We start from the raw sequence: 63,732 nt of genomic DNA on the forward strand, positions 1-63,732 counted from the left end.
GAAATGGGAAAACGTTCTATGTTCATGGGTTGGAAGAAAAATTTGTCAAAATGTCTATGCTACATGGAGCAATCTATACATTCAATGCAAACCCTATCAGAATACCATCAACTCTTTTCACAGAAGTGGAATAAATAATCCTAAAATTTGTATGGAACCAGAAAAGACCCTGAATAGTCAGAGGAAAGTTGAAAAAGAAAACCAAAGCTGGGGGACATCACAATGCCTGACTTCAGCTATATTACAAAGCTGTAATCATCAAGACAGTATGGTACTGGCACAAAAACAGACACACTGATAAATGGAACAGAATAGAGAACCCAGAAATGGACCCTCAACTCTATGGTCGACTAATCTTCGACAAAGCAGGAAAGAACATCCAATGGAAAAAAGACAGTTTCTTCAACAAATGCTATTGGGAAAATTAGACAGCCACATGTAGAAGAATGAAACTGGGGCAGGGGGGTGGGTGGCTCAGTCAGTTAAGCATCTGCCTTCAGCTCAGGTCATGATCTCAGGGTCCTGGGATCGAGCCCCGTGCTCTCTCTCAAAACTGGACCATTTTCTTACACCATACACAAAAATAAACTCAAAATGGATGGAAGACTTAATGTGAGACAGGAACCCAACAAAATCATAGGGAAGAACACAGGCAGCAACCACTTTGACCTTGGCCACAGCAGCTTCTTACAAGATGCGTCTCCAAAGGCAAGGGAAACAAAAGCAAAAACGGAACTATTAGGACTTCATCAAGATAAAAAGCTTTTGCACAGCAAAGGAAATAGTCAACAAAACCAAAAGACAGCCTACAGAATGGGAGAAGATATTTGCAAATGTCTTATCAGATAAAGGGCTAGTATCCAAGATCTATAAAGAACTTCTCAAACTCAACACCCAAAAAACAAATAATCCAGTCAAGAAATGGGCAGAAGACATGAACATGGCCAACAGACACATGAAAAAATTCTCAACATCACTCAGCATCAGGGAAATACAGATCAAAACCACAATGAGATACCAACTCAAACCCGTCAGAATGGCTAAAATTGGGATGCCTGGGTGGCTCAGTTGGTTAAGCGTCTGCCTTCGGCTCGGGTCATGATCCCAGGGTCCTGGGATCGAGCCCCGCATCGGGCTCCCTGTTCAGCGGGGAGCCTGCTTCTCCCTCTCCCACTCTCCCTGCTTGTGTTCCCTCTCTCACTGCCTCTCTCTCTCTCAAATAAATGAATAAAATCTTTTAAAACAAAAGTTGGAATGGCTACCCTAATATCAGACAAAATAGACTTTTTTAAAAGATTTATTTATTAGAGAGAGAGAGTAGGGGGAGGAGCAGAGGGAGAGAATTTTCAAGCAGACTTCCCCACTGAGCATGGAGCCCAACATGGGGCTCAATCACAGGACCCTGAGATCATGACTTGAGCCGCTCAATCACAGGACCCTGAGATCATGACTTGAGCCAAAACCAAGAGTTGGAGGCTCAACCAACTGTGCCACCCAGGTGCCCCCAAAATAGACTTTAATATAAAAAAAAGGTACTACAGATAAAGAGGGACATTTTATAATTAAAAGGTCAACCCATCAGGAAGATGTAGCAATTATAAGCATATGCCTACCTAACAAAGAAATATATGAAGCAAAAGCAGGCAAAATTAAGGGGGGAAATATAAATTCAGCAATAATGATTAAAGATGCCAATACTGTACTTTTGCTAATGAATAGAATAACTAGGCAGTAGTGAAACAATGAAGACCCAAACAACACCAAACACAAAACAGACCTAACAGGCGTCTATAGAATAGCAGCATGTACATATCTTCTCAAGGGCACGTGGAACATTCTCCGGGATAGACCATATGCTAGGCCATAGAACAAGCCTCCATAAATTTAAAAGGATTGAAGTCATACAAAATATGTTCTTTGATCACAACAAAATGGGAAATTAATAACAAAAAGAAATTTGTGGGGGCATCTGCCTCACTCTAGTCGGTAGAGTAGGCAACTCTTGATCTCAGGGTGGTGAGTTTGAGCCTGTTAGGCACAGAGATTCCTTTAAAAAAAAAAATAGAAGCCCAATCTCTTAGAAACTCTGCTATTGTATATCTTTTTAAAAAAAGAAATTTGGGGGGTGCCTGGGTGGCTCAGTCGTTGAGCGTCTGCCTTCGGCTCGGGTCATGATCTCAGGGTCCTGGGATCGAGCCCTGCATCAGGCTCCCTGCTCCATGGGAGGCCTGCTTCTCCCTCTCCCACTCCCCCTGCTTGTGTTCCCTATCTCGCTGTGTCTCTCTCTGTCAAATAAATAAATAAAATCTTTTTAAAAAAAAGAAATTCGGGAAATTCACAAATTTGTGGGAATCAAACAACACTCTATTTAAATTATCAATGAGTCAAAAAAGAAATCACAAGGGAAATTAGAAAATACTTGGAACAAAAAAAATATTTTGAGATGAATGAAAATGAAGATACAACATATAAAAACTTATGGTGTGCATCTGAGCGTGCTTAAAGGGAAACAGCTATACATTTGAGCCTACATAAGAAATGCCCATGTTAGAAAAGAGGAAAGATCTCCAAACAACAACCTAATTATCCACCCTAAGACACTGGAAAAAGAAGCACAAGCTAAACCCAAAGCAAGCAGAAAGAAAGAAGCAATAATTAGACTGATGGAACAGAATTGAAAGTCCAAAGATAAACCCATGTATCTATGGTGAGTTGGTTTTCAACAAGGTGCCAAGACATTTCAATGGGGAAAGAATAGTCTTTTCAACAAATGGCGCTGGGACAACTGGACGTCCACATGCAGAAGAATGAGGTTGGACCCCCACTTCACACAATATACAAAATATCTAAAAGTGGATCAAAGACCTAAATATAAGAACTAAACCCATAAAACTCTTAGAAGAAAACACAGACATAAATCTTCATGACTTGGAGTAAGCAAGTTTCTTAGATACGAAACCTAAGCACAAGGAATAGAAGAAAAAATAATAAATTGGACTTCATCAAAATTAAAACACTTTGTACTTTTTTTTTAAAGATTTTATTTATTTATTTGACAGAGAGAGAGAGAGACAGCGAGAGAAGGAACACAAGCAGGGGGAGTGGGAGAGGGAGAAGCAGGCTTCCCGCTGAGCAGAGAGCCCGATGCGGGGCTCGATCCCAGGACCCTGGGACCATGACCTGAGCCGAAGGCAGATACCCAACAACTGAGCCACCCAGGCGCCCCACAAAAACACTTTGTACTTTAAGTAAATGAAAAAGGCAATCTACTAAATGGGAGAAAATATTTGAAAATCATATACCTGATAGAAACTACTACCAGAACATATAAAGAACTTTAGCAATTCTAACAACAAGAAGACTGACTTCCCAATTTTTTTTTTAAGATTCCATTTATTTATTTGAGAAAAAGAGAGCACAAGCAGGGGGAGGAGCAGAGGGAGAGGGACAGCAGACTCCCCGCTGAGCAGGGAGCCCGCCACGGGGCTCGATCCCAGGACCCTGAGATCACAACCGGAGCCAAAGACAGACAGATGCTTAACCGACTAAGCCACCCAGGTGCCCTAACATCCCAATTTTAAAATGGGCAAAGGACTTGAAGAAACATTTCTCCAAACAAGACATATAAATGGCCAATGAGCACATAGCCAGTAGGAAAATGCAAATAAAAACCACAAACCACCACTTCACACCTATTAGGATGGGTATAATAAAAAAGACAATAAGAGGTGAGAAGAGAAACTGAAGCCCTCAAACACTGCTGGTGATAATATAAAAGGGTACAGTCCCCACGGAAAACACTTTGGCAGTTCCTCAAAAAGGTAAACATAGGGGCGCCTGGGTAGCTCAGTGTTTGGGTGTCTGCCTTCGGCTCAGGGACCAGGGAGCCCGATGCAGGGCTCGATCCCAGGACCCTGGGATCATGACCTGAGCCGAAGGCAGACGCTTAACGACTGAGCCACCCAGGCGCCCCTAATATCTTAATTTTAAAAATGATAAAAATTTGATAACAACTCAGGGAGGCATCTCTACTGATAAGAGACATGTAATATCGGTATACCCTCTGCCATTTGGAGGCCTGCCTATTCAAATATGTCCAAAACATGACTATACCCACCAACTTGGTGAAGTCGACAGCATCAGTTTATCATCCCAAATTGGCATTTGATAAAACTAAAGTTTCGGAAAGTTGTGCCACTCACCCAGGTTCATACATAAAAGCATTTAAATCTCAGCATTCCTGGGTGCCTGGGTGGCTCAGTTGGTTAAGTGACTCCCTTCGGCTCAGGTCATGATCCCGGAGTCCCGGGATCGAGTCCCGCATCGGGCTCCCTGCTCAGTGGGGAGTCTGCTTCTCCCTCTGACCCTCTTCCCTCTCGTGGTCTCTATCTCTCATTCTCTCTCTCTCAAATAAATAATCTTTAAAAAAATAAATAAAAAATAAATCTCAGCATTCTTATGAAAAAAAAAAAGTACTAGGTCCTCTTTTCCAGGTGACAAAAACTGAGGATGAAATTAAACAGGTAAGTGGTGACAGGATTCAAACTTGGGCAGTCGGATTCCAGAACGTGTGTTTTTGTTTGCTCTGGTTTTCAAATTAAAGGAATGCAACACGCCAGGCACTCTTCATTTGCGGGAAGAATACGGCCTTGGACCACTTGTTTGCAGCCTCCAGTCTGGAGCTAAAGAGACATGGGGTTTGAGTCCCCTGCCTGACACTCATCCCATGTATGGTGTGGAGCAAAAGGCCAACACCTACCTCACAAGGCTAGTGTGAAAATCAAATATGATCATGTACCTCCCAAACAAAACTAGCCCTTGGGAGGCACTTGGTTCCCCCTCCAATTTAGCCATCGCCCCCCCACCTCCCCAGCACAAAGGAACTCAGTAAATGCGTGTTGAAATCATATAATCCAAGCTTCTGCAGATAATAGGAGTATGCCTCATCTCTCCACAGTTCTGGGAAGTAAATTCACAGAAGCAGAAAGAGAAGGGACCCTTATAGCCCCCACCCGGCCCATCACTGCACTCCATCCCCTCACAAATGAATCTGCAATGACAAATTGCGGTAAGTTCCACGTGAGAAAAGAACACTGCGAGGGAGGCCTATGAAGAGCTGATATTTCAGACTGGGGGTTCAGGGAAAGGCTCTGTGTGGAAGAAAATAAAATATTGGCCCAATACAAGGGAGGCAATACTCCCACTGCACTCCCACTGGTGAGGCTACATATAGAAAACGGCGTTCTATTTTGGATGCCGCATTTTAACAGGAACACAGTCAACCCTGAGCTCATCTAGAAAAGCGCTATCCCAGCTGATGAAGGCTATGGACACCATTCAGGTCCCTCATTTCAACAAATATCGATTGAGAGCAAAACACTACTTGACACTGGAGAGGATTTAAAAGTAAAGACGCCAGCTGCATGGGCTTCAGGACGCTTTACGACTTAGTAGGGAGGGCAGGCGAGGACATAAATAAATATAATACAAATCTGACATTTGCTCAAAGACATAAGAAGTATAGGTGTTACACACGCAGGTGGAGGACACCAGGAAACACCTCATAAGAGTGTAGTATTTGAGCTAATTCTGGAATGAGAAAGAATTCCTTTTACTGAAAAAACCCATGTCAAGGAAGGAGCATCCATAAGAGCAGAGAGTGAGCAGAGGTGCCGAAGCAGGAATGTGTACGGTACGCAGGCCAGGTCCAAGTCCTGTTTGCCTAGAGCAAAAGGCTCATCTAGAAAATGAGTCCAGAAAGATAGATTGGGATCAAATTGAGTAGAGCCTTGGAAGTTGGTCAAGGAATTTGGACTTTATTTGGTAGTTAATGGGAGGAATTAAGAATTTCTAATCGGGGCGCCTGGGTGGCTCAGTCATTAAGCGTCTGCCTTTGGCTCAGGTCATGATCGCGGCGTCCTGGGATCGAGCCCCAAATCGGGCTCCCTGCTGGGTGGGAAACCTGCTTCTCCCTCTCCCACTCCCCCTGCTTGTGTTCCCTCTCTCGCTGTGCCTCTCTGTCAAATAAATAAAATGTTTAAAAAAATTTTTCTAATCAATTAGCCAAGGTATACTACATTGAATTTAAATTTAAAATAAATAAATACATAAATGAATGAATGAATGAAAGAATTTCTAATCAGAAACATTGTAATGGACACTGCTGTCTTGCCTGGTCAGTGCTTTTTGGGGCTAGCACCCCAATTTTCCGTGGGAAACCATCCCTTTCCCTGCCTAGTTCACGTCACACAGGTAGAGATGACTAAACCCCCAATTCCACATTGATTGGTTTAGGGATTCGTAGAGGCTCCAAACAAAACCATCAACCAATGGGAGTCAAATCTGGGGTTTTAGTGACAAGGAGACAAGAGACAGACAGAGGTAAGCTTTTCCCCCTCCTGGAGTTACTGGGGGGAAAAATCAGACATAAATCTGGAACTGCTGGTACTCTTGATACCATGAGAGGTACCAGCTGAAAATGGAACCAGTTCAGAAGAAGGCAGGGCTTAGGGCTGGGACCAAAATCCTAATGCTATTGAGTCCCTGGAGCCAACTGTACCTTAATATCTACCTCTAAACTTTTCAGTAAGCCAATGAATTTCCCCTCTTGTTTAAGTCGGCTTGAGCTGGGTCTTTGACCTCTTGCTACTGAAAGATTCCTGCTTAATGCAAACCTCATAAGGGCTGAAGAAAGGAGACTCGTCAGTACAACGATATATGGGACAACACAGTGGTGAAGGCAAAGTGAAATAAGGAATCACAAGGAAACATAAGACAAACCCAAACTGAGGGACATTCTATAAAATAACTGGCTTGTAGTCTTCCAAAGTGTCAAGGTCATGAAAGACCAAAAAAAAAAAAAAAAAAAAAAAAGACTAAGGAAATTTTCCAGATTAAAGGAAATGAAGGAATCATAACAACTGAACACAACATGTGATCCTGAATTGGATCCTGAACCAGAAAACAGAGATTCGTGGGACAACTGGCAAAATTTGAAGAAAAAAAAAATCTATAGGTGAACTCTACTGATGCTAATGTCTTGATTTTAATAATTGCACTGTTTATTTAAAGTGTTAACATTTAGGGAATGTTGATGAAGGGGTATACAGAAATTCTTTGAAATATTTTTGCAACTTTTTGGTAACATTATCAATTATGAAATTATCTAAAAAAGTTAAAAAGGAAAAACATAAAAATATGCAATTAGGGTTTGAGCCATGGTAGCGATGATGGCCTCAGGAACTATGATGACAATAAAATGGCAAGGAGTTGGCTAGACAGACGAGACATGACAGGGTCCGACGCTGTGACGGAGTGTAGCAAGCAGAGTCTGGAAGGCAAACAGGTTTGAAGTAAAAAGGACAAATTTCACTGGATGTGAAAGCATCCGCGCGCCAGGTGAAGTTGTCCAGAAAACACTGAAACTTTGCAACTGGAACCAAGGAGAAAGGCAGTAACTAAGGGCAGAGATTTACATAAAGGAAACAGTTGATACCACTGGAGTATGACATAACCAAGGGTGACGCCGTAGAGAAAGGAGCCCAGCGGGATAGGCAGCGCTGACCACACCCGGGTGGCTCAGTCTGTTGAGTGTCCAACTCTTGGTTTTGACTCAGGTCATGATCTCAGGGTCATGATCTCAGGGTTGTGAGATCGAGCCTTCTCCCCCACCCCCTTGAGCACAGGTTCTCTCTCTCAAATAAATAAAATAAAGTAAAATAAAATGAAATGAAATGAAATAAGGGCGCCTGGGTGGCTCAGTCGGTTAAGCGTCTCCCTTCGGCTGAGGTCATGATCCCAAGGTCCTGTGACCGAGCCCTGCATCGGGCTCCTTGCTCTGCAGGGAGCCCACCTCTCCCTCTCCTCCCCACTTGTACTCTCTCACTGTCTCTCCTTCTCTCTCTCTCAAATAAATAAATAAAATCTTTAAAATAATAAATATTTCAGAGAAGGGGTCATCTGCAGAATGGTTATGCCAGAGGAGAGATGTTTGAGTAGAGCTCATCTCTAAGATAGGAAGAAGTGATGAAAACAAAGCAAAACAAAAACTGTATCAGGGCGCCTGGGTGGCTCAGTTGTTAAGCGGCTGCCTTCAGCTCAGGTCATGATCCCAGGGTCCTGGGATCGAGTCCCACAACGAGTCCCACATCAGGCTCCCTGTTCGGCGGAAAGCCTGCTTCTCCCTCTTTCACTCCCCCTGCTTGTGTTCCTGCTCTTGCTGTCTCTGTCTCTGTCAAATAAATAAATAAAAATCTTTAAAAAAAAAACAAAAAAACCAAAAACTGTATCAGAGGTTTTTGGGGTTTAAAAAAATGGTCAGTTCTTAAATCTTCATACATTATTTTTTAAAAGATTTTATTTTTAAGAGAGAGAGAGAGTACAAGCAGGGGGAGGGGCAGAGGGAGAAGCAGACTCCCCACTAAGTAGGGAGCCCAATGCAGGACTTGATCCCAGAACCCCGGGATCATGGCCTGACCAGAAGGCAGACGCTTAACATACCGAGCCACCCAGGCACCCCATAAATTATTAAATGCGTTCTGACCCTTGTTCCTGCCCATTTGCTGCCTTCTCGGGTTGTACTGACAGGTTGAGGTGGTTGAAATGGGAATGCTGACTTATGCTCTTCAGATGTTACTCACTCGTTACCCTGGGCAAACTACCCACTGGCCTCTCTTGTGACCTTGACATCAAAGATAAGAACTGGGTTAAGCCTTAGTCTGGGTAGATCCAGAGGCTGGAACTAAGCCAATGGCAGCCGTTAGAAAAACTCTTAACAGTGCAGTGAGCTGTGAGGAAATGAACCGTTTGATGGAGAAAATGATTCCGACAGCCCCTACCAACTCAGTAGTTCAGTAAGCTTCTGGGTTTTTTTTTTCTGTTAAACGTTCATAGTATTTACTCCATATGGCTGCTCTGATGGCTGCTCTGAGGATGACGGAAGACAAAATACATAAAAGTACCTGGTGCAGAATAACTGTTCAGCTTTTATTAGTTGAGCATCAGTCTCTGAAATAGACCAAGAAATCCCAAGGAAGTACCAGCCTCAGCCACTAGAGGGGGGTCTGAGTCACACTCCTCTGAAACAGACAGCAGCAGCTTGATGGGGCAGCCGCGGCTCTCGATGCACCCGCCTTTCCTTTGCCGGGGAACCCAGTCCGCTCAGGAAACCCGGCTCCATGCTGAACTCCATGGTGCTTTCTCTGAGTCATTATATTCTCCCACAGTTGCAAAATGATCTGGCGAAAGTCCCTCAAAGGCTTTTACTGCTTACTGAGTAACATGCAGCTTCCCTGCTTGAATCGAGGCCCCAAGCTGCCTCTCCAGCCTGAACTCCCTTTAATCCTTTATACTGGACAAATCAGGCTCTGCCTCCATGCCGGGGCCTCACGCTGCTCCTCCTTCTTGAGGCCTTCCCTCTATGCCGACCTTCCCAAACCCCACTTCTTTTTCCATCATGCAAATGCTATCTCCTCCTTAACTCCCTCCTCGCTTCTCTAAAAAAAGAGTGATCTCACCAACCCTGAGCTCACACACCCCATATGACATCCATCTATCTTGTATTACATTGATTTATGTATGTGCACCTTTTCTCTTCAATAGATTAGAAACTCCATGGGTAGAGAGACCAGAGGATAATCTGTCCAGGGTAACAGAGCGAGTAAGTGGTAAAGATGGGATTCTAGCCCAGGAAATCCAGAGAGCTCTTGCTCTTAACCACTAATTCACAACCATATAGTAGTCTTTCATCAGCCACAGTGCCTAGCTCAGAGCTTTGCACACAGTGCTACTTAATAGCTTATCAAATGAATAACTAAAAACAAAATGAAAACAAAACAAAAAAAAACCCGAAACACTTATCTAATTAGCATCTTTTTAAACCTTCACTGACTTGTAGGCTATTGGGAACCAGCAACTTGGTCTCATTAATCTAAATTAGAGTGCCTGACTGTAGATCTAATTATGAGCAATTTCAGAATCATAATTACTGTTCCATTTGGTCTCCTGGTCTGTAATGCATATAAGGATCTACTCCCAGCTTCTAAGGGATTTAAAAAACAAAACAAACAAACAAAAAAAGCCAACAATGTGATTACTTACTGAAGCCTAGGAGATGTGTTTTGTGAAGCTTCCAGCTCACATCTTCTCTGTGAAGTGAGGGGGATGGACTGGATGGCCTCTGAGGGCCCTTTCCTTGGTGTTAACAGTCTATGATTCTGGGAGACTGAATGGAATTAAAAAGAGCCTCTGCCTCTGTGTCAGAAGATACCCTTTTGAGTCTCAGCTCCCCAACTCGGATTCCCCGTCTGTAAAATTTGATTCATCCAGTCAAAAAATCTTTGAATGTCTGAGTGCCAGGCCCTGGGGGAATGGGGGCCGGGGGAGATACAGTAAGACAGATGTGGCCCCTGTTCATCCTGCTATGAAAATCAGATGACACCTATAAAGTGGGGTTGTCCTACGGAAGAAACTCAGCTGGTCCAAGTATGGTGTAAACTACAAAGTCTAGTACCCAACCAAAAGATGATGATCTTGCCAGGATTCCAGTTTTGCCAAGTCCACGACAACAAAAACGTTACCTATGGGGCACCTGGGTGGCTCAGTCGTTAAGGGTCTGCCTTCGGCTCAGGTCATGATCCCAGGGTCCTGGGATAGAGCCCCGCATCGGGCTCCTTGCTCAGCTGGGAGCCTGCTTCTCCCTCTTCCACTCCCCCTGCTTGTGTTCCCTCTCTAGCTGTCCCTCTCTCTCTCTGTCAAATAAATGAAATCTTAAGAAAATAAGTTACCTATTTTGCTGTTTTTGAGAAAAGCCTGATAGTGTATTTTAGCCAAACCTAGTCAACACTACAGGCAGCTTCCCTGCCTTTCTGCTGCAGAAAGTGGGCTGAGGTTATCTGTCCTCACTTCGGGCACTGTCGGGTTGCTGGCAGAGGCCAAGTCACTAGCCCAGTCTTGCAGGTGTCTCTCAGAAAGCCATTAGGCTGGGAGTCTGCACCTGTGGGTTCTCCAGCTCTAAGTCACCAGCCCCGGCTCAGGCTTCATTCAGTGGCCTCATCTGTGAAAGGCAGACCACATCTGTGAAGAAGCCGTCTCCCACGCTACTGGGAAATACGGATGGGACCGCTTTATCATCGGGCCGGGCCTGGCTCAGGGAGGCCACACTCCAGAGGGCTGGTGAGAGTTCCCTTGGGGTTCCATCTCGAGCCCCGGGCCACAACTCGAGCTGTAGCAGAGCTGGGGCGGGGGGCGGCAGGCGACTCTGTCCCGGTCCCAGCTCCCGCACACACTGCTATGCATTCGACGGGAGGGTGTGGACCGTCTCCCGATCGCCCCGGGAGCCCCTAGGCTGCCTGGAGCAAACGGAGCGGGCAGGGACCGGGGACCACGGCGGCAGCAGCGGAGCGTGAACCGGGAGCGCGCGGGCGCAGGTCACGTGGCGGGCGCGGGGGCGCGCGGGGGCGCGCGGGGGCGGGGCCTGGCGCGCACCGCTCCGCTGGTGGCGGGGCGGGCGGGAAGGGGCGGGGCCTCGGGCGGGGCCGCCGGGGGGAGGCGGGCGGGCCGGAGGGGAGGAGTGGAGATGGCGGCGGCGGCGGCTCAGGGGGGCGGGGGCGGGGAGCCCCGGGGAGCTGATGGGGTCGGCCCGGGGGTCTCGGGGGAGGTGGAGGTAGTGAAGGGGCAGCCGTTCGACGTGGGCCCCCGCTACACGGAGCTGCATTACATCGGCGAGGGCGCGTACGGCATGGTCAGGTGAGGGGGCGTTCCGGGGGAGGGGGCTGATGGGGGTGGGGGGGCCGGGAGGGACGAGGAGTGCCTTCTGGGCCGGGGAGACTCCCAGTGTCCTGAGGAGGCGGGGGCTTCACGAGGCAGGGGGGCGTCCCACGGAGAGGGCCTTGGGGTGCTTTCTCGGGGAGCGGCGCCTCCTCGTACGTTCTAAGGGGAGGGGGCTTGGAGGCCCTAGAAGCGACCATTCTGTAATGAGGCGACGGACATCCGAGCGTATGCGGGGGAGCTGTGGGGCCCTTGGGGGCCCTAGGGACACGGGATGAGGCGGAGATACTAAGTATTCTTAGGGAGGTGATATCCTTAGTGAGGACCGAGTGAAGGACCCTACTCTGGGGAGAGGATGCCTTGGATTCTCCCAGTGAGGCCTGCCAAGGAGTTTGAGAGAGAAGAGCAGAGCTCAGGGCTGGGCAGGGTGGGGCAGGGCTTTGGGCCTGGGGCCAGGGGCCCAGTGAGCCACGAGGGGTCCAGGAGTGTGTCCTTACAACTTTGAGGAGGGGTCTGTGAGCTCTCTCATCCCCACCGTGTGCTCTGGGCCTTTGTTCATCTGGGAACAGCTCTCCTGCCCAGGTGCCTCGCCCTAACACTGGTGCCCTCCTCATCCCTTCTTTCTCGTCCCTCCTGACTCCCTCCTCAATGTATCTGCCTCACTGCCGCGGGGCCTCGGCTCACCACCCACTCCTTGGACCTGTCTTGGGTTGAGGGAAACCATCCTGGAGAGGGGAGGATGAGAGGTCAGGGCAACTAGAATGGACAGGGTTGAGGAGAGGGAAGTCAGTGAGCGGTCAGTCTCTTCCTCTATTTGTGAAGTCACTGAAGGGCTGCCTGGCCGGTCCCCAGCTTTCTCCCTGGAGATCCCAGGCCTTCACAGCAGGAAGGAACCAGCATTGTTTATGACTTGGCCAGAGTCCTCTCCTGCTCCCTCCCCTCCCTTCTCAGGCCTGGGTGGGGCCACCAGGCCTGGACTCCCCCTCTGTAAGGCCACACCAACAAATACCTCTCTGGCCCTCTCAGCTCAGCTTACGACCACGTGCGCAAGATTCGCGTGGCCATCAAGAAAATCAGCCCCTTCGAGCATCAGACCTACTGCCAGCGCACACTGCGCGAGATTCAGATCTTGCTGCGCTTCCGCCATGAGAACGTCATTGGCATTCGGGACATTCTGCGGGCGCCCACCCTGGAAGCCATGAGGGATGTGTATCCTTCACCTTGGCCAGATGGCTGGCCAGGCCCGGCCTCAGAGCTGGGCTGGGAGAACGCTGGCTTTCTTTCTGTTTCCTTCTTCCCTGCCACACTCCAAAACAAACCCAGTAAATGAAACTTTCCAGCAGAAAAGAGACCACAGGGTGTAAGAGGGCTGGGAGGCCTGAGGTGAATCCTGCCTGCTGCAGCCAGGCTGTGTGGCCTTGGGCAAGTCTGTTCTCCGTGCTGTGCCTCATTGATGGGGGGGGCGGGGGCAGGGGGGGAGAGGGCTGGGCTCTATGGGAGCTTTGTCTTTTGACATCTGCAGTTCTGTGACATGACCCAGCTTCTGCCCACAGTCAGTTCTCGTTTAACAGATGATGATTCTTTCCTCTCTGGGTCCCCAGACTGGAAGGAAGGCAGAGAGGAAGAAAACTGCCCGTTTTTGAGGGCCTACTATGAGTGAGGTGCAGTGCATGCCAAGTGCTTTGGCATTTCCTTTTTTTTTTTTTTTTAAGATTTTATTTCTTTATTTGACAGAGAGAGACACAGCAAGAGAGGAAACTCAAGCCCGGGGATCGGGAGAGGGAGAAGCAGGCTTCCTGCCCAGCAGGGAGCCTGATGCGGGGCGCTTTGGCCTTTCTTATTCTCCCTCCCAGCTGCTGTAGGAGATGGGTCTCCCCAGCTCCATTTCAAAGATGAGGAGACTGAGGCTCAGAAAGCCTAAAATCAGGCGCGGCTCTTGCTACCTCCTCCTACCCTCCCCCAGATGAGAACTGTCTTTTCTCTGGCACTTCCTGCTCAGAGCCTCACCCCAGTCACCTGTGGACTTGCACTTTGCCCAGGGAGGGACAGCCTTGCCTTTGTTGTCCTCTTCCCCCTACCCCGGCACCCCACATTGCTTCCCGGGCTTGCCGTCCACTTCCTGCCAGGCCCTGTCGGTAGTGGCTTATAGCACCCATCACCTCTCCCCACCCCACCCTCCCCCCGGCAGTCCCAGCTCTCCACCCAGACATGGGGCTTTGTGCTGCACTGTCTGCAGCCCCCACCACAAGCTGTGGGCAGGAAATCTCCACACTCGCCCCCAGCTCGCCGTGTGACCTTAAGCAAGTCACTGCATCTTGCTGGGTGGGCCTCCTCACCTCTAAAACAGCAGGATTGGTCCAGATGTCTTCAGAAGGCCCTTTCGAGGCTGATTCCAAAAGACAGTCCTGACTTATTCTTTCAGAGACCCACCAAATGGCATTTATTTATTTATTTACTTACTTACTTAACGTATGTTTAATCTTTGTTTTTTCTGAAAATACGAAAGGACATTTACTCCTCTATCTTCTGATATATGGCCAAGCACTCTTTGAGGAGTAGCGTGCTGTTGGGAGCGTCTCCTCATTTGTCTTGCCCAAACCATTCCCATAAGGCAGGCATTTATTTTTAAGCAAACATTTATTGCACGCCAGATGGTGTTCACACTATCTCATTTAACCCTCTCAGCAGCCATGTGGCTGAGGCATTTATAATAGCAACAGTATTCATGTTTGCTGAGCACTTACAATGTGCCAAGCTCTGGGCTGGGTTGGCTCATTTACGCGGGTCATCTCACTGAATCTTCGTAACTACTCTCTACAGAACCACTCTTTCCCCTACTTTGCACAGGAGGAAATGGAGGTGCAGACGGGTTGAGGTCATAAGGCTAATAAGCAGTGGAGTGGGGGTGCAGGATTCAGACACCAGCAGACTAAACCCCAGAGTTGCTGCTCTTCACTGTGAAGCTCTCTTGCCTCCTGCAGTTTATTATCCCTGCTTTCCCAGTAGGGAAACTGAGGCCACAGAATTGAAGTACTTCTGTTCAGGGCCGCCCGCTGAGATGCAGCAGAGGCCCTGAGCCCACCTGCTGAGTCTGGGCCTTGTGCAGCCTATGAGATGGGTTGGCAGATGTTCTGAGTCTTAAGGGCACTGGCTGGAAGGGGACGTGAAGCCTAGCCACCAGAGCCTGTTCTTCTTAACCAAGTGCCCCCTGCCGCCCCCGCCCGGGGGGTCTCCGGTACCATCCTCAGCTACATCGTGCAGGACCTGATGGAGACAGACCTCTACAAGTTGCTGAAAAGCCAGCAGCTGAGCAACGACCATGTTTGCTACTTCCTCTACCAGATCCTTCGAGGCCTCAAGTATATCCACTCAGCCAATGTGCTCCACCGGGATTTAAAGCCCTCTAACCTGCTCATCAACACCACCTGCGACCTTAAGGTCAGAGGATTGGGTGCCTATCCCCTCCTCCCACGGGTCTGGGGCTTCTAGGTGACCAGTAGCCCCCTTGAGTAGAACCTCACAAGCAAAGGGAACAGCGTGGGTGATATGACTGCTCGGGCCTTGGGCCTTGAGCAGCGAGCTTAGCAGCCTGGGTTGGCTTCCAGATCTGCGATTTTGGCCTGGCCCGGATTGCCGATCCCGAGCATGACCACACTGGCTTCCTGACAGAATATGTGGCCACACGCTGGTACCGGGCTCCAGAAATCATGCTTAACTCTAAGGTAGGGGGGCCACCCACCCCTGAAGGGAAGGGGCCAAGTCCCAGAAAGCCCTGGAGCCACCCCTGAGCCAGGCATGACCCCCATGATCCAGGACATCTGCCTCCAGGCCTTGTCACATGACTCCGGTTTTTAGGCCTTGGGAGGAAGCTGAGCATTAGGTCCTCCAGGCCTCTGCCCTCTTCCTCCCTGCTGGTATTGAGTCTAGATTGGAGTCGTGGTTTGGCCCAGACAGCAGGGCCCTGTTGAGGCTGGCCCAGGAGCCCACTGCTTTCTCCTCCTCCCCAGGGCTACACCAAGTCCATCGACATCTGGTCTGTGGGCTGCATTCTGGCTGAGATGCTCTCCAACCGGCCCATCTTCCCTGGCAAGCACTACCTGGACCAGCTCAACCACATTCTGGGTGAGGGGGCCTGGCCAGCTAAGTGGGAGGGAGACTAGTGGGAGGTGAGTTTTCTTTATAGCCAGGGTACCACCATATGTGGAGTCCCTGCAGCATCTCACGGTATTTCAATGAGATAATAGACACAGTCCCCACTCGAGAGATGGGAGAAGCCAAGGCTACACCCCACACTTGGGAAGTGCTCACATCAGGATTTGAACCTGTGGCTGCCCACACCCAGAACCCTTGCCCTTCATCACCATAGTATTGGCTGGTAGATAACTGTCAGGGCTTGGAGCTCATTGGTGGGGACTCTTGTTTTGGTTTCCTTCTGTTCCCAGAAGGGAGAGGAGAACTCTGACCAAGGCACCTGCCTTACCCACAGGTATCCTGGGCTCCCCATCCCAGGAGGACTTGAATTGTATCATCAATATGAAGGCCCGAAACTACCTGCAGTCTCTGCCCTCCAAGACCAAGGTGGCCTGGGCCAAGCTTTTTCCCAAGTCAGACTCCAAAGGTGAGAGAGAGACAATGGGGGCCAATACCGGATAAAAACTCGGTGCAGAGGAGGGTACATGAGCCATGCAGCTGCCTGAATAGACAGGACCCTGGGCACGAGAAGCAAAGCGATGCTTCTGGGAGCTCCTCCAGCCTTCTCTTTGACCCCTGACTCCTGCCCTTACCTAGCCCTTGACCTGCTAGACCGGATGTTGACCTTTAACCCCAACAAACGGATCACAGTGGAAGAAGCGCTGGCTCACCCCTACTTGGAGCAGTACTACGACCCAACAGATGAGGTGGGCCAGCCACCAGCAGCGGGGCTGGCGGGTAGGTGACGGGTAGGCATCCCTTGTACCCGGCCTGAGCCTGATTTCTTTGCCACCCCAGCCAGTGGCTGAGGAGCCTTTCACCTTCGACATGGAGCTGGATGATCTACCCAAGGAACGGCTGAAGGAGCTCATCTTCCAAGAGACAGCCCGCTTCCAGCCTGGGGCACTGGAGGCCCCCTAATCTGGACAGACACCTATGTTCCTTGGGGCCTGGTGAGTGCTCCCCACTGCCCACACACAGATTCACCCTGATACTAGTGTGCCCAGCACACCTCCATACAGTCACAGGCTTGTTCACGCCCACAGGGCAGGTGCATGGTGGCAACAGAAAGGCTGGAGCCTGCCCAGGCCACAGACCTGTGGGCCACCAGTCCTTCACATCCGCTTCCTCTCCCCCAGCCCCGAAGGTCTCCCACCTGGCAACACCCTGCACCCCTGCACCCCTGCACCCTCCGGGCCTCATGGCCAGAGGGCCCTGAGGGCCCCTCTCCCTGGTCTGAGGACCAGAGCCAGGTTTTGGCTCCCCGATGTGGGCAGAGAGGCAGGTGGGGCAGTAATTGCTTTGGGAGGAGCCAGCAGTCCCCAGCCTGACCCAGATGCCAAGTCCCCTCCCACCTGGTGTCCGGGTCAGTGGTTTGCACACCCGCCCACACAGCTCTCCTTCCTCGAGTCTCTTTGCCGTCCTCCCGGCCAGCTGCAGCCTGACGGAAGGAAGGCAGACACACCTGCGCTCCAACTCCAGTCCTCACACTTAGTAAGAGCCATGTGACATTGTGCAAGACCCCTCAGCTCTCTCTGCCTCAGTTTCCCGGGGAGAGCCCTGAGGACGAGAGCAAACACAGAGCCCTAAGCGCTCTTCTCAGGGCTTCACATGCATTAACTTATTCCACCCTCCAGCTGGACCCTGAGATAGGCACTGGGGCTCCCCCCACGTCCAGTTAAGGAAGACAAAGCCCATCCCCGGCAGCCGTGAGGATGAGATGAGGGAGGTGGAGGTCAGGGCTCTGGCAGGTCCTCTGGTGGGTGCTAACAGTGCCTTTCCGCCTGCCCTTTTGTTTAGGCCCTGCCTCCTGCCTGCCCCTCCCCTGCCGGACTGTTAGGAAATGGACACTGCGCCCCGCCCAGAACCCCCCCCCCCCCCCGGTGGCCCCCGGCAGGGCAGAGGGCGTGCCTGGCCACCCTCCCCGGCTTCACTCTGGCCTCCTGATCCAGCAGGCCAAGGCTCCCTCCGCCCTGCCTCCCCTCCCAGGGCCCGAGGGGCTTGGGTGGCCCCAAAGCAAATTGCCCTCTGCTGCTTGCCTTTGTCTACCCCAGCTATCCCAGTCTCTGGTAGTTCTGGAATGGAAGGGCTCTGGCTGCCCTGGGACCTACTGAAGGGCAGTGGGGGGATGCGGGATCCTGAGTAGGGACTCGGGGCAAGCCCTGACCCATTAAAACCCTACCCCATTTTCCCTGAAAGGAATTTTCCTAAGGCGCAAGGGCTAGTACCCCTGAGGCGCAGGGCCCAGGCCTAAGCCCCCTCCCCCAAAGCTGCCACGTCTAACACCCCTGCTGCCTCTGTATGTGGGTGAACAGAAGTGGAGTGGGGGGCACGAGGAGAGCCTGGTGCCCCCGCCCACCCTGTGCCTGTATCTAATATATAAATATAGAGATGTGTATATGATGGCCCTGGCTCTGTCTGTGTCCGCCGATGCCCCCATGCTAACCGTCGCTTTGGGGACCGACGCACCTGCCCAGCCACTTCCCAGCTGTGTGGCTTTACCCAACCCTGGTGATCTCTGGTCCCCAGCCAGCCTGGGCTGACGATGGGATAGTCAGGAGCGCCAGACTCCTGGACAGAGTGGGGTCAGTTTTCCCCTTAGTCACTGTCCTCTCCCCTCCCTAATGGCTTCCCGTCGAACTGGCTGGGGGTGATTCGGGGGTGACTCAGGGGCATCCTCCACACCCCTGGATTCTCTGGAAATGGCTCGGGGTGGCGTGTTGCATACCCCAGCCACAAGCACCCATGGGAGGAGGGAAAGGTTGTAGCCGACCCGGGGGTGGTGGGAGGCTTGTTTCCCGCAGTGTGGCCAAGGGGAGCAGGGGTGCTGGGGTCCGGGAAGGGTGTAGGGGTGGGAGAGCCAGAGCTGCCGGAAGCCTCTCCTCCTGCCTCTCCCCCATCCCCAGCTGAGCCCTGCAGCCTGGCCCCAGGCCAGGAGCAGGCTCAGCAGGTCCCAGGGGTGTGGTGGCAACCAGTGGCAGAGCCAGCCTACACCAGCCAGGCTGTCGGCGGAGGCCGCACAGTCCCTCAGGAACGTCAGGGCTCACGCAGCGGGAGCCCCGGAGAGGCAGTGTGGCCATGAGCCCTGTGCTGTACTATGCCCTGCCCGCCCTGGGCAGCTATGTCATGCTCTCCGTCTTCTTCCTGCGCCGGCCTCGCCTGCTGCACACGCCCTGGGCACGAGCCTTCCTGCCGCGCCTGGGAGCCCACCGGGCAGGTGAGCTGGGCACCCGAAAGGGAGGATGGTGATGGCGGCTACGGAGGGTGGAGTCGGGGTGCAAAGTACCAGGGTGGACGGCAGCAGGAGAGGTCCAGGCAGCAGGCTGTTAGAGGGCAGAGCCCGAGAGAGGAGGAGAGCAGGGTGGCAGGGCAGGATGTGGAAGGGGGAAGACGGGGCAGGGGGTGAGGAGCGAAGGGGGAGGCCAGGCCCCTGGGACCCACCCAGCTGCCCTGCACAGGGTCCGGGGAGCGGCTGGAGCACACCATGGAGGCCATGGAGAAGTGAGTGCATGCACCTGCCATCCCAAGCTGCCCGCTTGATGTCATCCCAGTCATGCACTGTGTGACACCAGGGGGTGCCACTCCCTTCCTAGTTTGAGTGCCTGGGGCCCCCTGGAGGTGTGCAGTGCAGAGCCTGCACATCCTACCGTGAATTCTGCCCCACGCCCCCTTCAACCTCCCCACCGCCCTGGGGTCTGGCCTGCCCCTTTCCCTGGGCCCCCCCACTCCCTGCACTGACCTTCACTCCCATAGCTCCGTGGCCCAGCGATCCGACTTTCTGGAGCTTGACTGCCGGCTGACCCGGGATGGTGTGGTGGTGGTGTCACACGACGAGAACCTGTTTCGCCTGTCAGGCGTGAACAGGGACGTGAGCAGCCTGGACTTTGAGGTGGGCCTCGCCTTGCCCCCCCCCGTCACCATACCGAGAGCCACCGTGCCTCCACGCGTGCCTCCTGGTGACGTACCCCCTTTCTCTCCAGGAGCTGCCCCTCTGCAAAGAGGAGCTGGAGGTTTACTTCTCACCAGGTGAGAGTGTGACCTCACCGAGTGGGGTCGTGGCCTCAGCCTCCTGCCCTCTCTTCTCCTCTGGGACTCTGTTTCCCTCCTCTCCTCCCCCCGCTGGGTTCCCACCCCACCCCATCCATACCCCTCTGATCCCTCTTGAACAACCCACCCAGGCCACTTTGCACACGGGACAGACCGGCGCATGGTGAGCCTGGAGGACGTGTTCCGGAGGTTCCCTCGGATGCCCATGAGTGTGGAGGTCAAATCAGTAAACGAAGAGCTCATTAACAAGGTGGGACTACGGGCAAGGGTGGCCAGGGGCCTGGGGCTGGAGAGAGGCCTGACCCTCCTCTTCATCTCCTCCCCCTCCTCCTCCTCCAGGTAGCGGGCCTGGTGAGGCACTTTGACCGCAATGAAATCACCATCTGGGCCTCAGAAAAGAGCTCAATCATGAAGAAGTGCAGGGCTGCCGTGAGTCCGGGTGCCTTCCCTGTTCCAGCGGCCCCTCCTCCCAGGAGCTGGAGGCTCTACGGGCCGAGGCTGGACAGGTCTGGGGGGTTGTGGAGGACCTGGCCCCAAGCAGGGTCTCAAAGGGGAGGATTTGGAGAGGAGAGGTGCTGGGGAAAGTGTGAGCAAAGGCGTGCTGGTGGAAACCGGGGACAGTGTGAGCAAAGGCGTGCTGGTGGGAACCGGGGACAGTGTGAGCAAAGGCGTGCTGGTGGGAACTGGGCAGGGGGGGGGGGGTGCAGTTAGGCCTAAACACTGGGCCAAGATCACAGCTTTGATCCTGCAGGTGGTGGCGTTTCCTCTATGTCCTGCACTATTCCCCCTGCAACCTGAGGCTCCTCTCTGCTTTTCCAGAAGCAGACTGACCCCCTTCTCACTTCCCCTTGCCTCCCAGAACCCCGAGATGCCGTTCGCCTTCACGATAAGCCGAGGATTGTGGTTGGTGCTGCTCTTTTACCTGGGGTTGCTGCCCTTCGTCCACATCCCCGAGAGGTTTTTCATCTGCTTCCTGCCCACCACCATCAATAGGTACTCACAGCGTCCCTGTTTCCCTTCTGCATCCTCCCCCAGTCCCCCACATGCTTCTGTCCTCAGATAAAGACCCCCCCACCTCAAAACCCCATGATGCAGGGTCCCCAGCTCCCTGGCCATCCTCAGGGATAACCCCCAGGGTCCTCTGAAGACACTGGTTCTCAGCGAGCATTCATGAATACCATGGGGGGCGGCCACAAACCCCTTGAAACTCTATGCAAATGTGTGTTGATGTGGGTGGAGTTTTAGGACAAAGTATTCATTTATTCATCCATTCATCCAACAAATATTTATTGAGTGTCTACTCTGTTCCAGGTGCAGTTATACTAGTAAATAAGATGTGGGTGGGGTAAGGCCCCCGTGAGTTCACAGTCTGGGAGACAAATATTAATCAATTATAGTATCATTCTCTGATTCTCAAAAGGCAAAGCAAGCTTTCTCCTGCTGGGAGACCAGGATTAACAAAGTAACAGCTGGGAAAAGTATCCGGAATCTGGATACTTCGCCAGCTCTTAAGCCCGGCCCCTCCCTTTGCTTTCTGAGAACTCTGTGGCAGCTCCAGCGCTTTCTTCTCCCGCCCTGTTGTCCCAAGGGAGGCTCCCAGCCAGTCCCCACAATCCCTTGCTACAAAGATATCATTAGACTACAGAACTTTGTGTACATAACTTTTTTTTTTTTATTAGAGAGTGAGTACAAGCAGGGGGAGAGGCAGGCAGAGGGAGAGCGAGAAGAAGCAGACTCCCAGCAGGGAGCCCGATGTGGGACTCGATCCCAGGACCCCGGGATCATGACCTGAGCCGAAGGCAGACGCCTAACCTTCTGAGCCACCCAGGCGCCCCTGTACATAACTTTTTATACAGAGTTTGCAAAGTGTCTTCACATCCTTTAGTTGATTAGGGCTTTACCTTGCAGCAACCCAGAAGTTACAGGAATCGTGACCCCCATAGTACCCATAGAGAATCTGAGGCTCGGAGAGGCTCTGGAATTTGCCCCAGGCCACACAGCTAGAACTGCAGGGCCCAAGTTTGCCTGGGTCTGACTCCAGAGCCTGCGCTGGGACATTATAAAGGGCCTCCAAAGTCATCCCTGAAGTGGGCCAATCAGGGCAAGCAGCAGACCCGTTGAGCCTTGTCCAGCCACAGGAGGCTGGTCGGGCCCAACCACGGGACCTTCAGATTGTGCGTCCAGTTTGACAATCAAGCTGGGTTCTGGTCTCGGCCCTGGCCCCACCACAGATGTGCTGTGACACCTTGGGCAGGTCACTTCGACTCTCCCAAACTGAGTTTCCTCTTCTGTAAAACGGCCGGGGGGGGCGGGGAGGACGGGCACACTCTCAGAGTATGGATGCATGGATGTGGGAGTAGACTCTCACGGAATGACAGGGGACTTGTTCATCTGGGCAACTGCAGAGATTCTTCTAGAGGAGCCAGGGTGACACTACCACACTACCACCACCCCCCCACCCCTGCGACAGAGTGAGACGCAGGGGACTGACCGTGCCACCACCTCTCTGCAGGACCTACTTCCCATTTTCCTGCTCTGGGCTGAACAAGCTGGCAGCTGTGGTTTCCAAATGGTGAGGGGGCAAGAATGCTGGGTGGCGTGTCCCCATGGAGACCTCCCACTGCCCTTCGTCCCCTCTCATCAGGGCCTCTGCCAACCCCCCCCCCCCCCCCCGCCACCAGGTTAATCATGAGGAAGAGTCTGATCCGACACCTGGAACAGCGAGGAGTGCAGGTGAGGCTTGACCGCCACCTCCTGAGCAGGTGGTGGTTCGCACTTTGGGCCTAGCACAGCGTCCCGGTCACAGCTCTGCCACCAACTAACCGGGTCACCTGGCAGGTCACCTGGGAGTCTCAGTCTCTTGATCTGTGAAGTGGGGGTAATGGTATATTTGACTAGTACTTCCTAACGGCTTGATAAGTGCTAGCCGTTATGATGATGATGTATTGAACCTACTCATGTCCTGATTCCTGAGGAGAGGGTTAATGGGGCTGGGGAAGGACCAGAGAAGGGAAAAACGGGCCCAGTCTACTCCTCGCCCCTCCCCTGGACATTCACTTTGACGAAGTCATTTAATTCGCAGACCTGTGTTGAGAACACACTGCGTTGCAGGCACCGCGGTACCAGGGAGCTTACCATCAAATCAGGGGCAGAGGCAGGAAGTGAGGTAGACAATCACAGGGCACCCAGTGGACAGAAAGGAAACAGCGCCGTGATCTGCAGGGTCAGAGGAGGCTTTCTGGAAGAAGTGAGGAGAGGAAAGGGAGAGCGTCTCCGGCAGGAGGCTCAGCATGTGGGAGGGCCGGGAGGAGCCAGAGGCCAGGGCAGGCACTGAGTGGAGGCACTGAGCGGGTTCCGGCAGGCTGCAGTGTAGAGGAAGTGGCCGGGCGGGGCGGGGCGGGTGGTGGTGGTGGTGGCTGGAGAAGGCAGCAGAGGCTGAGGCAGGCAGCCTGTGAGTGTCAGCAAGGAGCCCGGACTTCAGCCTAGAGGAAGGGAAGCTTTCGAGGGTCTGAAGCAGGGGAGAGGCCTGATCCAGTTGGGTGACCCCATTAAGGGTCACTCTGGCCACCATGTGCTGTCACTGCCAGGTGTCGGGCATAGAGGGCAAGCAGGGTTATGGGTGGAGGAGTTAGCGGGCAGGCTGGGACTCCACGGCCTGGACGCGGGGGTGAGTGAGGCGTGCGGATGACACACCTCCTTCAGATTAGCCCCCCGACTCCGAGGGTCTTCACCACAACTCAGCTTTGGACCATCATTCCCATTTGCCACGTTAAGAAACCGAGAGGCCCGGCGACTTGCCCAGGGTACCAGTACCATCCCTCCCTACCACCATGCCCACAAGAGAAGCTCCAGCAAAGGGAAGACACGGAGAAGCAGCAGACTCGGGCAGGCTGGGGGATGTTCCTCAGCCAGCTTTGCAGAGAAGAGGAAAAGGAGCTTGTGTTCGAGCAATAGATGATTTCCCTGGTGTATGTACTCTCACCTTGTCTGATTTCAGGCAGCCAACACGAAGTCATTGAGCACAGAGTTTGGGTAGTATTTCCACCTGCCACATTCAACAGATGTGACTAACCTCCCGAGCAGGGATAATAGTAACATGTAGTAAAATAATTAGGAACAGAAGAGTTTTGAGTATTTATTACCTTCGTTTTTAAGATCGTTTACTGAATTACAAGTTTATATAATTTAGTATTTCATGATGGTTGTGTTTAATAACCAGTCTTACAAAATTCCTGACGATCCAACAATCCACCCCAGCATCCCACTGCTGGGAGGTCTCCACAGGGGAGGAGAGCTCCCACCATCTAGATGCAAGGGGAAGTTCTAGGTAAATTGTGTTCAACTGTGAGCCCCTCCGTCCCCACTCAGGTGATCTTTTGGTGCCTCAACGAAGAGTCGGATTTTGAAGCAGCCTACGGCCTGGGGGCCACCGGCGTCATAACTGATTACCCTACAGCACTGAGGCGCTACCTGGACACCCGCGGAGGAGCTGCCCAGGTCTCCTAAAAGCCCGGAGGCCCTCACCCTCTCCTCTATGTCTCTTCCCCAATAAATATCTTCTTTTGAGTCACATCTTGGTGTTTGGGGGACACGGGTGGGAGGAGATCCTAGCCTACTGCAAAGATGGCAACTGAGGGCAGAAGAGGCCAGCCTGGGGCCAGAGTTTGGGGCCCTAAGCAGCCTGACCCACTGGTTCCACCGCATTCCAGACCCAGAGTAGTGCCACACCCCGTGCCATCCTGGCCTCCACTCTCCTCAGGAACGTCCCTTGCAGGAAGGAGCAAGGCCTCCTGCCCCTTCAGAGCCACGGGTTCTATTCTCCTGAGGCCATGAAGAGCGCCAGGCACACAGCAAGGGACTTCATCTGGCCCCATGGGCTGCAGAGGCTGAGTCCTCGGTGCTCATCTGCTGCCCCAGATCTAAGCCAGAAGCTCCCCCAAACTCCTCAGCCCTCTCCAGACCTAGTACCTTATTCACTGACCAAATCTCATTTCACCAACATTTGCTGACTACTCTAGGCCAGGCTGCATCCTGTGGCCACCGCAGGCAGTAAGACAAGCCTAGTAGGGTAGAAGCCTGTGTAAACTAACCGTGCCTGCAGAGGCAAGGGCATCAAAGGAGGCTGCCTGGAAGAGGTGATGCTCAACAGTAGGAACTGGCTTTGTTCCGAGGCTTTGGCTCCCAGAGGCTTAAAGCGGATGGGCACCGTTAGCTCTTCTGTGCCAAGAGCCTTTCCCTGGTGCCTTTTGCTAGGGCGAAGACCGTGGAATCCGACCAAAGTGAATCCCGACTTTGCCTCTTCCCAGCTGGATAACCTCGGGAGAGCTGCTGGACCTCTTTGACCTCTGCTCCCCCGTTAAACGGGAACAATAGCAAAAGCCGCCTCATAGGATTGCTGCGGGGATTAAGAGTGGGGCACGGGCGGTGGCTGAACGCGATAATCATGACTCTTATTTCCCCGGGGACGTGCGTCCAGACACCATCCCCCTCCTAACCCCGCGCCAGGTCTGGCACCAAAGAGCCGGGCCCCTTCGGGGACGGCGGGAGGCCAGACACGCGACGCGCCCCGGGCCCGCGGGGCCGGCGGGCTGGGTTGCGGCCGCAGCCGCATTTCCGGGCCGGCCGGAGCGGGGAGCAGGGGGAAGGGCAGCCCGGGCCTGCGCTGGCCGCTGTGTGACGCGCCCCCTCATTTGCATGCGGCGCGCCGATTGGCCACGGCGACCGCCGGGACCGGAGGCCGGCCCCCTCCCCCTCCCGCCGCAGCGGCGGCAGCAGCTGGTCTCGGTGTAAACAAGTCGCGGCGGCTGCGAACCTGGGCCGGGGGGGACGGCGCCCACCAGGAGCGCCCCCCACTCCCAGGCCAGACCCCGGCGGACCGGGCCCCCGCGCGCCCAGGCGAGGTGAGGCCCGCATCGTCAGGGCTGCGCGTCGCCCCGGGCCCCCGCCCCGCCAGCGAGGACTGCCCCCTTCCCCCGGCGCCCGCCCCCCACCCCTGCGCCCCAGGTGAGCCCCGGGGTCTCAGGTAAGGCTCCGCGATGCAGGTAAGAGCCCCTCGGCACAGACAAGGCCTCGGCGCCCCCCCAGGTAAGAGCCCGTCCCCTCCTAGGTGACCCTCCACCTTCAGTGAGGGCCTCTGCCTTCTCCAGGTGAGGAACCCTCTCCCCAGGTGAACTCCCTGTACCTCAAGTGGAGCCGCGTTCCCCCCACTCCCCACCCACCCCACCCCACCCCACCCCCGCCCTTGGCAGTTCAGGTGAGGTCCTAAGGACCTAAGGACCATCCAGTTCCTAATCCCTCCATACTTCCCCCTAAACCAGAACTGACAGCTCATCCACTCTAAAACCCCTTCCTCCAGCTTCAGTAGCCAGGTCAGCAGGGGTGAGGCCGGAAGTGGATGGGTGACTCACCTCAGGCTCCTCCAAGCCTCAGTTTCCCCATGATGCAACTTGAGGCCTCCTCAGTGAGTCGAAACTGAGCCAGCTCTGGCCCCTGGAGAGAAGCTGCTGGCTCTGGGGAGAAGAGACAGCAGCCAAGTGTGACAGAGTCCCCATGGCCCTGGGTGTGCCTGAATGTATGTGGCCCCGGGGCCTGACAGCCCACTCACTCCCTCCCCGGCAGGCACTGGGCTCCCTCTGCTCCCCGTGGGCTGCTCCCCGCGTGGGGCCACTGCCCCCGGCCCCCGCCATGGTGCGGATTTCAAAGCCCAAGACGTTTCAGGCCTACTTGGATGATTGTCACCGGAGGTATAGCTGTGCCCACTGCCGCGCTCACCTGGCCAACCACGACGACCTCATCTCCAAGGTAACCAGGTCACGGTTGGGGCTGGAATGAGAGGCTAGAAGGGCTACCTGGCAACTCTCCACCAATAGCCCTGACTCCCTTCCTTTCTCCCTTCCACTCTTAGTCCTTCCAGGGCAGTCAGGGGCGTGCCTACCTCTTCAACTCTGTGTGAGTATTCGGTCCCCCTTCTTTCTTTCCCTGACCTCTCTTGTGACCTGTGACCCCTGGCATCATGCCGAGACTCCCAGAGTCCCCTGATTCAGGTTGGAAGATGTGATGGCCCTTCTCTTGGATGCTAAGGACAGACACAGTTGGATACAAGCTAGAGGGGGGCTTTGTGATGGCGGGACCCTCCCTGGGACTGCCCCCATGTCCCCACAGGGTGAACGTGGGCTGCGGGCCAGCCGAGGAGCGGGTGCTGCTGACAGGCCTCCATGCTGTCGCTGACATCCACTGCGAGAACTGCAAGACAACTTTGGGCTGGAAATATGTGAGTCTGTGACCTCTGACCCCAGGCTACCCGTTAACCCAACCTCACATCACCTCCTCCTCCTCACAAGGAGTCATGTGGTCCTCTTTCAGAGCGCACAGGCCCAGCTCCCACAAGTCAGACTGTCTTTTCATCCCCTGGCCATGCTGTCTTCTGTCACATCCTGCAAGGGCTTCCAGAACTTTTCTCTCCACCCATCGCTCTCCTCACCCCATCTTAGAGATGAGGCCACCATCAGAATGACCATTTATTGAGGGCTTATGGGCCATGCACTGTTGTGTGTGCTTGGCACACATTATCTCATTCCGTCGTTACAACAATCCTGTGGGTAGAATCTATTATTAACTCCACTTCACAGAAGAAAAGAAGGCCCAGAGATGTTAGGTAACTTTCCCAAGATCACACAACTGTAAGGAACAGCATATGGACCAGAATCCTGGCTGTGTGTTTTGTTTGTTTTTAACTCCACATCCTTGACGGCCAGCTTCCACTGCCATTCAGAGGTTCAGAGAAGTTGCCCAAGACCCCACAGCAACATGGAGCTTGGGTCCATGAGCCTCCTTTTCACTGCCCTCATTGCTACAGCTGCTGTCCAGGGTCTGATTTCACTACCCTGAGTCTCATTTCCTTATCAGGCAATGGAGGAGAAAGCCACCACCTGACACCCAAAATTGTTACGGGGATCAGATTAGATGCGGCAAGAGAAGATGCTCTTGGGAAATGGCAAGGGCCAGGGCTCCTCGGGCATCACTTGGAGCTGTGGTACCTTTGTGGGGTGGATGCCCCAGGCAGGCTGCCCTAACCTGAGTTCACCCTTGGCCTTGCCACACGTTTGCTCTGTGTCCCCAGATGGGTGGCTCAACCTCTCTGGACCTCTGTCATATAAAGAGATGGCCTGATCCAGAGGTCAAAAACTCAAGTGCTTGCAGGGCCAAGATACTGTGGGTCTGCAAAAGGGGCAACATAGCTCTGGGGAGGGAAGGGGCAGTCTCTGGCAAACTGGAGTGAGCCTGGCCTCACCTATATTTTGGTACTTTAAAGTTATTTTTACTAAACTCTCTGCTGGCCAAACAAAACACATTGCATAGATCAAAACAGGCCTTTAGCTAAAAGTCTGTAATCCCTGGATCTTTTAGAAACTTCCATACCCTCTCTGTTGGCGCCAACATTAGTACTTAAAAAGTACCGGTAATTCAGAGAGTTTGGTCTGTCCCATTAGTGAGAAACCTGGCTCTGTCATTTACCAGCTCTGTGTCTTGTGGCCGGGTGGTCGGGCTTCTCTGCAGTTTTGTTATATGTAAAATGGGGCCAGTCATACCTGCTCCCCAACCCCGATCCCTTTTGGTAAAGCCTTTGCTCCAGGGATGATGTCTTCTCCCCTCTTTTCAGGAACAGGCCTTCGAGAGCAGCCAGAAGTACAAAGAGGGGAAGTACATCATTGAACTCAACCACATGATCAAAGACAACGGCTGGGACTGACCCCTGCTCCTGCCGCATGTGGCTCGAGCCCGGCCTGGCCGCCAGCGGGCGCCACTGGCTTCCCTCCACGAGAAGGGGGCTCTGGACCCTCAGGGCCCCTGCAGAGGAAGGATCCAGCTCCTGTACATATATTTTATTGCATGCACTGTGACCTTGGGGGGAGATCAGAAGGTGGACGACACCCCCACACCTCCCTGCGATCTGGCTGGCTTGGATCTCGTTTTTAACCCCTTCCTGCCCCGCCTGCCCTATAGATATGGCCCGTGTGCTGCTCCCCCGGCCCCGGTGCACCGTCTGCCCTGTGAACTCCTCCCACCGGGCCCCTCTTACCCCACGCGTGTCTGCTCCCCTCGTTCTGTAGCGTTTGTACATAATAAAACAATGGAGTGGAGACAGCCCCAGGCTCACGTGGAATCCGGGAAAGGGGGACTCAAATGCAGATTCCTGCCTCTGGAGACCTGTTCTTTTCTGGGCCCCACATGGCATGGGGTAGGCACTGCGGTCAAAGCCAGGAGTCTGCGCGCCGGGGGCTCAGCCCTGAGACCCAGGACCGATCTCACTGCCCATGGAGCTTCCCGACCCCACTCTGCCCGCCTAGGCCTTGACCTCGGCTGATCTGCGCCGTCTCTGCTCTAGCGTTTTGCCGCCGCCTAGAGGCAAGCGCTCTGCGCCGCCGGTTTCACCGCCCCTCTCGTCGCGACTACAATTTCCAGCGGCCCCAGCGGCATCTGTCCGTCTCCTTCACACCGAGTCTCGGCGCTGGGCCTGCTGGGAAATGTAGTTCCGAGGATTCCCCAGCGCGGGACCTTCTGGGAAACTCCGGCGCCGGCCGTCAGAGACTGTCTGAACTGTGCGTGCTTCTGCACTTTGGAGACTCTGCGGAGGGTGGAGGTTTTGCAGAATGGGAAGCAGGAAGGAAGGCCTCCAGGGTTCGGGCCTCGGCTGCGGACTCCTCAAGGTCCCCAGTGCCCCGCGTAACAATAAGCTCAGGCCAAGTCCCTCCAGCCCTGCTCTTTCCCTCCAGTCATGCTTCATCCCTCCAAGCCCTGGCCTCCAAGTGAAGGGGGTTGGGGGTACCTGCTAGAAAAGTCTGGGGCGCCAAGGTCTGCCCCAGGACTCTAGGCTCCATCCCAGGGTCCAGGCCCCGCCCCTGAGTAGCTTATCCCTAGCCGGGGCTCCCCCCGTGGGAACGGGGACCAGCTGGCCGGAAGCGCCAAACTGCGTCCCTGTCGAGCCCCCGGGGATCAATCAGGCCGAGGAGTTAATTATGTAATGAGGGGGCAGGGGGTCGGAGCTAATGAAGCCTGGGGTGGGGGGGAGAGAAGGGGAGGGTACCCAGGTATCCGGCCCCCTCTTGGACCCCTTCCAGGCCCCAGGGGTCTCCACCCCAGCCCAACTCCAGGGCCCCAAATAGGGGAGGGGCTGTGATCCTGGGTCTGGAAGGGGCTGAGCTGTGAGCTATAAAGGGGGCATCTCTCAGCACCGGGGGACTGACTCTAGGCAGCGTGACCTGAGGCCAGACAGGACTACTCCATCCATGTACCATCCACGAGAGTTGTACTCCTCCCTGGGGACAGGCTACCGCCTTGGGCCCCCCCAGCCGGGGACAGATTCCAGCTTCCCGCCTGCCCTGGCAGAGGGCTACCGCTACCCTGGTGAGCATGGGGATCAGCTCCTGTGTAGGGACCGTGGGGGGCTGTGGCCCTCTACTGGCTCCTCATTCTGCCCCCATCTCCAGATCTGGACACTCCCAAGTTGGATTGCTTCCTCTCCGGGATTGAGGCTGCTCCCTGCACCCTGGCCGCTCCCCCACCCTTGCCCCCGCTGCCCCCAGCCCTGGGCACTGAGCCGGCCCCCCCAGCCCCAGAAGCCCTTCACTCGCTCCCTGGAGTCAGCCTGAGCCTGGAGAACCGAGAGCTGTGGAAAGAGTTCAATTCTGTGGGAACAGAGATGATCATCACCAAAGCTGGGAGGTGAGGGGCTGGGCCAGGGTCAAAGGGCCCAGTGTGTTCCTGGTGGGGGTCTTTTGGGAAAGGCAGAGTTCCTGGTGATGGGGCTAGGTTTGGGGGTTGCTAGAGGGTCTAGAGCTCTGCCTAAGTTCAGGGTGCAAGTGTGGCCTGGGTCAAGGGTTACTCTAAGGCTGGATTAGGGGTCATTCGGTGGCAAGGGCCAAGGGTCAGTCTGTGGAATCTGTAGCTGATTTAAGGAACAACCTATCGCAAGGGTCCTATGTCATTCTGGGTCTGGGTCAGAAAGTCTGGCTGGGTTATAGGTTCATTTGTGGCCCAGACCGGGGGTCAGCCTGCGGCTGGAGCCAGCGTTCAGACTATGACTAGGGTCAAGGGCCAGCCAGTGACCAGCATTCAGGGAAATCTGGCCGGGATCAGGGTCAGTATATGACTAGGTCTGGGGTCACCCTGGAGGCAGGGATGTGGTCAGTGTGTGGCCCGTGTCTTTCTAGGCCGGGAGCTCGGGCCCGAGCATGCTAAGTCCTCTGCCTCGATGCAGGCAGGACATTTTTTTTTCCTGAAGCAGGTTTGGCCAGCGGTGTAGACTCTGGTGCTGGAGATTAGGTGAGGAGACCAGAGTAGGGAGCAGCAGACCCCTGGCAAGATTTTAGGGACAGAAGTGTGTCGCCACCGCTTCTGCAGTGGAGTTGGAGGGGCTAAGGAGTCAGGGGTCCGGGCTCTGCTCCTAATCTGCTGTGTGACCCTGGTCAGATCTCCTGTCTGTCCTGTTTCCCGTGTGTAAAATGGGATGAGACAAGCCTCCAGCTCGAAGACCCTGCCCTCTGAATTCTAATTCCACCTCCCTGGATGTTTCTCTGACAAAGCTGGGTGAGCCCGCGGTGGCCGTGGCCCCTGCCGGCGCTGTGCCCACTCCTGGCCAGTGGGTAGTGCCAGGCCTCTCCCATCCCCTCCCCTGTCCAGGCGCATGTTCCCTGCTTGTCGAGTATCAGTCACTGGCCTGGACCCCGAGGCCCGCTACCTGTTTCTTCTGGATGTGGTTCCAGTGGATGGGGCTCGCTACCGTTGGCAGGGCCGGCGCTGGGAGCCCAGCGGCAAGGCGGAGCCCCGCCTGCCTGACCGCGTCTACATTCACCCTGACTCTCCTGCCACGGGCGCCCACTGGATGCGGCAGCCTGTGTCTTTCCACCGTGTCAAGCTCACCAACAGCACCCTGGACCCCCACGGCCATGTGAGGCCCCGGCCGGCAGGGAGGACAGGCTGAGGGGTGGGGGTGGGGCCCCAGGCAGGGAGTCAGCTCGGTCCTTTTCTCCCAGCTGATCTTGCACTCCATGCACAAGTACCAGCCCCGCATACACCTGGTGCGGGCAGCCCAGCTCTGCAGCCAGCACTGGGGCGGCGTCGCCTCCTTCCGCTTCCCTGAGACCACATTCATCTCTGTGACAGCCTACCAGAACCCGCGGGTAAGTGACCCCGCTTGAGGGCGGCAGTGGGCCCTGCCCCCGGGGCCATGGGAGCTTTGACCCCTGGATGTGTGTGTCCCCAGATCACACAGTTGAAGATCGCAGCCAATCCCTTTGCCAAGGGCTTCCGGGAGAATGGCAGAAACTGTAAGAGGTAGGCATTGTTCATTCATTCCCTCGTTCATTCAGCAAATGTTTGTGAGCTGACCACGGTGTGCCAGGAACACAGTGGTAAGTAAAGACATTTATTCACTCATTGCTTCCTATTTGGCACCTGCTGTGTGCCAGGCACAGTTCTAGGTGCTGGAGATCCATCAGTGAACAAAACCAAAGCCCCTGCCCTAACGGGACTGATACTCGAGGGGACAGAGTAGGCAAGTAGACAGAGAGAAATACGTAAAATATAGTATGTTAGGGATAAGTTTTGAAGAGAAAAGAAATGAAGGAAGGAAGGAAGACAGGAAGGATCGGAGTGAGGTATGTATTAGATTAGAGGCCTGGACAAGTCCTGAAGGACGTATAGTGGGTATCTGAGAAAAGCGGGACAAAGAAGCGGGAACAGCCTATGCGACGGCCCTGAGGGAGGATGGCACCTGGGGTGTGCCTGGAGTGGAAGCGGCAAGTCAGAGGCGAAGGGAAGCCACGTTACGTTGGACAGTAAAGGTTTATTGGGGACTCTGGCTCTCTCAAGGCATGTACAGTCAGGCAGCCATTAATCAAAGGGTCACCCGAACAAATGTAAACTGTGGACAGATGTCATGAGGGAGGTTGTGTCGTGCTGTGGGAGGTCGGGAGGACTTCCTTGAGGAAGTGAGACAAGAACGGGAACTGAGACAAGGATGAGCTAAACAGGGGAGCAGGGGCAGACAGAAGAGGATTCCCGAGTCCGGCGGCAAGATAGCTAATGATGGCTTGGCAAGCCAGGCGGGATGAGCTGGGTTCAGACCATGCCCTGGCCTTCTAGCTTGAGAAGCAGTTTCCCGAATGCAATACATGCAATAGGAAAGCATTGGAAAGTTTTAAGGGAGAAATTGAGCCCAGCTCCGCCGCTTTCTAGTCACTTAATTCTCTGGCCTTCAGTTCCTTCATCTGTAAAATGGGTATAATAATGGCACCTACCCGACAGGGTCCCTGGGAGGGTGAAATGCCTGGCACCTGGCAAGTGCTGTTATTACCATCATCATCACCATCATCATCACCGTCACCATCATCATCATTGTCACTGTTCTCCAGGGAGCGAGATGCCCGTGTGAAGAGGAAACTGCGGGGCCCAGAGCCGGTAGCCGCAGAGGCCTATGGGAGTGGAGGTGAGCGTAGTCTCAGTAGTGACGGGGGCCAGTGCTCAGGTTGCCAGTCCTCCTTAGCCCAGCCTGTCCCCTCCGTCTCCCCAGATGCACCAGGCGGTCCCTGCGATTCCACGCTTGGTGGGGATGTCCGCGAGCCGGATGCAGAGCAGGCCCAGGCCCCCCGCGAAGCTGCCCCAGCCCCAGCTCCTCCGTGTGGTGGCTCCAGCGCCCAAGCCTACCTTCTGCACCCGGCGGCTTTTCATGGGGCCCCCAGTCACCTTCCAACCAGGCGAGTGGGACAAAGGCGCAGAGCTGGGCTGTTCAAGGTTGGGGGGGTCCCTCTCCCCTGTTCTGACACCTCTCTCTCCTTCAGGAACCCCAGCTTCCCTGAGGCTCCAGACTCAGGGCGTCCGGCCCCCTACTCAGCTACGTTCCTGGAGCTGCAGCCTGGTCCGGGGGGCTCAGGATACCCAGGGGCTGCACCCCCGGCACCCTTCGCCTCGCACTTCCTCCAGGGGGGCCCCTTCCCCCTTGCCTACCCCGGCCCTGGGGCTTACCTGGATGTGGGCTCCAAACCAATGTACTGAGCTCTCACTGGGCCCCTCTGCCTCCCTCCCTGTCTTCCATCACAGGCCTCCGCTGCCCTTCCCCCAGGCCTGCTGGCCCCATCCCCCACACCAAATGGCTGCCTGGGGCCTCCCCCACCACCCCACTTCACACTTTGATTTCACTCCCACCCACCCCGGCTTCAAAGCCCTGGCTAAGCTGCTGGGAGTCCTGCTGGGGCCAGTTTCCCCTTCCAGGCTCTCACCTCCGTGTGAATGCAGGGAGGCTCTGCCTGGCCAAATGGGGCCACTGCCCAGCACTCCCACCTCCTGGGCCTCACCCTCGGGCTCCGCAAGTTCTACCCCCTTGCCCCAGTGCAGGCCACACCAGTCTGTTCTCAGGACCAGAGTATTTTTGTTAATAAAACTTAAAAAGATCTCAGTGCTTTAGAAACGTCGGCTAATGCTGCTTAGCCCTGGGCAGGGCCGGGCCAGTGAAGGTTTTGTGGGGAGACCTGGGCCCCGATTTCAACTTGCCACTTTCCAGCTGCTTGACCTCGTGCAGGTAAATCAACGGCTCTGGGGCTACTTCCTTTTCAGGGAAATGGGGAAATCTGAATGTCCTGACACTCACTAGTTTTGAGAATTAAATAAGGCTGCTTCTGAGAACCCAGCCCTCTACCTAGCCCGTGGCAAGCCTTCTGGGAACAGTCACTGTCACTGGATATAGACCAGGAGGCTCCGGGGCAGTCAAGGTGCTCTGCGCAACTCCCAGGTCCCAGGCCGGCGGCGCTGCTCATTACCAATCAAGTCTGACACAAACCCAAAGACCATTTTTCTCCTTTTATTAGAATTTTTCTTTTTTTTCTCTCAAAATTTTTTATCTAAAAACAAACAAAAAAAAAAAAAAGGAAAAAAGAAAACCAAAAAATTATTGGAAACTCCATGGTTCAAGTGGGGAGAAAGGAGAGGAACATGGAGCTGAGGCTCCGAGCCTCTCCAGAGAAAGTCCTCACCCTCACAGTGCCCTCTTTGGGGGGAGAGCAGAGCCCAGACGGCCCCCCACCCCCGGATGCCCAGCCTCCGTAGGGAGACGGGAGCAGAGTCACAGTGGTCCGAGGGCCAGAGAGGCTGGGAGGGGCAGGGGCTGGAGGGATCACAGGAAGTAATCGGCCACGGGCTTCTTGGAAGGGATGCCCCGGGTCTCCTGGGGAGCAGCCTCGAAGATGATGAAATCTTTCTGGAGATGCTCATCCAGCTCCAAGATGGCTGCCACGTTCCCACAGCTGCGAGCAGGAGGACGGCAGCGTCAGAGGAGTGGGTCAGCAGGGCTCCCCGCCCCCACCTCGACCTCCTGGCCCAGGCAGCTCACCGGTAGCAATAGTTGGGTGCCGACCACACAGTGAGCACAGTCTCATTGAAGTGCCACTTGTAACCTTCCATCACCAGTTGGTGGGCACGGCAGATCATGTCAATGTCGTTGGCCGCATTGAACTGGGCCACCACGTCACTGCCAAACAGGTAGCCAGCCCCGCGGGGGCTCACGCCCCAGCCTGTTGTGTCTGAGGCAAAGGAAGGTAGGGATCGGGGGGGGGGGGGTGTCCTCAAGGCTTCTCTGGTGCCCACTGCCCTTCGAAAGAGAACACCCTATTTCTTTCTCCCAGTCAGGCCCATGGGGCAAGAGCCCGGGGCCCGAGTGTGTTCTGGGGAATCCTGGAGACAGGACAGCAAATGCTGGAGCAGAGAAGCTCCAAGGGAGGGAGCATTTTCTGAGAGCTGGAGCTGCCCCGTCCTCAGTGACCATGTGATTTACTGGCCAAACAGGTGTACCCGAAAGCGAAAGGAGGCGCTGATCATGACCCTGTGGGTCCAGCACGTGTGAAGAGGGCTGTCCCGGCCACCCTGGGAGGGGCAGCCAGGCAGCTGGGCAGGGCAGTGACTGAGCAGAGGTTGTGTTATCACAGAAGGAGCTCTGGACGGGTATTTGGGAGACTCGGCTTTCAATCCTGGCTCTGCTCCAGACGAGCCGGGGAACCCCACAAAAGGAGGGATCCTCATGGGGCCAGCATTCTGGGAGTCTACCCTCTGCAGAAGGTCCTTCACACTGAGGGCACAGATGGTTTTGTCCCAAACAAGCCTCTGAGCGATGATACACATGCCCAACCCCTCTCCAAGCTCAACGCACCTCCTCACCGAGGGTGCCGGTGGAGACCAGCCCCGCTCTGCTCTTCCCCACCGCCTGGCCCAACTGTCCCTTCCACACTTCAACCTTTAACTGTCCCTTTTACCACAGGAGCCCCTCAGTCTCCTGCCAAATGAAGGGGAGAGCCCGCCTGCTCCTACCCGCCCACCCGCCCTCACCTTCGGGGTCAGACCAGAGCAGGTCACACATGGGCCCATCGTGGGGCACCTCTTGCTTTCGGTCAATCGTTCGGATCTGGTCCAGGGTCTGGATAGAGGGGGAGAGGCCCCCGTGCACGCAGAAGATCTACAGGGAGACAAGAAAGGAGCAAAGGCAAGCTGGGCGCCGCGTCTCTCCCACCCATCCCATCCCTGCAGGGCCCAGTGGCCGGCCTACCTTGCCATCGATGATGGCCGACAGGCTGAGGTAGTCAAAGATCTCAGTGCAGTAGCGCCACACGGTCACCGAGCCGTATTTGCGCAGACACTCATCGTAGAAGCCATAGACCTGGGTGATCTGGCGGCTCTCATGGTTGCCCCGGATCAGGGTGATGCGGTCAGGATAGCGAACCTGCGGGCAGCCACGCACACGGGGCTGGGGTCTGGGCTCTGTCTCTCCCTTGTCACCTCACCCACCCCTCCCAGACCTCCTCACAGGTGTCAGCCCCACCCCCACGCCAAATCCTGTCATCTCATGCCTGAATCCTGCTGCATCCAGCGCGTGGGCCCCAGCCCCTCCTCCGGGGGATTTGAGGCTGACCCCTCTCCATCAACCACACACTTACTCATTCACCACCAAGTCCTTCCCCAGACCCCCAGGCGCCCTGTCATCTCGCCCACCAATGGATACTGGACCTAGGCGAACTCAATGCCCTGCCACTTTCTGAACATGGCGGCGGCGGGAGTGGGGGGGCCTCTCTTCCCTCCCCTCCAACGTGCACCTCCGACTCCTCCTCCAGGGGCCCCATCAGACGCCCCTGAGCCGAGGAGAGCGGCTCTGCCCACCCCCTAGCAAGCTGCACCCCAGCAGCACAGCTCAGAGCGGGAGGCGGATGAGGCAGGAGAGCGGGCGGAAAGGACACAGACAGCTCAGGTCTGAGGGCCCAGCTGCGGGCACCCGGAGCCCGGGTTCCCACCTTAAGTGCCAGCAGCAGGAGGAACGTTTCGACGCTGTAGAAACCGCGATCCACAAAATCCCCCATGAAGAGGTAGTTGGTCTCAGGGACGTCGCCACCCACCTGCGGGGGGGGAAGATGATTCTGCTTGGTCCCAAAATGTCCCCTACCATGGTAGCCCATTTGCCAGTCAAGTGGCAGCCCATCTTTCGGAGGGCCCACCTAACTAGAGGCCTCTCACCCACACTCCACGCACCAAGTTCAAAGCTTCCATTCTCAATGAGAGGGGCCTTCCAGTCAGCCCCCAGGTCCCCTGTCCCCGAGTCTCCGCACACTTACTCTGAACAGCTCCTTGAGGTCATAGAACTGTCCATGGATGTCGCCGCACACCTGGGAAGTGAGGAGAGGCGGGTCGGAACTCAGGCAGTCTGAGAGCTCTGCTCCCAGGGACCAGCCTTCACAACACCCACTGCTTCAAGAGCGCCTTACCACTCCTGGCGAAGTCTCTACTCCTCAGGGCCAAAAATCTACTCTCCTACCCCAGCTTCGCCTGGTCTGGAATCACACCCCATCCCACACAGAGTGCCAACTATTCTGGGTGGAAGAGCTAGAGCCAGGTCTTTCCAGCTAGACCTGTAGCTTCTGGAGGACCTGGCCCCTCCTCTCCCTGTTCCCCTCAAAGAACCCAGAAGAAAGCTACTAATAACAGAATACACAGGAACGTGTGGAGTAGAATCACTCACCATATTAAGAGGCCTTCTGCTCTGGCCAAGAGCATCCCCCCAACAAATCAAAAGAGCCTTCCCATAACATCCATTTGGTACAGCAAGGCTCCCTTGAAGCTAGGAAAGGGAGCAGATACACGGGGCTTTCTGGGCTCTCAGGGAAGAGGGGGAGACCTTGGCAGTCCCCAAGATTAAGGGGAATGCCCATGTGCCTAAAAGCCCAAGCTAGGCTCTGAAAGGACAGACGGTACTCACTGTGACCGGCGAGTCCACCCTCTGTACGTTGCTCTCCTCTACCAAGATCTCTCTGGAGACAGGAGAAAACCAGGGTCACCACAGCCAGGCCAGCCCAGCCCAATTCCACATCTTTTTGAGGGGAGGATATGAGGTACCCCTTGAATCTCTAGGGGGCAGGAGTGAGGTGTGCAAGATCCCCAGGATGGGCTGACGGGGCTTCCCCAAGGCCAACAGGCCAGAGCCCCAGCTCTTAACTGCATTCAAAGCCCTTCCAAGGAGGCAGTGGCCTTCCGAGCCTTGACCCTCCCTGCTGCCCTCTGTCACACATCCAGGGCTTATTCCAGAAAACAGACCTCCTCTCCGCACAGAGCCCTCGGCTCACGCTGCTCCCTCGGCCTGGAGCGCTCTGAGACCGTGTCCCCCGTTGAGCTTACAGTCCCTCTGCCCATCACGGAGGCCTCGCCCAGACCATCCAAAGGCACCCAGTCATCAGACACACCGTCAAAGTGATGCGCTGTGCTTTTTCCTTATTTAGAGGGAGTGACAACTTTGTTCTTTCATTTCTCCCTGCAGTGGAGTCTATTGCTATTTGAGGGTACGTGACATAAAACCACTTGGTCGATTACAGTCAATGGAAGAGGTGCCACGCTTCGAGATTTCAACCTTGATGACAGCAGCAGTGACCACTCCAGGTCACGCTGTGCCCCAGGACCGTAGTAAGAGCCTTGCATCAATGACACAACCGAAGAGCCAACCCCAAAGGCAGGTACTGTGAGGCCGCCCACCGCTCAGATGAATAAACTGGCCGCAGTCCTACGGGGGGACTTGAACCAAGAGGCCTGGCTCTGGGGTCTGACGCCTTTATCAAGCTGCTCTGGTGTGGGAGGGCCCTGGGCACTCGCCTACCTTTTTCTGCCAGCCTCCTGCTTGGAGACTAGGAGCTCCCTGAGCTCAGAGAACTCGTGGTTTTACCTATGTCCCTGAGAGCACTCTCTCTGACAAAGGCTGGAGGGAAGTGTGCTTGCTTGGCTTTGTGAGAATGGAAAGAGGCCCTGGCAGGGGTCTGAGGGCCCATCGGCAACCAGGCCCTCCCACTGGGACTGCACCTTGCGTCCAACAACCTTCCACATCAACTGCTTGTGATGACCTTCCCAGCTGACCCAGGAGGTTCTTTGCATCCTCATCTGACAGAGAAACCGAAGCTTAGAGAAAAAAAGGGCAGGATCAAGGTCACAAAGCTGGAGAGTGAAAGAAGTGGAACTCAGGAGCCCAATCCCCTAAGAATTTGTGCCGGCTTCACCCACAGATTCCGGGTCTAACGCCCCCACCCAGTGCTGGCAGGGCCCAGCAGGGTCTGGGAACAAGGGCCAGCCTCCGACCCCAGCTCTGTCACTCCCAGCACATCATCCGCACTCTCAGGGCTCACACCTGCCCACCCTTACTTCCGCCAACAAATGCCACCTTTAGGAAGTGCCTGCCGAAGTCGAAGTCCCAGTCCCTGTCCCTACATATGCAGAATCCCATTTGAGCTCCATAATGACATCAAAGTCTTCGAGAGGTAGAGTGACTTGACCAGGGTTACACTGTTTATAGGTGACAAAGCTGGAATTCATACTGAAGACCACCTGATTCAAACCCCCCTGCTCTGGGGCGTCTGGGTGGCTCAGTTGGTTAAGCGTCTGCCTTCAGCTCAAGTTATGATCTCAGGGTCCTGGGATCGAGCCCCGCAATCGGGCTCCCTGCTCAGCGGGGAGCACTTCTCCCTCTCCCCCTGCTTGTGTTCTCTCTGTTTCACTCTCTCAAATAAATAAATAAAATCTTAAAAAAAAAAAAAAAAACAACAAAAAACAAACCCTCTGCTCTCTTACTATGCTGATATATAGAGAGAGAGCAGAGGCTAGATCTCTAGAAGCAAGAACTAGCTACCATCACCACCAAATCAATTCAGGCCCTTGGGGCAGGATGAGTCTTACAGGGAAAAAAAAAAAATGGTGCCAAGCAACAATTGGTTTAAGTTTCTAAAAATGCCACTCAAAACCGAGAGAACAGGGATGACTAAAAACACCTTGGGACTAGTCCAGTCAGGGAAATTTTCTTTAGCTGGCAAAACACAGAGGCACAGACATGCATTTAAAACGAGGCCTTGCTTGTTTGTCAAACAGGCCTGGTCTGGCCGCTGTGGGTCTGTCTGAGGTAGAGCCAAGCAAGAGGCTGAAAGCCACAAGTTCAGAACCCAGCTCTGCCACTTTCTCTCTGGGTGACCTCAGTCAAGTCAAGAGGCCTCTAGGAGTCATGTCAAAAGTAGCAAATAGTTCCAACCTCACAAGACTGCTGTGGAGAAGACAAAAACTGCTTGTCAGTACAAGGCCTATTGTATAATAGTGGGCCTGTTGTTCAGCAAATAAATGTATGGTCATTCTGCTGGCTCTTTCCTCATAATCTCCAGCGTGGTGCAAGCCACAAACTGTACCTCGGGGGTCTATGACCATACCACCCTGAACGCGCTCGATCTCGTCTGATCTCGGAAGCTAAGCAGGGTCGGGCCTGGTTAGTACTTGGATGAGAAACTGTACCTCGGGGGAGGCAGGTAAGTGGTCTCACTGGTGCCCACACATCTCAGAGCCTCTACTCCTGCTCTCATCCTACTGGAAATGTCCTTCCTCCCTGGCCCTGCTCCCATCAGCTCTCCAAATTAGTTCCATCTTTCAAGGCCACTTTCTCTTAGAGGCCTTCCCTGGTGACGTCAGTCCTTACCGGCAATGCCCTCTTCCTACCCAGTCCTAACAGTAACACCTAAAGACTGCTGAGCACTTACATTGTACCAAGGCACTATGCTAAGCTCATCCCAAGCACCACTTTACTGGTTCTTCACACCATCTTCTTAAATACTATTATTCCCACTATACAAATGAAGACACTGTGCAGAAACCTCGAGATCACCAACACAGCCAGTTAAGTGGCAGGGTTCACATTCCAACCTAGAATCATCACATTCCAAAGCCAGAGCTCTTAACCACCACATTATCCTACTTCCCACGGGCCTCCCTTCAGTCAGATTTAATTCTACTCTGGCTTATTTGCTACCATTTCACACTGAACACGAGGTGATCCAACTCCACCATCTTGCATTAAGGCCTGAAAAGAGACAGGACATGGAGCTCTGGCTTCAGACTCCATCCCTTACTTGCTGGTTGACTCTGAACATAAGAGTCCTCACCTGCAAAATGGGGACAATACCACCCGCCTTTAGGGGTTGTTCTTAGAATTAAAAAGAATTTCATAAACTACAGAGTCTTTAGCTTTCCTGCCTTGAATTTCTGTGGACACCCCCTTTTATCATCTTATTCTTCAAGGCCTATCCCCAAAGTTCAGTTCCTCCAAGAAACCTCTGCTCCCCCGACAAGTAGGGTGGTCTCCCTGAGCTTCCTAAGTACTTTTCATAACTCTCTAACGCCACTGAAAACACATCACCTAATACTTTTAAGTATCTTTCTCCAGGTCTGTCTTCTCCCAACAGGCTGGTTGCTCCTCGAGGGAAGTGGCCCTAGTCTGCGTCTCTCTGGGAAAGATTCCAGGATAAGCCAGGCCCCAAGTTCTCAGCTGGGTCTGCCCCAGGTCGGAACCCCTGGGCAGCGGGGCCACCCGGCTCACCTGGCCTTAGCGCACAGGGCCTTGACTTCGCTCTCTTTGATGAGCTCGCAGCGCCGCAGTTGCTCGATCTGCCGGTCCAGGTCGCTGATCTCCGCCATGGCCCACCCCCCCGGCGCGGGTCAGAGCCGGGGCCGTCGCCCCCTCCGCACCGCACAGGGGTCTCCTGAGAAAGGCGAAGACGAGCCCGTGGATGAGAATGTCCGTAGGGGGCGCCGGGGGGAGGCAGGGAGGCAACTCCATCCTGAAGCTGGCCCGGCCCCCCCACCCTCGCCTCCCCTCACATCGGCCCCGGGACCCCCAAAGTCCCACGGCCCTGGCCGCTCCCCGCTAACTGCCGTCGAACCCCGCGGTCCCGCGCTCGGGACGGTGGCCTAGAGGGGTCTCAGACTATTACCGCCGCCGCGACTCCGGCTCCCGCTCCTGGGCTCCCTGCCTTCCTCCTTCCCTACGCTTTGGGCCGCCGCCACCGCCGCTTCTACTTCCGGCCCCGCCGCGGAAGCAAAGAGGGACCAGTTCCGCCGCGCGCCGGATGTGGCGTCATACACACCCTCCCCCTCCCGCGCCGCGCCCCTAACCCCACCTCTCGAGCTAAGAATGGAAATGAGCGACGGAACCGGATGTCCGCAGCTTGTGGGCGGGGGTGACCGGGGCCTGCGGGCCGGTGCTGCTCGGGCAGTTGGACACCTCAGTCCGCTCCCTTCGGGTCTCAGTGAGGGAAGCAAGCTGAGCTACGGCTCCGCTTGTAACTTCGTTGCACGTTTTGATTTTATGTGTGCGTCGGCCTCCCCCATTATAGTCCCTGAGGGTCACCCTTGAAGCCCCAGTGCTTAGAACACGGCCGGGCACAGTAGGCATACCTAAATACGTGTTCAGTGGACGGAGGAATCCTGTCCAAATCTCTTTCCACGGCCCCGGGGAACTCTCTGCCATAGAGGACCTCTGAAGTGAGAGGCAGAAAAGGAGGCCACCTTGCTCACACCTAGCTTACATCTCAGTCGTGACCTCCCTGATTCCAGAAGAGTCCCCGACATCCCTCAGTTGCTTCCTCTTGTCCGCCAAGTTGTATTCCTTTTTTTTAAGGAATCCGTTCTAGTTTCTCCACCTATCACTTACACGTTCTGGAATTCACTGTTAAAAAGGTCCAAAGCCCCAAACTGACACTTGAGATGATGCACGCTTTGTGGTATCTGAGCCTTTACACAGGCTGCTCCCTTTTGAAGTCATTTTTGCTATCTTCTGATGACCTTCCATTTTTATTTGCTTTACTTCGTTTCACAGAGAATTGTGAGGCTAGGTACAGAAGTGAGGCCAAAGTTTAGAGGAGCACTAAGAGTGGATTTGGTTTTGTATGTAGGCAACATGCAAATGTGCATTGAAGGAAAGGACCGAGTCCTTAAAACTCCTAGAAGGTCCGAGTCAGTTCTAGGAGCATCACTACAGGGATTCCATTAAGGCCAGAGAGACCACAATAGTTAAGATTATTTTCTCCCTCTAGAGGGAAGCTCAGACAGCAAACTGCCTCGTATCAGGAAATTCAGGAAATGGCAAGACTCACGAGGTCCCCGGTTATGACCAGGATCTAATTTAACAGCTCAGAAGAGCCGATTACTGCTACACCTCAGCCTGGGTGTCCGGGGAAGGGTCCAAGACATGGCTGGCACAGGGGTTAAGTGCAGGGCCTTCCTTCTGGCTACATGGAATACAGCAGCTACATTAGCTCAGGGCTTAAGCCGGAACCTGAGCCCCACAGTTCTGTGTAGCTGAGGCCCCTTTGGAAAGGGATTCCAGGTTTGTCAAGGGCTTCCCCAGCCCAAAGAAGATTAATTAAGAAGCCAGTTCTAATCCCATCCCCTGTTAAGATGGGAAAACAGACCAGCTCAACAGTGTAGATGAAGGACATATGTATTAATAATCTTGTCTTCCTCAAGAAAGGGCAATCTCAGGCAATACGGCCTTAAGCATGAAGCACCTACTTATATATAGATCACTTCTGTCACCTGGGTCACAGCACTCGGGAAATGTTGGCTTTTGTCAGCGACTGTTTTTGTCACAGGGGCACCTCTTCTGCACCTCTAAATTCTGGGTCTAAAAGTGCAGCTGAACCTAACAGTTACACACGTAGTCCCCAACTGTGAGCCTTATCAGGTGCTGCTGGCAAAAGGGGGCGAAGCCCTTGATGGTGGGAAGAAAATTTCACAAGCTCTCTTCTTGAAGCCCTGGGCAAGCGTAAAACAATGTACGAAGGTCCTCTCCCAACCCATTCGATTTTCTCCTGCCTCACAAGGACAAAGAGAAAGGACTCTTCTAGGCTCTGACACCTCCCGTGGCCCTCCCTGGCCTGAACACCAGACATGGACAGCAGACTCCCCCTTAAATAGTTGTTTATTGGCAGTGGGCTGGAAAGAGATGGAGTTAGCATATACAGACAACACCACACACCAATGTCACGTGGGAGGCAAAGTGATGGGAAAGAGCAGCCTGGAGCCCCGGTGAGGCCCCCTCTTCAAGAATGAGTGTGGGAGGGGGCAGGGGCTGGAGTGTTGAGGGGGCAGCCTTAGAACACCTCCGCTTAGTAGGCATGGTTAGAGATGAAGAGGGACTCGCTGGCTGCAGCCCCGGCCTGACCACTGGAGGTGTACTTTCCTTGGCAGGCGAGGCTGTTGGCCTAAGAGGGGAGAGGAGCCAGAGTGAGGTCTCATCAGAATTCCATCCGCCCCGACACCCTGCCCACCTCCATCCAGTCCCATCCTTACCAGGGCTCGCTTGACATACTCCTCCTGGGCAGCCTTCAGGTTCTCCTTCTTTCCACCCCAGGCCTTCAGGGCAGAAGCCTGCAGGGCTCGGCCATAGGAGAAGGTCAGGGCCCACGGCTTCAGCAGGGGGCACTTGTTGATGGCGTTGAGGTTGATGGATGCCTCCTCCTCACTCTGGCCTCCAGATAGGAAAGTGATCCCTGTAGAACAAGGAGTAAAGTGGGGTAAGTGGCTATGGGCAAAGACCTGGGGATTGGTAGCAGCCTCTAGAAAGTGACCTGAAAATCTGACCAAATGGGCTTAAAGATTACGGGTGCAGTTCATCTACCTCCCAGAGATCAAGAGGAGGATGTGGGTCTCACCAGTGACAGCGGGGGGCACTGTGCGGCGCAGGGCTGTGACAGTTGCCATGGCGATTTCCTCGTGAGAATATTTCTGGGTGCAGGCGTGGCCTGGGGTTACCATGTTGGGCTTCAGCAAAGTGCCTTCCAGGTAGATGTGGTGGTCACTCAGAGCCTTGTAGACGGCAGCCAGCACCTACAGCAGAGCAGGGCCAAGGTGGATTGGGGTGGAGTTGGGGGCAGGGTGGGGATGGGTCAGCCCCAAGGCCCCCGGCCCAGCTGCCTAGCCACCACACTGTCCAGGCAGGCAGGTACCTTACCTTCTCGGTTACATACTGACAGCGCTTCAAGTCATGGTCCCCATCAGGGAGGATCTCAGGCTCCACGATGGGCACGATGCCATTCTGTGGGATGAGGGACAGGGTAGCCATGAGGCCTCCTAACCTAGAGCCCACCTACAGCTCTCCACAGCCATCAGCCGAGATCTTCTGTCCACGACGACAGAGACTCATGGCTTCATAGCCCTCAGCGGACTGCAAGAGACAGGCATGTCCTCCAAGCCACCCACATAATCCCTCTTCTGCTCCTCTGTTCAGAGAGCCCTCGAGTATCCTCCATGGGCCCAAGCCGGACGCTTGGTGAGGATCCAGAATAGCTGCTGGGGGGGGGGGGGTCGGGGGGGTCGGGTATGTATCCTGACAGATGGGTGGCAGGCTAGCTGATACTCTGGAACCAAAGGAGGCGGGAGGTGGCCTGCTGGGGACCCATCGGCCCACCTGCTGGCAGATGCTGGCGTAACGGGCCAGAACGTTGGCATTTTCCATGATGGCAAGGGCTGAGGGGGTGTGTTCCCCAATCTTCAGGACGCAGCGCCACTTGGCAAAGTCAGCTCCATCCTTCTTGTATTGGGCACAGCGCTCAGACAGCCCATCCAGCCCTGGATGGGGAGTAGAAGAGTCAGAACATGGCGGAGGAGGGGGCGGGTGGCACCCGGAGGGGTAGGTCTGGAGGGCAGGGAGCAGAGAGCAGTTCTCACCTTGGGTGGTAGTCTCGCCATTTGTTCCTGCCAGGGGTACCACGCCCTTGTCCACCTGTGGGGGGGTGGGGTGGGCAACAACATAAGGTGGGGGAAGGGACCTCTAGTACTCCACTCTGCCCTCAACTTTCCTTAATCCCTCAAATGGTATCTCGCTTTGCAAACGTTTTCACGAAGTTACACTACTTGATCCTAGGAGGGAAAATACATGGGGATGTGACTGGACAGAGCCTGGGCTCCTAGCACTTACTAACTCGCTGAGCCGCACACATCACTGCCTTGAGTTTCTGGTTTTTTTCTCTGTACGATCAAGGGAATACCGTGCTCTGAGAATTACAAGGATTAAAAACGCCAGGCAAGGGCGCCTGGCTGGCTCAGTCGGTGGAGCCTGTGACTCTTGATCTCAGGGTTGGTTGTGAGTTCAAGCCCCAGGTTGGGTGTGGGAATCACTTAAAAATGAAATATTAAAAACAGGCCAAGCGGGTCTCCTACGTTTCTAGCTTTCCTCACATATGCTTTGGAGATGATCTGGGGCAGACCCCACCCAAGTCTCCAGACTCCCAACCCAACATCCATCGCCAGCCTACTACTCTGGCCTTCTCTCCCAGAGTGCTTGCTCACCTCTCACATCCTGAGACCCCGCCCCCTCACCTTGATGCCCACAACACCGCCCTTGGATTTGATAACTTGGGGGAAGGGACGCCCATCATCTGTCTTCTGGTAGAGCGTCTCGTGGAAGAGGATGACGCCCCCGATGCAGGGGTTCACGCGATCGTCGGCAGTCAGCAGCAGCTGTCGGTAGAAGCGCCGGTTCTCCTCTGTGTTCTCAGTGCCGATAGACTGCAGCCGCTTGGCGATGCTCCCTGGGAGAGGGCAGCATACAGAAATAAGGGGGTCAGCCAGTCACCCTTGACCCTAGGCTCTCCTCCTACGGTGTCCTGCCCGTACCAGTGGACTCATCTGCAGCCAGGATGCCCTTGCCCGGAGCCACGATGCGGTGAGCGATGTCGGAAAGCTCCTTCTTCTGCTCCGGGGTCAGCGCTGGGTATTGGTAGGGCATGGTGCCGGTCAGTTCCTGGGCAAAGGGGGCAGATAGGGGAGGACTGATTAGCGGGGGCTCACTGTGGGTCTTCCAACCAGCAGGGCCCCTTGCCTGGAGGTTGGGATAAAGGTTCCCTACCTCCCCTGCTCCATACCGGTGGGTATCTGGCCACTTCCTGTCCCCAGCCCTCCCCTACACCCAACTTCCCTATACTAGGCCTGCCTCCTGTACCTTTCCTAACACTGTCTGTTGCTGGGTGTTTCCCAGCTGTGGGTGGGGTGGCATACTGGCATCTGGGGCAATGCAATAGGCCAGAGCCATGGACAGACGGGTCATGTAGAAGCCGGACCCTTCTGGCTTGCGCTCTGCCATGGGGTCACCTTGCCTAGAAGCAGAACCGAACCGGAGTAATTTAGAATTTAGAGGGGGTATGTAGGCAGAGGGCCCAACCCAAGGACCCGGAGAAGGGAAAGTTCTGTGATTCAGGTCACACAGCACAAGAGCCAGAGCTGAGATTAGAACCCAGATCTTCTGACTGCCAGGGCCTTCCAATCCACCCAAAGTCCCAGGGCTGGCCCAGGCTCCAAAGCCTCAAGGACATCCCAAGGTCAAGCTTCTCCACCAGGGTTGGGGGAGGGCGTTCGGAAAAGGGTGTTGGAAGAAAGGGTAGGAGGGTAATCAGAAGCCCAGGAAAGGGCAGCCGAGGAAGCCCAGGCCGGGGTGGCGGAAATGGGTAAGGTTTGCCGATCTCACTGCTCATACAGGGTGAGAGAATTGTAGAGAGGCAGGCGCCCCACCCCTTCCCCTGAAAATGCTCCTGTCTGCTCGCACGGCTGCAGCTGTTCCAAGCTCACCATCAAGGTCACCCAATAAGGAAAGACACGGAAAGTGTTAACTGGGCATCAGGCGCCTCCAAGGGGTTTCCCCTCCTTGCCGGGGGCGCCCACCTCCCAGGGCAGGGCCCAACCACGCTTTCCGGAACCCTGAGGCAGTTATATGAGCTGGCCCCCATCCCTTTGCTGCCTCTTAGGATCCCCGCAGAGGCAAAGGGGCCGTAATGCTTTGCACCTGGGGTCCCGGCAAGTAAAGGAGAGAGAGAATGGCCCTTCATCTCGTCCTGCTTCCTCCCTCGCCATGACGCAGCGCGCGGAGCCGCTGCGTTGCGCAGCAAACCGAGCTCAAGCTGGAGAGGGTTGCGGAATCCGGGCTGAGAGCATATGTGTGGGTGGTAGTGGGACGCGGGAGATGCTGGGACCGGGGTTGGGGGAGGGGGGGTCCGGCTGCCGACGGCCCCCAGGATCCTTCTCCACGGTCCCTGACCTTCGCACATGGCGAGGGGCGCTCACCTGGCACGGGAGGGGGCGGGTTTGCGGGGTGCGGCGGTGGAGGGCGGCGGGCCGGCGAGCAGACTGAGCGAACGCGGCAGTCGTTACCAGGACCCTGGTTCTGCGACGCGTTCCAGGAGGAACGCAGCCTATTAAGCTCCGGAGGGGGCGGCGCAGGGGGCGGGCAGGAGGGAGGTGGCGCCGGGCTTTATAAAGGCACGGCGCCAGCCTCCGCCGGGTTTCTTCCCTTGAAGGGGGCGGGAGGCGCCCTGGCGTCCAATTGCAGGCGAGGATTAGTGGAGAGGCCGCCCCCGAAAGGCGAAGCCCGGAGGCGGCGCTTGGGCGGGGACAGCGCGGCGAGAACACGATCCCTCCCCCGGCCCCCTAGGACGTGACTCGGGCCACATCCTGCGGGTCGCCGGGGCCCTCCCCTCCCTCTCCCTCCCCCCCCAGTTGGCGCGTTCTGGGGCGCTGTGACTCAGCCGATTTGGGGCACCGGAGGAGATGGGGAGGGGGGAAGTGGGTACAAGAGCCTGAAAAGACGGAGGCTCAGCCTCCCCGCCCAGCCCCCGCCGGGCGGCCCGGGGCAGCCCCAGCTTCCGGCCGGCGCTGATGGCCGCGTGTGTCACGCTGTGGCACACCCGGAGGTCGGGCGTCGGCCGGCCTCGCCCGCAGACTCCCCTTGCGGGCTCAGGGGCGCGGGGCCACCCCTCCCTGGGTCACCAGCCCGCGCGGAAGAGCGGCTGCACTGGGAGGAGCCCGAGAGGGCGGCGGGGCAGCGGTTCCGGGAGGCCCGCCCGCGCGGGTGTCGGCGCCCCGGCCGCGCCCGTCGGGCTCACGGGCTCTGGGTCCGGCGGGCCAGCCTCGCCGCGCGTGCGCAGGCGCTCTCCGCCCCGGGCCGGCGCCGACCGTCCTGCAGCAGCCACCGCTCGTCCCAGCAAGTCTGGGGATGCGGCGCCAGAAGCCCCGCGAAAACGTCTCCCTGGGACCTGACTTCCCCCTCCAAATCAAACCTGTCCCTAGCTGGTCAGCCCCCAGCTGAACCCCCTCATCCTCATCTGGACCCCTTAGCGCGCCGCCCCCCCTCCCCCCCGCGCTGCGTCCCGTGGGCGCCTACCTGCGAGGAGGCAGAAGGAGCGGGCAGAGCCTGGTCAGCAGCGAGTGAGCCTGGCCGCTCCCGGGCTGGGTTATAAGGCAGCTCCCGCCCTCCCCCCAGCCCATGTCCGCAACTCCTCCGGTGACCCTTGCCCTTTCCTTGCCACGGATCCGCTGGCAGGGACCTATATTTAGGGAAACCTGAAGCCCCTGACATTCATGCCAGCGTGGGGCCTACAGTGAGGGAAGGGGGAGGAAGGCCTGGGCTTGCCCTAGTTGGGGGGCAGGGGCGGGCCCTGCCCACTCACCGGTACTTTGGAGGACATTTCCTTGGAAATCCAGTCTGAAGCCCTCAGAGGTTGTCAAGAGAAATCAATCTTCGCACAAGAATCTATGGGGAGGGAGAAGAGGAAAGGAGACTCGGATCTGTGGCCCTCCCTGCCTCCTTCTCTATCCTCCCTCCCCTCTGGGCCCTGATGATGGCTCTTGTGATCCTGGGGAGACCATGCCTTTGGCGGGAGAGCAGATGCAGATGCGATGCTCACCTCAAGATAACCGAGAGTCCATGGACACTGTGTGGCTGTGGTACCCCTATATCCTGATACTCCAGGCCCAAGTTCGTCCCATGAGGTGGTCTGTGGTGAGCAGTGTCTCCCACCCTCACCTTCAATTATAATAGTTTATGTGGCAAGGGGGAGAGGTGGGCAGGGTGACCTGCCAGAGCACTAGCCCCTCTCCCTCCTGGCCCTCCAAAGGGGCTGCAGTCCAAATGGCCAGGGGCTCTCTGAGTCCTGCTCTGCAGGGAGCCAGGCTCTCTGCCGCTGGTTCCCAGGCCGATGAGCTGGGCAGGCCATTTGTGGTTCCAGGGGCCTAGAGGCCCCGTCAGGGAGCGGGGCAGGGAGCGGGGCATGTGGGCCCCGGGGGCTGGCCACTCCCCAAGGGGCAGGGACTCCGGGGCCTCATCGGAGCTTGATCTGGAAGCAGAGACAGTTGAGGCTCTGGCAGTCGGGAGGCTGGCAAGCACAGGCACAGTCACAGAGCGGACAGCAGCGGGGACAGCTAGGGGCCCAACCCTGAGGGAGAGGAGAGAGGGGTGAGGGAGAGGGGCAGGAGGAAGGGCGACCAGTCCCCTAAGCTGTTTCCCTCTCCGGGGAGAAGGGAACAGAGAGGCCTGGGAAGCCACATTTGCCCAGTGGAACAGAGGGTACCATCTACCATTTCTTGGGAACAAATCAATTCCCTGTGCTGTTGAGAAATCAGCAAGGAGGCGGCGTTCCAAACAACTGAGCTCAGGAGCTGGAAGAAATTATTCAGGGGGTTCTTTCCTTCTTCCCATTTTATAGGCAAGGAGACTGAGAGATCAAGTAGCCCTGTTCCATGAAGTCCTGATGTTCAGCTTAAAGTTGGTTCTACTATATCCTTGTGGCCTCCTTCAGTTCCAAGTACGGAGACGAGGGAGAGCACACACACGTTTTCCTTCTATGATAAAAAGAACTTGGTTCCGTTTTCTTCCTTGGCATGAGACCAAACTGCAGGACCTCTTTCATTATTTCTGAGCACCTACTCCCTGCAAGGCTGTATTCATGCATGATTCTGAAAAATCTCCCAGTTGTCTTTGAAAATGGTAATTGGCAGATTTTTTTTTTAATGTTTTCAAGAGTCCTCTCTCTTTTATTTATCAGAACCTTGGGCAGGGGGCCTCTCCACAAAAGAGGAAATGGAGGCTCAGAGAGGGAGAGGCCCCTTGACTCCACTGCCCCCCAGAGCCAGAACTATCAGCTTCTTTCTGGGTCCGCGGGGACAGGGACAGTTCATCTCATGTCACTGGTGAGGTAGCACGAGGACTCATCCTCGGTAGGTATGTGAGATACAAATGAATGTCGAGTGAGTGGATGAATCAAACCATTTTCCCCTCTTTGGGCAAAGAAGAAAGAAGAGGACTCCTTAGCTCCCCGGGGGGAAAGAAGGGTCTGTCCCTTGTGACAAGAAGGGAGAACTGGTCTATTTCAGCCTACTCCTGTCCTGCCTGGTGACAGGGGTGATCTGCTACTTCTTCACGCATGGGCTGGAGTCAGGCCAAGTGGCTGGAGTGGGACACACCCCGGACGTGCCAGGAGATTGGCTCCTTGAGGCCTGAGGCCGAGCTAGCTGACAGTCCCAGTTGCACACCTCAATCAGATGCCAGGCCAAGCCAGGAATAGGGGAATGACCTTTGAAACAGCTGAGGTTTGGGGGTGCGCTATCAGATGACTGGTGAGATCAGATATCACTAGGGGCTCCAGTGAGGGGAGGGGATCTGCTGGCTGCAGGGACAGGGGTCTGACCTGGGCTGGCGCTGCTGTCAGCAGGACTGTCTCTCGAGGAGGAGGCTACAGGCGTCATGGCGGAAGGGGGAGTGAAGCGGTTTCCTTGTATCTGACGAAGGAGTGGTTTGGGGCGTCTCTGGGGAGTCCCAGTTTGGGATGAAGTGGGCTCTGTGAGGTTTTGGAGGACCACACTGTCATTCTGTGCGCAGCACTGGTGGCTGAGAGAGGCTCTGCCACCCTCACCTCGAAGGAGAGGGTATTGAAAGCATTTCTGGGCTCTGTCCACTGTAAGGATTTAGAGCTAGTCATTAATAACTGTCTAATGGATTTCTGGACTCTCACAAGCAGCCATGTGGCTTCTGGAAGGAATCTGCTACTTCGGTACATAAACAAGAATGCCACAAGCCTGTTAACCCTTGTGTCTCTCTAGGCTCTGCAGCTTCGGCTTCGATTCCTTTCCCTGTGATTTTGTGATGGCCCGCCGTCTCTGGTGTCCAGGGCTCAGGCCCAGATTTGAATCAAATTCAGGCCCAGGTTTGGCTCACTCATGTTTTGAACCTCAGTTCGGTCATCTCTGAAACCAACAGAATGCCTGCTTCAGAGGCTCACGGTGGGGCATCAGGGGAAGGAGCTGAGCCTGATGCCTAGTACGTGGTGAGCACTCCAGAAAAGGCAGCGATTCTTGCTACAGCTCTCCGGCCCCTGCCCCGGCCAGACCTACTGGGTGTGGGGCCCGGATGCCTGGCTTTGTGTCTGTCCCATCCGCACTTCTGATCACACACAGGGCTGAGAACCAACCATCGCGCTATGTATCACTTTGTTTCTCATGCTCTAAAGTAACTGCCTACTTCCTCCTCTCTGTCCTTTGCTGCAGTGGAAGCCCCATGTGGGTTGGGACCCAGTCCAGCTTCTTTCGCAGAGCCCCCAGGGCCTGGCACAGTGCCTCAACTGCACAGATCTTTAGTAGGTGAAGGAATGGGTGAATGAGTGAATGAGATCCTTGCCACATGCTTGGTGAAAGCCCAGAGCAGGCAGGTGTCTCCCCCAGAGAGGAAGAGAAATCTGGGTTTGTGTCCCGGCCTGGGCCTCAGGTAAGTCACTCCAGCCTCTGGAAGGCTGTTTCTAACAGCTGTAAAGTAGGCAAGAGCTTTGTCATATTTGTGGTTGTTACTGTTACTACAAAGAAACTGAAGAACAGGCACTTTACTGTACCTTGTGCAAAGACAGCTCAAGGACAGAATGGGATCCTGCCCTGCCCTGTGGCCATTCTAGAATCCTTCCTGGCTCTGGCAGAAGCAGGGTGGATCAGACCCTGAGGTCTGATATATATATATATATAATATATCTCCAGGTCTGGAATTCCCTGCACCTCACCCTGACCGAGGAGGAGAGGCCCAGACTGACAGAAGGGGCAAGGAGCAGCGTACCCCCAACAGGGGACCAGAAATCGCTTCGTAATTGAGCATTTCCTATGAAATAGGGAGTTTTTAGGACCCAGGGCCATCTTCTTTTTCCCCTTTGCCCCCTTAGCCTCAGTCCTGGGCTCCCTTTCCCAGCTACCCCTAGGAAACCAGAAGCAGATTTTTTTGTAAGAGGAGAGCCCCTTGCCCCATAATTTCCTTCAAAACTCAAAACATCTCCCGGGAATTTGACCAACTATGGTCAGCCCAAGTTATGAATTTGCTTGTCTTTCATCCTCCTGCTTTCCTCCTGGGGGGAAGGTCACCACTTCAAGGGCAAGAGCTTCGCTGTCTAAATCCGAGCCTCAAATAGGAAGGTGGTCAATTACATTCACCATCTTTCAACCTGCAAAAGCGAAAATGGCCTGCCCTCCAGGAGCCAGGCTTCTCCCTGAGGATTCTATTTCGACACACAGTGGAGCAATTTACTGTGCACCACTCTACTATGTAACATTGTAGAAGCAACTGAATCTCCCTCAGCCAACTCCTCTCCCTGCAAAAGGACAGAAATACTTCCCCCTTTACATGCACAGGCACGGAGAGGAGGTCAAGGTGTGATGTCAAGTCAAAAAGGGCAGGTAGCAGAAGTGATGAAAGAGTATCTGTGGCATGACCCCACCTTTGCCAAATACTGGTAGATAACACAGCAGTGACAACAGTCTACCAGTATATGAGGGCGCAAACAAAACATAGCAGCCTTGGTTATAGAGCTGGTTTACACGCTGACTGGTGCCTTCTTTGCATTTCTACATGCACGCTTTGTAATCAATGCTTTTCATACTCAGAACTATATATATCTAGGTTTTTAAAAATACCCAGCTCTCGGGGTTGTTGAGTAAATGATAATGTCAATAAAGTGGCACAGAATCTGGGGCGTCGTACTCACTCAGTGAACAGAAGGAGCTCTGTGTCGGGTTGTTTTTTCTTTTAACCACCATTTTCAGAAGCCAGTGTGCCCTCCAGGTTACACAGCTGTCCCCAGCTGCCACCCTGTTTTCTTTCCTCCGAGTAGCTTTCAGCACCAGAAAGTATGCGATGTGCTGTTTATGATGTCTTTCTTTGGCTGTCTCCAACTGACCCAGTCTCCCCAGAGTCAGTGCTCAGCAATCCATGTTGTTGAACAGCACCAACAAAAGAAATGCCCAGAGAGGGCCCAGGTCAGGGCTCAGGGTGTCAGGGCTGGGACGGGAACTCACCGCTTCTGTGGGCTGGGGGCAGCAGGCGTCCAGGCAGTGGGCTGGGCTAGGCAGAGGGAAGTCGCAGGCTTCTGCACAGGTCCAGCAACAGTCCTGGGGCCTGGAGGCACCTTGCTTCCTGCAGGGGGAGCTGCAGTCGGTGCAGCCACCCTGGGCCTAGGAGATGCAAAGGGGCAGGATCCGGGCCAGATGGTGGGGGGAGGAGGTAGGGGGGGACATGGCACGGAGGGATGGATGCGGTGGCTAAATGGCAAAGGAGCCTCAGGGTAAGGGCCTGCCGCTGAGGGCACTGACTGACCGCTTCCTCTTCCCCGGAGCCCACCCTTCGGCCTCCACCAGGCTCCTCACCAGTAGGCAGTGCCTAGTCAGCAGCACTACGCCGAGCAGCAACAAATAGGTGCCCACAGCGATGAACACGATGGCAGGGATGGGGAGCAGCAGGGAAGGACTGCTGACGGGAGCCGGGGTGGTATTCCACGGGCTAGAGGAGGCCTGCACAAGCACAGGAGGAAGGGGTGACAAGAAGGTGGGAGGGGCTGCGGGGAGCACAAAAATACCAGGACGGACACCTGGACGCAGCTGGGATGAGAGGAGGAACAGCCATCAGATGGCGGGGAGAGCGTCATTAGGACTACACTATCCTGTTCCCCAAACGTGACTTCTCCCAATCACCCCCTTTTCAGGACCATCGGTCCCTGCTGGTCATTTGAGAATTTTCCAAGACTGGTTGATCTTCCTCTCAGAATGCCTCTCCACACAGACCTATTGTCTCTGATTCCTCAGCCCCACTTTACCATCCCTCAGGCCCTAAATGTCTTCCAACCTGCAGTTTTGCCCCTTTCCACACCAGTTGTGTTGTGTAACCCTCCCTTCCTTACAATCCATCAGTGTCTCCCACGGACTCAGTCCAAACTTCTTATCTCAGTGACAAAGCCCCAGTCTAGCCCTGCCTACCTCTCCCTCCCTCCTCCTCTATACTCCAGCCAGACTGAAGTCTCCCAGCCCCGAGTCTCTGCCCAAGCTGTTCCCTCAGCCTGGGATGCCTTTAAAGCCTCCTTGATTACTTGGCAAGCTTCTCATCTTGCCAGAAAGAGCGGGAATGTGCTCTCCGTGTGAAGTCTATTCCGGGCACTCTCTCACAGCTCTGGTCCTGAGCTCGAAGGGTCTCTGTTGGGTAAACAGCCCCCTCTCCAGTCTGGGCTCGGGCTCCAAGGCGAGTTTAAGGCCCTGAGGGGGCCGCTCCAGAAAAGGGAAAGGGGCCTAGGACTCACGTCCATGGGTCAGGGCAGCGCCAGTCAGTCCAGGAGCTGCAGAGGAGAGAAAGTCCTGGGTCTCAGAGGCTGAGAGGGGCCATTGGACTGGGATGCCCACTCCCCCCCACCCCCCCCCCCCGCCAACTCCCGGTTGGAGAAACTGAGGCCGAACGATGGCTCCAGGTCCGGACAGTGGGGATCGGGGGTCCGGGGATTCGGGGCGGCGTCCCCCTCGCAGGCCCCAGCCTGACCGGGCCACACCCCTGGCTGTCCCCGCACCCCGGCTCCCTCCAGTGACCGGTCCCCGGCGCCTGCACCCTCGGGGCCGCGGGCAGTTCGCGGATTCCGCGCCGCGCTCGTCCAATCGGCCGCCGCCCAGAAGCTCCCGCTGCGTCTGGCCGTTGCTATGGGGATCCGAGCGCCGCTCCTACGGCGGCCGCCGAGACCCAAATTCCTTCTCCCCGCCGCTCGCCGCTCTTCCCCGGCCGGATCCTCTGCGGCCGCCGGCCCCTCCTAGTCGCGGTCCTCTGGGTTTTCCCGCCGTTACTGAACGGAAAAGGCGAGTTCCCCGCTGCCACCTGCCCGGGTCGGGTCCTCATCCCGTGCTGGGTCCTGCGGCGCCGCAAAGGGAACACCGACCCGCCGGGCTGCACCACCAACGTGCTGGGTGACTTTGGCCAAGTCACTGAGCCACGCGGAATCCATTTCCTCCTCTGTAAAACCTGGAAACTCCTGCCTTACGGGGATGCTGTAAAAATCAAAGCTAACTTCTCAATTGTATAGCATTTTCCTTCCCCCCCCCCCTCAACTTTACCCCACTCATTTTTTATTGACTGTGCTCCAGTTTAAGACTTGGGCGGGTCTCCTCAACCTTTGGTCACTGTCTAAGTGATTTCCTGCCACCCACCTCAGATCTTGTCCCTTTTCTATTTTAAACCTCCGAAGGACAAAGTTCCTCCGAAGGACAAAGTTCAAATGCTTAGCCGACTGTCCACCTCATCCAGTCTGGGCCCGTCCTATCTTCCCTTTGTTCATTAACAGCATATCTCATCTAGGCTCGGCCTCCAGCGGAGAATAAAACAGATTTCCTGTCCTCATGGGGCACACATTCCACTGGGGGAGGAGGAGCAGATAATCTGTAAACAAATAAGTAAGACTATTCCCTGTTCCATCATTCTTCCAGTCTTCCATCTGTTCAAGGTTCCTGAGAAAAGGGTTTCACAGCTCCACACATTTGCAGATACTGTTCCCTCTGCCTAGAACACCCTTCCCCTATTTCCCCCTGAAGAACTCCCTCATCCTCCAAGCCTCTGCTCAGTTTTGCCTCAGGGAGGTCTCCCTGCCAACCTCAGGGGGTGGTAGCTGCTGTGGGCACCTTATATGCATGCCTATTCCAGCACTGATGACAACGTATTTGAATTCTCCCCTTCGGCGCCTGGCTCCCTGGTTAGACAACAAGTGCCTGGGTCTGATTCATCCCCATATCGCAAGCCCTGGCAGTTGGTGTGGTCTTGGGGGCCTCCAGCGAGTACTCACTGATTCTATGAACGAATCAAATCCAATGCCATCCACTAATGAAGGGTAGTTATCGAGATGCCCTGGTCCCATGGCTCACAAGCCACTCAGACCTCCCACCTGCATTCCTCCTGCCCTTTTGGGAGCTACACATACATGACTGCACTCTGTACACTCCTGTAAGCACACCAAAGCCTCAGACTTCATCCAATAACTGCATCTGGGCATGTTCCCCTGAAAGTAGTGATGTAGGAAATAACATTAGGGTTCGAAGCTGATGGCCAAGAAAGAATTCTCGAGACATCTTTGGTGCAAAAATGTGATTTTTATTAAAGCACAGGGACACGACCCAGGAGCAGAAAGAGCTGCACCGGGGTCACGAGGAGTGGCCCATTATTATATATACTTTCAAGTTGGGAGAGTGTTAGGGATAGCATAAGTCTCTAAGGAATTTTGGAAGCAAGGTTTCCAGGACCTTGAAGGGGCTAGCTATCGTTGGGAAAAGGTCATTTATCACCGTCTAATAAAACCTTACTCATGAGACACTTCAGATGTATATCAGTGGGCCATATGCTTGGGGGATGATTGCCAACATGTATCTTGGGGGGCTTAGAGATAAAGGAAGTTACCAAAAGAATTTTTGTATGTTAAAGTAGGCTTACAGGATCCTGGGAGGTGGGGGTGGGGTGGGGGGTGGGCTAGGATTGTCTTTTGCCCTTAGCAAAGTATCAACATCGAGGCAGTTGAGTCCCCAGAGGAATGTCACTCTGCCAGTTTCAAGGACTTGCCGATGAGCTGTAGGAAATTTAATAGTTTGTTTCTGCCTTTGTTTCCCACATCAGCAGTACCACTATACACCTACTTCTGTCCATGTCCTCCCCCCCTCACCATGTACCTTGTCCCTACTGCTGCCCCTGGGGGTTTCTGGCACCCTGAGGCAACCCCAAAAATTGCCGGGGTTTGTGTCCCCTGTTACCAAATCTCCCTTCTCACCTTCAACCACACTGACAGAGTCCCACCCCTCCTCTGCCACCCCCAGCCCTCTCAGAGGGAGCTTCAGACCCAGGAGACAGGAAGCTAGCCATCCCCAATGTCATCATTGCTGACTCTAAGGTAGAGTCAGGTTGCCTTCTTGGGGCTGTTGTCTTGTCTGCCCCATCTTTGCAGAATCCCAAGGCCCAAGATGAGGCCAGTTCCCACCCCAGCCCCAGGAAAGGCCTCAGGTGACAAAGACTCCCTCCCTCTGTTCTGTTCCTGCCAACAGAGAGACGTCAGCCTTGGCAAGACCTCTGGACACGTCCATGGCCTGCAGTGGTCAGACTCACTGCTGATGGTATTCTGTTCCTACCGAGGGTTCATACATTATGCAGGATGGTGGACAGTGCACCGGGCCTGCTCTCTGCAAGACAAACCAATAGGACGGTGATGTATGCACCCACGTTGCCAAGGCCACTTCTGCTCACATCACACCATTTGTTGGAGGCAGGGAGAAACTGACTTCACGATAGCCAAATAACCATAAGGTCTCCCTCTCCCTCAAGTTCAAAGCTGGAGATGTCAGATATGGTTGTGTGGAGTTTTGCACTGACCCCAAGAAGGAAAGAAAAAGGTGATGTACTCTCAGTCCTCGTGGGGTGGGTGGGAGATTTGAGACCCACCAAACACCCAGGAGATGAGAGAAACCCAGCCAGGCCTGCCCTCAGGCGAGGGAACGGAACCCGGCTGCTCCGATTTTGATCTTAGACTTTCGGCCCCTCCTATGGACATCAGATGATACTGCCTCCCAGAGATTAAGAGGAGGTTATCGGCGTCCTTTTAGGAAAATGAAAGGCCTGTGCTCAGGTAGTCATGCCCAGGGAATAAGAAGTGGAGATGACCAGAGCTAGAGTAAGCATCAATCAAACCCTCTTCCCAGACTTTATTTAATCCTAACAGTAGACCTGAGTGGCATGAACAATTACTTCCATCTTATTTTAATTTAATTTTTATTTTTTCTATTTTATTTGTTTATTTGAGAGAGAGAGCAAGGGGGGAGGGGCAGAGGGAGTGGGAGAAGCAGACTCCTTGCTGAGCAGGGAGTCTAACACAGGGCTGGATCCCAGAACCCTGGGATCATGAAAAGAGCCAAAGGCGATGTTTAACTGACAGAGCCCCCATTATTTCCACTTTATAGATAGAAAAGAATCCTGACCTGGTTGAAAAGAATTTTAGGTCAGGCAATGGATTCTAGTTGTGCCACTGTGTATCTGTGTGACCCTGGGCAAATCAGCTGATCTCATGGAGCGTGAGCTGCTCATCCGGAAAGCAGGGATCTCCTAAGATGCAAGAGGGCTCGTGATGATCGGAGGAAAGGTTATGTACAGTCCCCAGCATAGAACAAAGGGCTCATGAAAAAATAGAACCCGAACAACTCGGAATGCATATCAGAGTGAGAATTTACAAGGGGACACATAGGAACACATCTCATTCACTCATCCTAGCAGCCTGAGGCAGAGGTACTGCTCCAGTCCCTATCCTCATTTTAAGAAGCACTAAATCACTTGCCCAAGTCCTCCTGGCTAGTGAGTGACAGAGCTAGGATTTGAGCTCAGGCAACGGAACTTTGTGGGTATACAACTGAGGCTCAGAGAGGTTCTGACACTTGACCAAGGTCACACAGCCAATCTGTGGCAGAAAAAAAGGGCCTGGACAGACTCTTCCTCTTCTCACTCCACTCATCTCCCCCTCAGCTTTTTCTACTGCACAGATAAAGGGTGGGACTGGACTTGCTTAAACAGTGCCTAGCCTGGGCCAGGTACAATAAAAGCATTAAATAATAGATGCTCTGGCCTGCTGGGCAGGACTCTCCCCAGAGCACGGGTAGGGGGAATTGGACCCTTCCCTGGGTATCATGTGGGAAACATGCCACTTCTGGCTGCTTATTGTTTACTTATTCACAGCCTTCGGTGCTAAGACACCTGCACGCCTCCCAGGGCTGAGGCTGCGCAGCACCCAGGCAGAGAGGATGCGCAGGACAGCATTTGGACTCAGGAGCCTGGAGTAGCAGGAAACCGTAAACTCCAGGCCCCGGGTGAATTGTGTGACAGGTGTGTGAGGACCGCGTGGGGGTGAGAGACTCCCCTGGGGAGCCAGGCTGGGGCGGGGAAGCGGCCGGAGTCCCTGGAGCCTGGACGGTCACCTGGGGGAGCGCTACTCACGCCTAACCCCTCTCCGGGGGCGCGTCCCAGGGGCTGCACCCCCCTGCCCCCCCAGAACTGGCGCAGTCTCCCCTCCTCCGAGGAGGAGTTCAGGGCACCCCTAGAACGCCCTGATGAGGGATCACGGTGTGCGGAACGCGACCGGTCTTGGGTTTATTTGACACGCTACACCCATCTGCAAGAAAGTGGGCGCCCGCGTACGAAAGCTATTCTCTTTCCAGTTCCTCTTCAACACTTCTGATTATTACAGGAGCATGTCTCGTTTTGCTGCCAGAAGCCCTTTAACACCTCTCCACCCGTGCTTATCTTGCCATGTCTTGTTTTTAACAAAGGGAGTGCAGGCCTCCAGCTCAGAATGCGGAGCAGGTGAAAGTATCTAGCTTGAAGGTTAGAACACTTTTTTTCATTGTATTTATTTTTTGGTTACCTTCTATTTACAGCAATTGATACTGGCTTTCTATTTTCAGTAGTGATAAAGAGTTTCCTTTTAAAGTGCATGGTTAAGGGGCGCCTGGGTGGCTCAGTCGTTAAGCGTCTGCCTTCGGCTCAGGTCATGATCCCCGGGTCCTGGGATCGAGCCCCGCATCGAGCCCGCATCGAGCCCCGCATCGAGCCCCGCATCGAGCCCCGCATCGAGCCCCGCATCGAGCCCCACATCAAGCTCCCTGCTCAGTGAGAAGCCTGCTTCTCCCTTTCCCACCCCCCCTGCTTGTGTTCCCTCTCTCGCTATGTCTCTGTCAAATAAATAAATAAATAGAATCTTTAAAAATAAAAAATAAAGTGCTTGGTTAAGAGTGGGTACTCTGCCAATCAGACTACCAGGTTCAAATCCTAGCTATGCCCACTTAACTGCCTGTGTGACTTTGAGAAAATCACACAACCTCTCCGAGCCTCTCTGTGCCTCGATTCCCTCCTCTGTAAATGGAAAGTAATAATGGTATCTCCTCCTTAGGTTATTGTGACGACCACATTAGCTAGTGTATGTATAGGGCACAGATTGGTGCCTGATGGCTAGTATGTGCTATATAGATGTTTGCTACTGTTAGGTCAAATAGGGCAAAAACAAACAGACAAACAAAACCCTGAGGTTTAGAGAAAACCTCTTTGGACCAATCCCACCATGTTCCATGTGAGAAAGCACAGTTTTGAAGCAGAGAATTAAGTGGCTGAGCTAGGATCTCTGTAGGACTCTGGATTCCCGATCCATTTAGCGGCCCTTTCAATCCTCGGTAATTAATGTAAGGTCTCTCTGCATGCATCTGTGGAATGGGACTAATCGTGTTTCATTGGCTGTTGAGATGGTGTGAGTAACGGTCGCTCAGAACCTGAGTTGGTATGATGGCTCTAATGGATTTTGACAGGGGTAATATCGCCCCCAAGGGGTCAGAAACAGGTTCTTGGTGGCAAAAAAAAAACCAAAAAGCCAAACCAAACCAAACCAAAAAATCTCTTTTTAGTATATTAAGCACAGATATATAGTATATCTGTGTTATCAAAATTTCTTTTTTTTAAGGATTTTATTTATTTACTTGAGAGAGAGAGAGAGAGCAGGGTCAGAGGGAGAAGCAGACTCCCCGCTGAGCAGGGAGTCCGATGCGGGACTCGATCCGGGGACTCCAGGATCATGACCTGAGCCGAAGGCAGTCGCTTAACCAACTGAGCCACCCAGGCACCCTATCTGTGTTATCAAAATTTCATGATGAGTGGTGATTAGGAAACAAAATGTCTAAAAAAGGCTGCTTAGGGGAGAATAATGAAAAAAAAGTGGAGAAATACTGCTCTAAACCAAATTTTTCCAACTTGAGTTGTTACCCACAGTGGGTTATGCAGCCAGTGCAAGGGGTCCTGATCAGATGGTGAGAAGCTGGTGGGGAGAATGGCCACTAATAAGGCAACTAAAGTCTTCATCTTTAACAATCTTATCTTGGGACACCTGGGTGGCTCAGTCAGTTAAGCATCTGTCTTCAGCTTGGGTCATGATCTCAGGGTCCTGGGATCGAGTCCCACATCGGGCTCCCTGCTCAGCGGGGAGTCTGCTTCTCTCTCTCCCTCTGCCCCTACCCCTTGCTCATGCGTGCGCTCTCTCTCTCTCTCTCTCAAATAAATAAAATATTTTAAAAATGTAGACAAGAAAAGTTGAAGAGAATATTGGAATAAAAACTGTCTATTAGTAAAATTATTTAACTTTGTTTCTAAAATTTGAACCATCTTCATTAAAAAAAAAATCTTATCTTGTGGGGCACCTGGGTGGCTCAGTCAGTTAAGCGTCTACCTTTGGCTCAGGTCATGATCCCAGGGTCCTGGGGTCGGGCTCCCTGCTCAGTGGGGAGTCAACTTCTCCCTCTCCCTCTGCCCCTCCCCCCTACTCATGCTCTCTCTCTCTCTCTCTCTCAAATAATAAATAAAATCTTTTAAAAAAGCAATCTTATCTTGCTCTTGGTTTAACCTTTAATTTGATGTTCAGAGTCAGGACCCACAGAGATAAGCTCTAAATTGTGACTGCTGTTTAAATTGTATTAAAATAATGTTGTTTTGTTGTTGTTGTTGTTTAACCTTGCAGTTCCTTTAGGAAAATGAGTTTATGGGTTTTCTATATCTGCTTAACATTATGGAGACCAATGCAGTCAGAAAATAGGATTTTAAAAATCCTACCTCGTTCACTTCCTGTGTCACCTTGGACAAGGTACCAAACCTCTCTGTGCCTCTGTTTTCCCATCTCTGTAAAATAGACACAATAATAAGCCACAAAGCTGTTCCTCTGTTAATGAGGAAATGAGTTGATATTTTTAAGCACTAAGATCAGTGTCTGGCCCATAGTAAATGTTCTATAAGTAGCATTTAATGACCTGGAATTATTATTAAACCAGCTTCACAGATGAAGAATTGAGGTCCACAGAGACTGGCCCACCATCATTTGGGGAACAGAAGAGCCTAAATTTGTTTAGCATTTTAAAAATTAATTCCAGCTTAATTTAAATAAAGTGCACACATTTTAAGGACACGCCTACCTATGTGTACAGTCGTGATCAGAATAAGGGCATTCCCAACACCAGAAGGCTCGCAGGGGTCTCCCCTCAGTCAACACCTACCCCCCCCCAAGTTGAGTGCTATTCTGATTTTTCACCAAAGATATTCTGCCTGGTTTGAACTTCATCCAAATGGAGCCATGCAGTCCGTTTCTTTTATTATCCGCAGTCTGATTCTGAAGCCCAGATGGTCCCACCCTAGAAACTGCCATCTTAACCATTACCTTATACTGTACTGCCTTTTAAAGCCCGACTCCTTAGGGT

General features: G+C 54.5%; 7 protein-coding genes across 11 annotated transcripts; 4 read left to right on the forward strand and 3 right to left on the reverse strand.

Annotated features, from left to right (window-relative positions):
* The first annotated feature begins 11,562 nt into the window (after positions 1 to 11,562).
* Positions 11,563 to 18,353, forward strand: MAPK3 (mitogen-activated protein kinase 3). The gene is made up of 9 exons (XM_027613193.2): positions 11,563 to 11,745; positions 12,793 to 12,975; positions 15,015 to 15,204; positions 15,372 to 15,488; positions 15,774 to 15,888; positions 16,253 to 16,384; positions 16,555 to 16,664; positions 16,756 to 16,910; positions 17,758 to 18,353. The coding sequence occupies exons 1-8, from the start codon at positions 11,576 to 11,578 to the stop codon at positions 16,876 to 16,878; spliced, it is 1,140 nt and encodes a 379-aa protein (XP_027468994.1). The 5' UTR covers positions 11,563 to 11,575; the 3' UTR covers positions 16,879 to 16,910; positions 17,758 to 18,353.
* Positions 18,354 to 18,519: 166 nt separating this feature from the next.
* GDPD3 (glycerophosphodiester phosphodiesterase domain containing 3) lies at positions 18,520 to 24,856 on the forward strand. 2 transcript variants are annotated; one of them, XR_004819387.1, is made up of 10 exons: positions 18,520 to 19,174; positions 19,416 to 19,458; positions 19,711 to 19,846; positions 19,938 to 19,983; positions 20,136 to 20,254; positions 20,344 to 20,433; positions 20,864 to 20,997; positions 22,410 to 22,576; positions 22,686 to 22,737; positions 24,373 to 24,409. XR_004819387.1 is itself a non-coding variant. In XM_027613192.2 (10 exons), exons 1-10 carry the CDS (start codon positions 19,036 to 19,038, stop codon positions 24,508 to 24,510), a joined length of 957 nt encoding a protein of 318 aa, XP_027468993.2. In that variant the 5' UTR covers positions 18,520 to 19,035; the 3' UTR covers positions 24,511 to 24,856. The 2 variants fall into 2 exon arrangements, 1 of the variants encoding a protein (XP_027468993.2); XM_027613192.2 differs by having other exon boundaries at positions 22,517 to 22,576; positions 24,373 to 24,856.
* Positions 24,857 to 25,952: 1,096 nt separating this feature from the next.
* Positions 25,953 to 29,148, forward strand: YPEL3 (yippee like 3). The gene is made up of 4 exons (XM_027611630.2): positions 25,953 to 26,805; positions 26,909 to 26,952; positions 27,166 to 27,274; positions 28,664 to 29,148. Exons 1-4 carry the CDS (start codon positions 26,554 to 26,556, stop codon positions 28,751 to 28,753), a joined length of 495 nt encoding a protein of 164 aa, XP_027467431.1. The 5' UTR covers positions 25,953 to 26,553; the 3' UTR covers positions 28,754 to 29,148.
* A 1,142-nt stretch (positions 29,149 to 30,290) lies between these two features.
* TBX6 (T-box transcription factor 6) lies at positions 30,291 to 34,056 on the forward strand. Its single transcript, XM_027613597.2, has 8 exons — positions 30,291 to 30,408; positions 30,492 to 30,726; positions 31,684 to 31,951; positions 32,037 to 32,183; positions 32,267 to 32,337; positions 33,417 to 33,490; positions 33,575 to 33,758; positions 33,843 to 34,056. The coding sequence occupies exons 1-8, from the start codon at positions 30,291 to 30,293 to the stop codon at positions 34,054 to 34,056; spliced, it is 1,311 nt and encodes a 436-aa protein (XP_027469398.2).
* Positions 34,057 to 34,843: 787 nt separating this feature from the next.
* Positions 34,844 to 42,429, reverse strand: PPP4C (protein phosphatase 4 catalytic subunit). The gene is made up of 9 exons (XM_027613833.2): positions 42,318 to 42,429; positions 41,924 to 42,086; positions 38,291 to 38,342; positions 37,650 to 37,700; positions 37,332 to 37,433; positions 36,593 to 36,766; positions 36,376 to 36,502; positions 35,387 to 35,576; positions 34,844 to 35,300 (listed from the first exon to the last, which is right to left on the reverse strand). The coding sequence occupies exons 2-9, from the start codon at positions 42,019 to 42,021 to the stop codon at positions 35,171 to 35,173; spliced, it is 924 nt and encodes a 307-aa protein (XP_027469634.1). The 5' UTR covers positions 42,022 to 42,086; positions 42,318 to 42,429; the 3' UTR covers positions 34,844 to 35,170.
* Positions 42,430 to 44,287: 1,858 nt separating this feature from the next.
* Positions 44,288 to 49,695, reverse strand: ALDOA (aldolase, fructose-bisphosphate A). 2 transcript variants are annotated; one of them, XM_027611463.1, is made up of 9 exons: positions 49,538 to 49,695; positions 47,002 to 47,128; positions 46,705 to 46,916; positions 46,054 to 46,108; positions 45,794 to 45,954; positions 45,338 to 45,421; positions 45,039 to 45,213; positions 44,677 to 44,876; positions 44,288 to 44,588 (listed from the first exon to the last, which is right to left on the reverse strand). In XM_027611463.1, exons 2-9 carry the CDS (start codon positions 47,111 to 47,113, stop codon positions 44,493 to 44,495), a joined length of 1,095 nt encoding a protein of 364 aa, XP_027467264.1. In that variant the 5' UTR covers positions 47,114 to 47,128; positions 49,538 to 49,695; the 3' UTR covers positions 44,288 to 44,492. The 2 variants fall into 2 exon arrangements, with proteins under 2 accessions (XP_027467264.1, XP_027467265.1); XM_027611464.1 differs by lacking the exon at positions 49,538 to 49,695 and adding an exon at positions 48,442 to 49,027.
* Positions 47,150 to 56,131, reverse strand: LOC113932397 (keratin-associated protein 10-2). Of its 3 annotated transcripts, none has more exons than XM_027611465.2 (7): positions 56,010 to 56,131; positions 55,749 to 55,784; positions 54,826 to 54,969; positions 54,478 to 54,633; positions 50,061 to 50,588; positions 49,824 to 49,906; positions 47,150 to 47,480 (listed from the first exon to the last, which is right to left on the reverse strand). In XM_027611465.2, the coding sequence occupies exons 2-5, from the start codon at positions 55,752 to 55,754 to the stop codon at positions 50,475 to 50,477; spliced, it is 420 nt and encodes a 139-aa protein (XP_027467266.1). In that variant the 5' UTR covers positions 55,755 to 55,784; positions 56,010 to 56,131; the 3' UTR covers positions 47,150 to 47,480; positions 49,824 to 49,906; positions 50,061 to 50,474. The 3 variants fall into 3 exon arrangements, with proteins under 3 accessions (XP_027467266.1, XP_027467267.1, XP_035578178.1); XM_027611466.2 differs by having other exon boundaries at positions 56,048 to 56,125; XM_035722285.1 differs by lacking the exon at positions 50,061 to 50,588 and having other exon boundaries at positions 47,153 to 47,480.
* Positions 56,132 to 63,732: the final 7,601 nt, after the last annotated feature.

This window comes from Zalophus californianus, chromosome 10, assembly GCF_009762305.2.
Source record: "Zalophus californianus isolate mZalCal1 chromosome 10, mZalCal1.pri.v2, whole genome shotgun sequence".
NCBI classification, from domain to species: Eukaryota; Metazoa; Chordata; class Mammalia; order Carnivora; family Otariidae; genus Zalophus; species Zalophus californianus.

What these genes read in the sequence shown, in the direction of transcription:
- MAPK3 (XM_027613193.2), top strand. Translation starts at nt 11,576, where the DNA reads ATGGCGGCGGCGGCGGCTCAGGGGGGCGGGGGCGGGGAGCCCCGGGGA. An exon ending in ACACCACCTGCGACCTTAAG is followed by an intron (nt 15,205 to 15,371) that starts GTCAGAGGATTG and finishes GTTGGCTTCCAG; the next exon opens with ATCTGCGATTTTGGCCTGGC. An exon ending in AAATCATGCTTAACTCTAAG is followed by an intron (nt 15,489 to 15,773) that starts GTAGGGGGGCCA and finishes CCTCCTCCCCAG; the next exon opens with GGCTACACCAAGTCCATCGA.
- GDPD3 (XM_027613192.2), top strand. Translation starts at nt 19,036, where the DNA reads ATGAGCCCTGTGCTGTACTATGCCCTGCCCGCCCTGGGCAGCTATGTC. An exon ending in TGAGCAGCCTGGACTTTGAG is followed by an intron (nt 19,847 to 19,937) that starts GTGGGCCTCGCC and finishes CTTTCTCTCCAG; the next exon opens with GAGCTGCCCCTCTGCAAAGA. An exon ending in TGAAGAAGTGCAGGGCTGCC is followed by an intron (nt 20,434 to 20,863) that starts GTGAGTCCGGGT and finishes CTTGCCTCCCAG; the next exon opens with AACCCCGAGATGCCGTTCGC.
- YPEL3 (XM_027611630.2), top strand. Translation starts at nt 26,554, where the DNA reads ATGGCCCTGGGTGTGCCTGAATGTATGTGGCCCCGGGGCCTGACAGCC. An exon ending in ACGACGACCTCATCTCCAAG is followed by an intron (nt 26,806 to 26,908) that starts GTAACCAGGTCA and finishes TTCCACTCTTAG; the next exon opens with TCCTTCCAGGGCAGTCAGGG. An exon ending in CAACTTTGGGCTGGAAATAT is followed by an intron (nt 27,275 to 28,663) that starts GTGAGTCTGTGA and finishes CCCTCTTTTCAG; the next exon opens with GAACAGGCCTTCGAGAGCAG.
- TBX6 (XM_027613597.2), top strand. Translation starts at nt 30,291, where the DNA reads ATGTACCATCCACGAGAGTTGTACTCCTCCCTGGGGACAGGCTACCGC. An exon ending in CCCTGGACCCCCACGGCCAT is followed by an intron (nt 31,952 to 32,036) that starts GTGAGGCCCCGG and finishes CTTTTCTCCCAG; the next exon opens with CTGATCTTGCACTCCATGCA. An exon ending in AATGGCAGAAACTGTAAGAG is followed by an intron (nt 32,338 to 33,416) that starts GTAGGCATTGTT and finishes ACTGTTCTCCAG; the next exon opens with GGAGCGAGATGCCCGTGTGA.
- PPP4C (XM_027613833.2), bottom strand. Translation starts at nt 42,021, where the DNA reads ATGGCGGAGATCAGCGACCTGGACCGGCAGATCGAGCAACTGCGGCGC. An exon ending in GCCCTGTGCGCTAAGGCCAG is followed by an intron (nt 38,343 to 41,923) that starts GTGAGCCGGGTG and finishes TCCTGTCTCCAG; the next exon opens with AGAGATCTTGGTAGAGGAGA. An exon ending in GCACCCAACTATTGCTACCG is followed by an intron (nt 35,301 to 35,386) that starts GTGAGCTGCCTG and finishes TCCTGCTCGCAG; the next exon opens with CTGTGGGAACGTGGCAGCCA.
- ALDOA (XM_027611463.1), bottom strand. Translation starts at nt 47,113, where the DNA reads ATGCCCTACCAATACCCAGCGCTGACCCCGGAGCAGAAGAAGGAGCTT. An exon ending in GCGGTGTTGTGGGCATCAAG is followed by an intron (nt 46,109 to 46,704) that starts GTGAGGGGGCGG and finishes ACCCCCCCACAG; the next exon opens with GTGGACAAGGGCGTGGTACC. An exon ending in ACGCCAGCATCTGCCAGCAG is followed by an intron (nt 45,422 to 45,793) that starts GTGGGCCGATGG and finishes CTCATCCCACAG; the next exon opens with AATGGCATCGTGCCCATCGT.
- LOC113932397 (XM_027611465.2), bottom strand. An exon ending in TGACTAGGCACTGCCTACTG is followed by an intron (nt 54,634 to 54,825) that starts GTGAGGAGCCTG and finishes TGCATCTCCTAG; the next exon opens with GCCCAGGGTGGCTGCACCGA. An exon ending in GCCCCCAGCCCACAGAAGCG is followed by an intron (nt 50,589 to 54,477) that starts GTGAGTTCCCGT and finishes CCTCTCCCTCAG; the next exon opens with GGTTGGGCCCCTAGCTGTCC.